Here is a 72,089-nt window from a genome sequence, read left to right as displayed (position 1 = left end):
ATCAGTGCTCATCCATGCCACATCCATGCTCACTTGTGCCACATCCGTGCTCATCCATGCCACATCCATGCCACATCCATGCCACATCAGTGCTCCTCCGTGCCACATTCATGCTTCATCTGTGCCCACCCATGCCACGTCAGTGCTCATTCGTACCACATCAATGCTCATCTGTGCCACATCAGTGCTGATCCGTACTACATCCATGCCACATCGAGGTCACATCAGTGCTCATCCATGCCACATCAGTGCTCATCCGTGCCACATTCGTGCCACATCAGTTCTCATCCATGCCACATCCATGCCACATCAGTGCTCCTCCGGGACACATCCATGCCAAGTCAGTGCTCATCCATGCCACATCAGTGCTCATCCGTGCCACATCCATGCCACATCAGTGCTCATCCATGCCACATCTATGCAACCTCAGTGCTCATCCGTGCCACATCTATGCCTCATCAGTGCTCATCCATGCCACATCTATGCAACCACAGTGCTCATCCGTGCCACATCCATACCACATCAGTGCTCATCTGTGCCACATTAGTGCTCATCCGTGCCACATCAGTGCCACTACAGTGCTTATCATTGCCATACAGTGTCTCACAAAATTGTAATGGGTAATCAGGAAATGGCGGTGCTCTATGCATGTTGGGCCTCCGTATGTGGCCAGGCTGTGTAAAAGTCTCACACATGTGGTATCACCATACTCAGGAGGAGTTGCAGAATGCATTTTGGGGTGTCATTTTTGCTATGTACATGCTATGTGTTAGAAATATCTTATAAATGGACAACTTTGTGTAAAAATAATTTGAGTTTTCATTTTCTTTCCACATTTTCCAAAAACTTGTGGAAAAAAATGACATGTTCAAAAGATGCATTACGCCTCCTAGATTATGTGTGGGTTTTTTTTTTCCAAAATGGGGTCATTTTGTGGGCGTTTCCATTGTCCTGGTGTTTCAGGGCCTTCAAAAGTGTGATGGGTTGTCTGGAAATTATAATATGTAATTTTTTCTCCTAGACTGCCAGCAGATGCCACTTGGATGTTGGGTCTCTGTATGTGGCCAGGCTGTGTAAAAGTCTCACACATGTGGTATCACCATACTCAGGAGGAGTAGCAGAATGTACTTTGGGGTGTAGTTCCAAGTATGCCTATACAGTGTGTGAGAAATAACTTGGTAAAATGCCAATTTTGTGGGGAAAAAAAACACTCTTCATTTTGCAAAGAATTGTGGGAAAAAATTACAACTTCAAAAAACTCACCATGCCTCTTACTAAATACCTTGGAATGTCTACTTTCCAAAAAGTGGTAATTTGTGGGGTATTTGTACTTTCCTGGCTTGTTAAGACCCAAAGAAATGAGCCATCAGTACATCAGGTGTGATTAATTTTCAATGGTTGGCACCGTAGCTTGTAGACTCTATAACCTTCACAAAGACCAAATAACATATAATTATTTGGGTTATTTTTACCATCTATATGTAGCAGTATAATTTTTGGCCTACATTTACGAATAAAAATTACTAAATTTGCAAAATTTTAAAACCGAAACAAAGAAAAATGCATTTGTTTAAAAAAATTTTGGTCTTTTTTCATTTATAATGCAAAAAATAAAAAAACCCAATGATGATTAAATACCCCCAAAAGATAGCTCCGTTTGTGTGAAAAAAGGACAAAAATGTCATATGGGTACAGCGTTGCATGACTGAGTAATTGTCATTCAAATTGTGAGAGCACTCAAAGCTGAAAATTGGTCTGGTTAGGAAGGGGGTTTAGGTGCCCAGTGGGTAAGTGGTTAATGAACTGAGAGGTTGGGAAGGAGAGCAATGGGAGCTGAGAGGGAGGTAAAATAAGGCAAGATGAACCAATTGGCACAAATGTTCCTGCAGCTGAGACCTACTGCACATTGCCCCACTTGTTAAAGGGGGCTTCCAGATTCTGATAAGTCCCCCCCTGCAGACCCTTAAAACCACTGGTCCAGGGTTGTGAAAAAGAGGCCCTTGTCCCCATCAGAATGGGGACATGGTGCTTTGGGGAGAACCCCCTTGCTCAAAAGTATTCCCCCATGTTGGCCTGGTATAATTTAGGAGAGGGGCGATCACTCACCCCCCCCCCCTTTCCTGGCCTGCATGCTCAGATAAGGGGCTGGTATGTATTTTGGGGGGATCCCATGCCATATTTTGTTTAAATTTTGGCATGGCTTCCCCTCAAAACCAAAATGGGGGGGGGCCCCTATGCAGTTTTTTTTCTAATGTTAGCAATTGTTTTGTTTACATTCTGCTGTCAGGAGATGAGTCATGGTTGTTAAGGACCCCCCGGCCGACCGGTCCTTATCAACAATCTATTGTGATTAGTAGACATACAAAACAAATGTTGAAGATACGAAATGAATTCTAAAATGTGTTTCATATCTTCAGCATTCATTTTCTTTGTTAGGAATGGCATTAAATATTATATAAAAAAAAACAACAACAACGTGACCCCCCTCCCAAAATTGCAAAACCCACCAATTTATTCTCTAGAGCCTCTGCTTTAAAACAAATATAAAATGTTTGGGGGTTCTAAGTAATTTTCTAGAACAAAATTCTGATTTTTATATGTGAACAAAAAGTTCCAGAAAATGCCGGGACTGGAGGAGGTGAAAGGGATTTGGAACCTCTCATTCCCTCCCAACCACAATTCATATATCGTAAGGCTAGGAAAATGAAAACTAAACTTGTAAAGAATGAAGTGTCTCCACCCAAAAGGAAAAGTGGAATGATATAAAAGGTTTTTTATGTGCCCCCCGTCCTGCCTCTTGCCTTACCATTTTCACCGGCGCACCCAAGAAACAATCCAATGGTGTGGCCGGCTGCTCACAGAGGCAATGAGAGACTGGATCATCTCTGCTCACCTCTATGGCCTTGGAGGACCGGAGCCACATCATGACATCACTTCCGATATAAGGCGGAAGTAAACACATTTTTAAAAAATAAAAAAAGTGATTTTTTTTTTTTAATATTTTGCTTTTAAAGGTAAAGAAGAAATTTGGGATCTCTCCAAAAAGAGGATCTGCCATCCTTATTTATATTACGATAGATGTTTACATTTCTTCTAATAGGAATAAAAGTGATTAAAAAAAATAAAGAACGGGACAGTGTAAAAAAAATAAAAAAATAAAAAATAAATAAATTAAAGCGCCCCCACTCTCCTGTGCACACGCGCAGAAGCAAATGTATACGTAATTTGGGCACGCATAAGTAAAAGTTGTTCACACCACACATGTGAGGTATCGCCACAAACTTTAGAGCGAGATCAATAATTCTAGTGTTAGACCTCCTCTGTAACTCTAACCAGGTAACCTGGTAATTTTTAAATCACCACCAATGGAGATTTTTAAATATAGTTTGTCGCCTATCCAAGAGTGTGAGAAGTTTTAAAGCGTGACATGTTAGGTATCGATTTACTCGATGTAACATCATCTTTCATATTTAACAAAAAAAATATACATTTTTTTTTTATTCATTAAAAGGTATCCGTTCCCAAAAAAACTTGCGTTTGAAAAGCCGCTGTGCAAATACTGTGTGACTTTAAAAAAATCCAACAATCACCATTTTAGGGGCTCTGCTCCAAAAAAAAACAAAAACCAAAAAAAAAAATTTATATATATATATATATATATATATATATATAATGTTTGGGGTTTCTGTGTTCTTTTCTAGCAAAAAAATTGGATTTTTGTAAGAACTTACCGTAAAATCCTTTTCTCTTAAGCTTATTGACAGACGCAGTCCTCTTTGATTAATATCAGTAGGGTTATACTGCCCCCTACAGGAGTAGGACACTAGGCAGGAAAAACGTTCTGGCCACACCCTAGGGGCAGTCCCAGAGGGTATATCCTCTCTCTCCCTGCTACAGGATGTTAGTTATGTCACAAAGCAGTGTCAGAGAATTTAACCCAACCTAACTCAAAATAGAGGGGCGGGTACTGCGTCTGTCAATGAGCTTAAGAGAAAAGGATTTTACGGTAAGTTCTTACAAAAATCCAATTTTTTCTGTCGCTCATTGACAGACGCAGTCCTCTTTGATTAATATCAGTAGGGATGTCCCAAAGCAGTGCCACAAATGAGGGGTGGGATAACAGAAATCAAAATTCAATCTAGAAGGCCCAACCGGAGCCAACCAGAAGCATCAAGGACTCATCGAGCAAAAAGATGAGACCCAAGTGAAGAACCCAACAAACCCTCGAGGTAGACCAACGGTCTCCTCAAACAGCGGCCTGCAGGAACCTTGCGGCCAAAAGAGGCATCCACTGATGCCAGCACATCAACCTTTTACAATTTTGTAAAGGTATGAACCGACGACCAGGTAGTTGCCTTGCAAACCTGAACCACTGACGCCTGATGACGGAAGGCCCAGGAAGCACTAAGCGCCCGAGTGGAGTGCGATTTAACAGGGAATGGAGGAACCCGACCCTTAATAGAATAAGCCTGTACCACCGTTTGTCTGATCCATCTGGAGATGGTCGCGGCAGATGCAGGCAACCCCTTTCTAGGGCCATCCGTGATCACAAAAAGTGAATCCGTCTTAGTAGTAGTCAAGTATACCCTGATCGCCCGAACCACATCCAAGGAGTGTAACGCAAACTCCCGAGGATGGCTGGGCTTAGGACACAGGGAAGGTAACACAATATCTTCATTTAGATGGAAATCTGAAACCACCTTAGGAAGGAAGGATGGATTCGGACGAAGAACCACCTTATCCCTATGAACCACCAGATATGGGGAACGACAGGACAATGCGGCCGGTTCTGACACCCTGCGTGCAGAAGTGATAGCCACCAAAAAGGCTACCTTCTGGGATAAGGTAAGCAAGGGAATCTCCCTAATATTTTCAAAGGGAGGTTTCTGAAGAACCGACAATACCAAATTAAGATCCCAGGGAGCCAGGTGTCGCACCCCCTGGATAAAATTCCGCACCAAGGAATGAGTAGCCAGAGGTTTCTGAAAGAGGATTGCTAACGCTGAAACCTGACCCTTGATGGTGCTCAAGGCCAGTTTCTGTTCAACCCCCTGTTGCAGAAAAGCCAATATTCGGGTCACCGAGTAAGAACGTGGAGGAAACCCAAGGGATTCACACCACGCAATGTAAGACTTCCATGTGCGCTGATAGACCTTTCTGAAAATCGCTTTCCTCGCTTTAATCAGAGTAGGAATAACTGAAGCCGACAACCCCTTGTCCTTCAGCACCTGGGTCTCAACAGCCAGGCCGTTAAGCCATCGATCATAAAACAGCATGGAAGATCAGTCCCTGAGACAGCAGATCCTTCCTGAGAGGAAGTCGCCAAGGGGCGTCCGCGACCAGCCTGACCAAGTCGGCGTACCAGGCCCGATGAGGCCAGTCCGGAGCCATAAGGATGACTGGAATTCCCTCCACCTCTATCCTGCGAACAAGTTTCGGCAGCAATTTGAGAGGAGGGAAGGCATACAGTAGCTGATACTGCCCCCACGGGGAGACCAGCGCGTCTGCAGCGTCTGCTAGAGGATCGCGGGAGCGAGCTACAAACCTCCGCACCTTCCTGTTGAACCGAGAAGCCAACAGATCCACATCCGGGGTGCCCCAACGAAGGCACAGTTGGTGAAATACCTCTGGATGAAGAGACCATTCCCCCTGATCCAGAATATGACGGCTGAGAAAATCTGCCTGCCAATTCTCCACCCCCGGAATGAATACCGCGGAGAGGGCTGGAACAAATCGTTCCGCCCAACGAAGGATGCCGACCACTTCTACGGCCGCCAGGACACTCTTAGTGCCCCCTGGTGATTGACATAAGCCACGGCCGTGGCATTGTCCGACTGGATCCGCACCGGGCTGCCCCGGAGCTGCTCGGTCCAGTGAATCAGACAAAGTCTGATCGCTCTCAGTTCCAATACATTTATCGGTAACCTGGATTCTTCCAGGGACCAGAGCCCCTGAGCAGATTGTTTGCCGAGAACTTCACCCCACCCGGATAGACTGGCATCCGTGGTGACAATCATCCAATAGATTGGAAGAAATGACTTCCCCTGACTAAGCATTGGTGATCAAAGCCACAAAACCCGAGATTCCCTGGTTCGTTCGCTCAGCCGGATCCGATTGTCCAGGGAATCGGGATTCCGGTTCTCTTTGAGAAGAATCTCCTTTTGGAGAATTCGGGTATGAAACTGGGCAAACGGTACTGCCTCGAAGGAGGCCACCATCAGTCCCAGTACCCTCATGCAAGTCTGAAGGGAAGGCCACTCCTAACAGACAATCACAACTGAGTAGTCGACTGAATCCTCTGAAGTTTCTCCGCAGGGAGAAACACCTTTACCAAAGATGTATCTAAAGTTAGGTCCAGATAGTCCAGTCTCCTGGTGGGGACCAGGGATGACTTCTGCAGGTTCACCAAACCACCCGAACTCTTCCAAAGAGACCATGGTGATCTCAAAGTTTAGCAACAGAGCCCGCGGAGACTCCGCACAGAGAAGAAGGTCGTCCAAGTAGCCTAGAACTGACATGCCCCGCTGTCGCAACAGCGCCAAATTCGGGGTCAAAACACTCTTGTGAAGACCCGGGGAGCAGAGGCGAGACCCAGGGGTAACGCCACAACTGATAATGGTTCTCTCCCACAGCAAAGCAAAGAAACGCTGATGTCCTGCATAAATGGGAATGTGAAGATAGGCATCTTTGATGTCTACGGACGCCAAAAAATCCATCTGATGCAGGGAGGCCACCACTGTGCGAATGGACTCCCTTTTGAATTTTTGCACCTGGACAAAATAATTGAGCGCCCTCAAGTCCAGAACTGGACGCAGCTTGCCCTCTTTCCTGGGTACTGTGAACAGGTTCGAGTAGAATCCCTGAAACGTTTTCCCCCAAGGAACCGGACCACTCCTTGTTATATCAAGTCCGTCACTGCCCCCAGCAGAGCCTTTAAGCAATCCGGGGATAGTTGTATGTAGGAAGGGAAGAATCGCACCGGTGGAAGTGATCGAAAACTCGATCTTGTATCCCGCCCGTATGATCTCGCAAACTCATTTGTCTGGATTTCTGGAAAGCCACGGGTCCGGAAACCGGTGAAGACGTCCCCCCACCCCAGATATGGGTGGGGGCGCACCTTCAGGCTGTGTGGTCTTATTTTCATGTCTGGAAGGACCGTATCTTTGTTACCTGACCAGCGTTAAGCCTACAGCACCTGGTATTCCCAGGCGGTCTCTCATACAGGTACTAAACAGGCCCAACCCTGTTTAGTTTCCGAGATCAGACGAGATCGGGCGCATTCAAGGTGATGCGGCCGCAGGCCCCTTTGAAACCCCCTGGGGGGTTTTTGGAAGACTTCGCCTTATCACTCGCCTTAGAGGAACAAAACAATTTTTTATGAACAGAAAAAGAAGGTCCCCGTCTGCGACGAGGTCCCTTATCTTTCATAGCCTGTGGTAGAAAGGTGCTCTAGCCTCCAATGAGACCCTTGATAATTTCATCCAAGGTAGCACCAAACAGGCGATCCCTTTGAAAAAGGGGAGATCAGCCAAAGCTCTTTTGGAAGCTTAATCCGCCGACCAGCACTTTAACCATAACATGCGCCGAAGGACCACCGCCGAGATCGATACACGCCCCAAAAATGGAGCGGTGTCCAGGGCGGCGTCACAGACAAGCTGTAGCGCTTGTATCATCTGCTCCAGCAAGTCCGATACTGCCGGGGGAGACTTCTCCCCTCTAGATCTCGGCGTAATAACTTGGTCCACTCTGTCAATGTTTGTGCAACCAGAGCAATGGTAAACACTGGCCTTAAGGCTGACCCTATCAGGGAAAATATAGAGCGGGATATAGATTCCGCTTTACGGTCCACCGGATCCCGAAAAGACGGAGCATCCTCCACCGGGATAACCGTAGCTTTATTTAATCTGGAAATCGGTGAATCCACCGACAGTGGTACCGTCCATTTATTAAGGAGAGATTCTTCAAATATATATAGCGTCTAACAATCCGTTTGGAAATACCAGGGGCTCATTTTGGATGGACCCACTCCTCCTTAATTATATCTTGAAAACATTTGGGCAAAGGAAGCACCTTTGCCATCTTGGTAGGCTTGCTAGTACCAAAGGCAATTTCAGTATCAACTGCTTCCGTAGGTACAAGTTCAAGTCTTAAAGTTTCCCGCACAGACACAATCAGTGCGTCTACCAATGCTTCATCCTGCGCTATAGCGGAGGGAGAAATGTCTTCCTCGTTATCCGAGTAGATGGGATATGAGACACTAGCCCCAGAAGAGGGGCCTGCAGCTGCTGCGACAGGCTCAGAATCTGTATCTGAAGTGTCAGATGAAATAGGGGTAGACGGGGGTCGCTTCTTTGCCACCTCCACCCGGGATACAAAAGACTCCAAAACCGCTGACAATGCATCAATAGTAAGTGGGGAACTGGAGGGTCCTGCGGCCACCTCGAGGAGATCAGGTGGGGATACATGTGTGGCAGGGTCCATGACTAATCCAGGAACACTTGCCAGCAAACAAAGATTGCAAAAGAAAAAAACTCTTTTTTTTTTCTTTTGTGTGTAATCCCCCAGCGCAACAGCGCCCCTCAGTGTTACCTGCTTCGGACCCCCACAAGAGAGAGAGAGAGACCCCAAGGGCTCACCACCTGATGCACAGAAGCTTCTACCGAACTGCTCTCAGCGCTGTCCTTACAGAACAGGAAGTCTTGTGGATCGATTTTCCTGGGTAAAGGAGGCGGCTCCGCCCCTTTCCACGCCTTCCGACACTCCCACTGCTACTCCTCGAGGTAGCTGGGTGTATCCAAAATGGCCACCCCCATGCAGGAGACACCAGGCTACGCCAAAATGGTGGCCCTGCGAGGCCTGCGGGAGGATGGCGGCGGCCTGCGGATTCCGTGCGGCCTGCGGGAGGATGGCAGCGGCTTGCGGATTCCGTGCGGCCTGCGGGAGGCTGGCGGCGGCCTGCGGATTCCGTGCGGCCTGCGGGAGGATGGCGGCGGCCTGCGGATTCCGTGCGGCCTGCGGAAGGATGGTGGTCCATGCAGCTGCATCGCTATACAATTGGTAGGTGCTTGATTGTATCACCCCTCTGCATGACTGTTTCAAACAGTAACGCCAGCGGCGCCCTGTCTCCATCCCTGACTGACCTCAGTCATGGCTTCCTTCCTTTTACAGCGCAGGCTCTTTACAGTGACTCATGTAGATAGTCAGCTCCCAAACCAAGCCTCCTGGAGTGGTCTACCTTATTCACCAACTCACACTAGCAAGAGGGAGATCTGTGAAGTGTGCCATAGGATAGAGGGGAACCCAGGGTCATGAGGGTCCGACCATCCACAGAGGGGCCCGTATCCATTCCCAAAACCTGACAAGGGGAGAGGGGGAACATTCTACTCACCATACCAGAACAGGCGGGCACCCACTCCTAACAGAACCCCTCTCCACCGAGGTGGGGGAGCTGTCGACCAATACGGACGCCGCGACTCAGTTTCCGACTGGTCGTAGGCGTCCTGGCGAGATGTTTAACTCGCAGGGCCAGTCCCCGTCCAGTGGGACTATGTCGCGGCCGACCCAGCGCGGAGCTAGGGCCTGCACGCGCTCGTAGGCCGGCTGGGGTGACCACTGGATCTCAACATACAGCCCGTCGCCCAGCTACAGCATAATTGCTTGAAGATCTCACAGGAACAAAAACTGGAGAGAAAAAGCTAACTAAAAAAGATTTATCTAAAAAAGCTTGCCAGGACCAGAGATCCCAGCAAGGAACTTAGGTCCTTACTCCTGACTAGGCAGAAAAAAACTAACATCCTGTAGCAGGGAGAGAGAGGATATACCCTCTGGAACTGCCCCTAGGGTGTGGCCAGAACGTTTTTCCTGCCTAGTGTCCTACTCCTGTAGGGGGCAGTATAACCCTACTGATATTAATCAAAGAGGACTGCGTCTGCCAATGAGCGACTGAGAAATATTGATTTAAACTAGTAAACAAAAAGTGCCAGAAAAGGTCGGGTCTTCAAGTGGCTAAATTGTTTTATTGCAGACTTTTGAATATATTCATTTTAGAATGGTGTTTGATGGTATTTTGAGTTTCACCACTGGGGGGGGGGGGTAGGGGGTGATGGTTGTTGGGAACTTGGTTATTAGTTGTAAGATAAGGGAATTTCAGCTTCCACCACCAGGGGGTGACATTATATAAGGAATAATGAGGGACCTGAGAGAAGTTTAAGGTGGAATGTAATAGAAAATGTCCTATTAGAGGGAATAGTAAGGAATTATAGGTGGATATAATATACGAGTTTATAGTACTTTGGAGATTAGATTTGTATGTGAGGATTGTATTCATAACTGTGGAATCATCAGCGTCCTTTCCCCAGCTTGGTGTAGTGATTAGAATATGGGAGTGTCCTTTTTTTTTCAACTCTTGGACCATTTAACCCAGGGATCCTTAAACTACGGCCCTCCAGCTGTTGCGGAACTACACATCCCATGAGGCATTGTAAAACCTTGACATTCACAGACAGGACTAGGCATGATGGGAATTGTAGTTCCTGAACAACTGGAGGGCCATAAGACCCCTGATTTTGCCCATGTGTGGATTACCCTACACTCACTGGCCACTTTATTAAGTACACCTTGCTTGTAGCGGGTTGGACCCCCTTTTGCCTTCATTCTTGGTGGCATAGATACAACAAGGTGCTGGAAACATTCCTCAGAGATTTTGCTCCATAGTGACATGATAACATCGCGCAGTTGCTGCAGATTTGTCGGCTGTACATCCATGATGCCAATCCCCCGTTCCACCACATCCCAAAGGTGGTCTATTGGATGAGATGTGGTGAGTGTGGAGGCCATTGGAGGACAGTGACCTCATTGTCATTGTGAAGAAACCAGTGGTGAGCCATCAGAAGATGGGGACACTGTAGTCATAAAGGGATGGACATGGTCAGCAACAATACTCAGGTAGACTGTGGCATTTAAGTCATGCTCATCCCTCACACCATTAACCCCCCCCCTCCTCCCCCACACCATTACACCACCAGCCTGAACTATTATCCCCCCTCCTCCCCCACACCATTACACCACCAGCCTGAACCATTATCCCCCCTCCTCCCCCACACCATTACACCACCACCAGCCTGAACCGGTGATACAAGGCAGGATGGATCCATGCACCAAATTCTGACCCTACCAGCTGAATGTCGCAGCTGAATTCCAGACTCACCAGACCAGGCAACGTTTTTCCAATCTTCTATTGTCCAATTTTGGTGATTCTGTGTGAATTGTAGCCTCAGTTTCCTGTTCTTAGCTGACAGGAGTGGCACCCGCTGTGGTCTTCTGCGGCTGTAGCCCATCTGGGTCAAGGTTGGATGTGTTGTGCATTCAGAGATGGTGTTCTGCATACCTTGGGTGTAATGAGTGGTTATTTGAGTTATTGTTTCCTTTCTATCATCTGGAACCAGTCTGCCCATTCTCCTCTGACCTCAACAAAGCATTTTCCTCCACACAACCGCCACTTACTGGATATTTTCTCTTTTTCTCGCCATTCTCTGTAATCCCGAGAGATGGTCGTGTGTGAAAATCCCAGAAATACTCAGACCAGCCCGTCTACCACCAACAACCATGCCACGTTCACAGTCACTTCAATCCCCTTTCTTCCCCATTCTGATGCTCGGTTTGAACCTCAGCAAGTCGCCTTCCCCACATCTAGATGCCTAAATGCATTGAGTTGCTGCCATGTGGTTGGCTGATTAGCAATTTGTGTTACCAAGCAATTGAACAGTTGTACTTAATAATGTGGCCAGTGAGTTTATACAATTGATTAGAGCTGCACGATTCTGGATAAAATGAGAATCTGGATTTTTTTGCTTAGAATAAAGATCCCGATTCTCGGGGTGACATCATCTTTTACATTATACAAAAACATTGGGCTCACTTCACTGTTTATTTTTTTTTAATTCATTAAAGTGTATTTTTATTTTTTTCAAAAAACTGCGTTTGAAAGACTTCTGCGCAAATACAGTGTGACATAAAAGGTTGCAACAATCACCATTTTATTCTCTAGGGTCTCTACTAAATATATATATATATATATATATATATATATATATATATATATATATATATATATATATATATATATAATGTTTGGGGGTTCTGAGTAATTTTCTAGCAAAAAATACTGATTTAACTTGTAAGCAATAAATGTCAGAAATAGGTTTAGTCTTTAAGAGGTTACACTGCCCTCACTTACAGAAGGAAGTTCATTCCTTTGATGTAAAAGAAGGAAATGATATATTGTAACACGTGTTTATAGTTATCTCCCAGCCTTAACAATGATGAGAAACATTTGCTGGAGGCTCTTTTTTCTTTTCTGACAGCAACAGCTCTGTAATAATCGAGGACATGCCGTTTGAAGATCGGGGGGGGGGGGGGGGGCTAGAATCGAGATTGCGATTTTCTATCAACTAATGGTGCAGCTCTACAATTGATCCCGCCCACTGACATTATCCAAGCTTCTTAGAGGAAATGGATGTTTTCCCTTAACCCCTTCAATACCGGACACTTTCACCTCTCAGGCCAATTATCAGCTTTCAGCACTCTAACATTTTGAATGACAATTACGCGGTCATGTAACACTGTACCCATATGACATTTTTATCATTGTTTGCACACAAATAGAGCTTTCATTTGGTGGTATTTAATTACCACTGGGGGGTTTTTATTTATTTTTGCTAAATAAATGAATAAAGAGCAAACATTTTGAAAAAAAAAAAAAACATTTTCATAGTTTGTTACAAAATTTTGCAAACAAGTAATTTTTCTCCTTTACTGATGTGTGCTGATGAGGTAGCACTGGTGGGCATTAATGTACACTGATGGGCATTTTTTGGGCACTAATGAGATGGCATTGATGGGCACTGATGGACACTAATGAGGCAGCATTGATGGGCACTGATGAGGCAGCACTGATGGGAATTGATGGGCATTGATGGGCACTGAGGAAGCAGCACTGATGGGCATTGATGGGCACTGATGAAGCAACACTGATGGGCATTGATGGGCACTGATGAGATGGCACTGGTGGGCACCGATGAGGAAGCACTGTTGAGGCTGCACTGATGGGCATTAATGGGCACTGATGAGGCGGCACTGATGGACACTAATGAGGCGGCATTGATGGACACTGATGAGCATTGATAGGCACTGATCAGGCAGCACTGATAGGCATTGATGGGCACTGATGAGGCAGCACTGATGGGCATTGAAGGGCACTGATGAGATGCACTGGTGGGCATTGATGGGCACTGATAGGATGGCACTGATGAGGAAGCACTGTTGGGTAATAATAGGCGGCACTGATAGACAGCACAGATAGCCAATGATTGGCAGTACTGGTGGCCACTTATTGGTAGCACTGGTGGGCACTGGTGGGCACTGGTGAGACTGCACTGATAATCAGTGTAGATGTTCCTTTTACAAAAGCCAGTATCGGCTCTCTTCTCCTCTCCTCATACTGTCAGCGTGAGGAAAGGAATGATGATAACCGGCTTCTGTTTACATCCGTGATCAACTGTGATTGGACACTGTTGATCACATGGTAATGAGCCACTGATTGTCTCTTTACCTCAATCTGTAATCAGCAATGTCCCCTGGACACTGCAATCACAGAGCACTCCGCCAGCGCCCAGCTGTGAACGTGCGGCAGGTGCATTTACAGCACGTCACCATATGACGGCATCCCAGAACTAGCCGGCCACTGGTGATGAGCCAAACACCCCCCTGTTCGGTTCGCACCAGAACATCTCAAACAGGGGAAATGTTCTAGTGAACATACGAACATGAACAATCACAAGTCCTCATTTTAAAGGCTTAAATGTAAGTGACTATTAATCACCCGCTGGCCAGGGGAGATTCATATCCATAGCCTCTAACTGGTAAGCCCGGTATTCTACCAGCTACGCCACCGAGCCAGCTGATTAACCAAAGACTATCTCTGCTTAACTAACTTCTATCTGAGTTTGACAGCTCTTTTATGGGGCTCTGACGTCACCAGCGCCCCATAATCCACTGCTCAGGTACAGTGAATAAATTACTGATGTCAAGTCAGAAGGGGCGGGGAAAATGAATACGTTTTAATTAAAATCCATAATTAATAATAATAATCACCCGCTGGCCAGATTCGAACCCACAGCCTCTCACTTACAAGCCCTTTATTCTACCAGCTACACCATTGAACCAGCTGATTAATTTAAAGCGGAGTTCCACCCTCAGAATCATTTTTTAAACAAAACGAGCCCATTAATATTAATACATCTCGCTTGACAAAACCGCTATTTGCATATTTATGAGTTGAACAGTGTATTTGTTTAATGAAAATCTTACTTTTAAAATTGCTGCCTGTGCGTGGCCATCTTTAGTAAGGGCACCTGAAGCCGCAGTGTCCTTCTTTCTGATTGCTGTTCATTCTGGCTACCCAGAATGCAGCAGGCAATCCCGCACATGGGCAGTACTATGCTTTAGGCATAGTACAGGTTGCTATAGAGACGTTGGCTGAGGAGGAAGTTGCCGCCCTCTATATCCCTTCCCCACCTCCAGGAAGACACAAGTGCAGGAGAGAGAGAGAAGAGTCACACATAGACACACACAATGCAAACTATTTTTTTTTTGTAAGGAAATTCAGTTTTTCTTCTTTATTCATCAGCACTTCCGGGTCCTACTGCCTATAGGCGATTACGTCACTCGGCGATTTGCAAGCGCTCCTGGGATAGTGGCGTCACGTATCCCAACAGCCCTTGCGAATCGCCTAGACGAAATCTCACGTTATTTCCAGATCGGTGTCCTGTGGAATAATGCATGCACGGGGACGAAACGTATTATTCTTATGTGAGAATCATAGTGAGAAATGGCGGAATATTATCTGATTACAGAACACAGCTCTTATCGGGGGACAATAAAGGGGCACTGTCACCGCACGGGGACACTGATGTAAAGGAGAACTCTCATGGGGACACGGATGTAATATATAAATAATAAAGGGGAACTCTGACTGGACACATAAAGAGGAGCTCTGACTGGAATATTAAAGGGGTGAACCTGGCGCACAACAGGGTAAATAGGTGTCCAAAAACTTCCGCAAGCTCCAATACAAACATATGCTACTCTAATGAGCACAGTAGCCTAATGGTATCTGTATAAAAAAGTCCATATATAGAGTCCATGTACATACGTCTCCATACACCACACTCCGCAGGCTGCTCTGCAAACAAGTAGAAGGGACTTGTGACGAGCTAGAAGGAGAAAACAGGCGCCACACTAAGTGCAGTATATCAGGATAACATGTTTAATAGACCAATGAAAAGGTACTCACAAACGGTTATGTAAAACCAGCATAACAGTATTATGAAGGGGAATGAGAATGGTGATCCCAGTGTCCGAATTCAGGATGGCACAAGCGGTCTCAGAGCGCTGGGTTGTAACGAGTGGAAGATCGGTACTTCCCATCTACTGGGGACACAGCACTAGCCGTTCTGACGTCACTTCCGGGATGCGTATTGGCGCCGGCGACGCGTTGTCGGAGCATGCGCTCCTTCCTCAGGCCGATAATGCGCCATTTTGGACAAGGGCTTAAGTAGACAGGGAGGCAGGGCCAACTGGGTCCTAAAGAATGCCGTTATTCTTACTCGGGAGGAACCCGCTGTGACACTGAACTGGGACAATGTGCTTTATGTGGAAAACCCAAGCAGTAGTCAAAAATACAGTAATCGACATGGATCTAATTACACTTAGCAAAAAATCTATTCAAATTAATTTTCAAACATGACTGTGCAGAAAATAAAAATACAAATAAATTTAAAAGGAAAAATTGGAATTAATAAAAATAAATATAAAAATGGAAAATAAAAATAAGAATAATAATAATAATATTAAACAAAATAATGAATATAGTGAATAAAAATAAATAAAAATAGGGGGGCGTGGCGACCGCCGGACTGAATGGCCGCTTGACAGAGGAGCTCCGCTGCAGACTCGGCTTGTAACATATCTACGGCCCATCACAGCGAGTGTTACCACCCCTTAATCACACAGACCGCTTGGGGAACATCTACTGCAGCATCCCGCCATGGCCAGGTGAAAAACGGACCCTCCGGCAGTTCGCAAACTGTCCGATTTCTTTTACCCGGCGGCCTCGGGTCACACGCAAAATGGCGCCGGAGCCTCAATCCACCCGAAGATCGCCGGCCCTCTTGTGTCCGCTTCCACCGTCGCAGCTATGACGTCATCGGCACGCCTGGACACAGAGGACACAGGCAGGCAAACGCGGCTGACACGCTCTGCGGACTCCTCTCCTTCCACCCCATCCACACACAGCCCAGCAAAATCGAAGCCTAGGTGGGAGGAGGGACACCGCTCATCTCGCCCTGCTGACATGGAGGTGAGTGACCAGGACAATGCCACAATTCCTACTTGGTCGTTTACCCCTGAACCAGATCCCTTTGCATCCATCCCAACAACAGGTCAACCCATCTCTGACAGTGCATTGAAGGACATGCTATCTATGATGCATAAATCTATGCAAACCACGGTTTCCTCATCCATTGCCTACTGCCAAAAGGAGCTGCACGGCTTGGGCGAAAGGGTTAACACAGTGGAGTGCAAAATGGACGAGTTCACCGTCTCCTACAACACACTGGTAGATTCACATACTGCCCAACAAAACGACATTAGTCGCATACAAGCCAAGCTTGCAGACCTGGAGGACAGATCCAGGCGTAACAACTTAAAATTACGCGGAATCCCAGAAACGGTAATGCCCAACCAACTTCCTAACTTTGTATGCGACCTTTTCCAGCAGGCTGTCCCAGCACTGACCAATGCGGACTTAACTATTGACAGGATCCATAGGATTCCCAAGCCCTCTTTCCTTCCACAAGATGTTCCCAGGGATGTCCTGCTTCGCATCCATTTTTTCCAAGCGAAGGAAAGGATTCTGGACGCATTCAGACGTAAAGACCATTTGCCGGAACGTGCAGCAACGATCCAAGTGTTACCCGACTACTCCCAATACACCCTCTAACAACGCCGCAAACTCAATACAATAACAAAAGCGCTTCGCAACCACAAGATATTGTACAAGTGGAAATATCCAGCTAAATTGTGCATAACCCATCAGGGTTCTTCCTCACAAATTACCACAATTGATCAGGGTATGCGATTACTACGCCAATGGGGAATTGTTCCCGAAGACCCGGGCACATCGACTTCCAAGGCTCTACCTCCACTGCCACCCCGCGTACAACCGGAATGGCAGGTTGCATCCAGATCTTCGAGGTCTCGCAGCCGCCACAAGTGACACTCTCTACCAGATCAAGCCGGTCATGCACGGCCCTCCCTGTCTCTAGGAAGCACTCTACATCGTGCTCCTTCCTCCCCTCCTCAGTTTTTGTAGCCCCAGCTACACAGTTGGCCCCGAGGGGCCATATCCTTTTTATCTTTTGTCTGTTTTTTTGTTTGTTCTTGTTACTGAGTTCCTTACCACCAACCTAGCCGTACCAGTGACTTTGCCTCTTCTTTGTCCATGTGCAGTGTACTCCTTCCTCCGCAGCTCCAGTATCAACGAATGTATCCAGTTGAATGCCTTTAGCTACTCCACGGGCCACAGCTTCGGGACTTCCAGGACTCCTTGCCATACAGTCAGGTACTGGCCGCTCTTTTCGCCAAGCATGATGGACACACCAGGTACTGTTTTTCTAGCCCCTGTTTCACTCTTCTTTTCAACAACCGAACCAAGCTCTCTGCACTCCCTCCCAGGCTCCCTTTCCCCCTACGCCTCCGGCTCATCCACTTTCCCCTCGCATGTTCTCCTGACCACTCATGGCAGTTAAGTTCCTTTCCATGAATGTCAAGGGGCTGAATCACCCCGCAAAACGCCACTCAATGTGGAAGGAAGCTGGCTCAGCTAAGGCCGACATCTTGGCAATTCAGGAGACTCACTTCCAGATTGGTCATACTCCCCGCTGCACGCACCCCGATTACCCCCATGTGTTCCAGGCTTCCTACACAGCCAAGAAGAGAGGGGTGATGCTAGCTTTCCGAAACTCCCTGTCCTTCACCTTCTCCAAGGTGGTGGAGGACAGGGAAGGTCGTTTCCTGATTATTAACTGTATTATTGACAAATGTCCTTATACGATTGTTAATGTGTATGCTCCCAATGTCCGCCAGATTTCTTTCTTGAGAAAATTGTGTTCTAAAGTTTCAAAATTGACAGTAGGTAAATTGATAGTATGTGGTGACTTCAATATGGTTGTAGATCCCGCATTAGATTCGTCAGCCAAACCCAAGTCCAAACTTCCATCCTTAGCAACACTATTTCATTCTGAGGGGTTACACGATGTTTGGAGATATCAGCACGCAGAGGAGAGAGACTACTCTTTCTTCTCTGCGAGCCACAACACGTACTCCAGGATCGACATGTTCCTTGTAGACTCTGCCACTCTGCCTCTTCTTGCTGACACCTCCATAAGCACCATCACATGGTCGGACCATGCCGCAGTCCATATGACTCTGTCTACCAGTCCCCCTTCCACAACCTCCTTCATTTGGAGGTGCAACAATTCCCTTCTCTCTGACCCTTACTCCCTGAAACACTTACGGAAGAACCTACAGGATTTCTTCCATGTTAACGACACCCCTGATATTGCCCCTTCCACATTATGGAACACGCATAAAGCATTCATCCGAGGGTTACTGATCCAGGCAGGTTCCAGACTAAAAAGAAAGCGCAATGCCGCCCTCCAACGGCTTACTGAGGAAATACACTCTATTGACGAATTGAACAAAACATCTCCAGACCAGACGCACGCTTCTAAACTGACAGCTCTTCGAGCAGACCTTCGCAGGCTGCTAACCGAACAGCATGACAAACTGTTAGCAAAACTCCGCATGACCTATTACTCATCTCACAACAAAGCCGGAAAATTCCTGGCTTCCCGACTCAAGGCCCGACGTGTCCGCACCAAAATAGATTCTATTATTCACCCACACACCAACGCAAAACTTACTCACCCCCAAAGCATCGCGGATGCTTTCGCGGACTACTATGGGGCCCTATACAATTTGAACACTGACAGTTCCACGCCGCAACCTACCGACGCTGACATCCAAGCCTTTCTCCAACACCTTCAACTCCCCTCCATATCAGAGGATGCACTTGCACTCCTTAATAATCCCATCTCCTCTTCAGAACTATTTAAAACTATTAAGTCTATGCCATCGAACAAGTCCCCTGGGCCTGACGGCCTAACTAATGAATACTATTTGGCTATGCAAGACATCCTGTCCCCTCATATGTTATCTCTTTTTACGCAGGCTATCGACACAGGTTCTTTACCATCCGAAATGCTACAGGCCAACATCACTACTCTCCCCAAGCCAGGGAAACCACCCAACACCCCGGCAAGCTTTAGGCCCATATCCTTGCTCAATACCGATTTGAAAATCTATGCTAAAATAGTAGCAAATCGCCTAGCCACGGTACTCCCTACTTTAGTGGGGGCAGACCAGATGGGATTTGTCCAGGGCCGCCAGGCCCCAGATGCCACCAGACGCGTTGTCAATCTGATGCATCATGCGGAACGCACTCGAACGCCTTCTCTGCTACTCTCTATTGACGCAGAGAAGGCGTTCGACCGAGTACACTGGGGATACATGCAGGCCGTCCTACGAAAATTTGGCTTTGCGGGCCCTATCTTGTCTGCCATCCTCACTCTATATACGAACCCCTCCGCTAGAGTGTTGTCTGCCGGCATGCTCTCTAAATCTTTCCCCATTTCGACTGGAACCCGTCAGGGATGTCCGCTCTCCCCTCTAATTTTCAACCTTTTGATAGAACCGCTAGCGGCACAACTGCGGCAGCGGCACACTTTTCGCTGATGATGTCATCTTAAGCCTCACAAACCCCATTATATCCTTGCCGGTCACCCACAATATCCTTCAGACATTCAGCAAGATTTCTTATTATAAGGTCAATTTCAACAAATCAGTCATACTCGACATGGGGGTCCACCCGACGGCACGATCCCACCTACAGGCTAGCCTACCGTATACATGGTCCACTCAGCCCCTGCATTATCTGGGTATAGATTTGATCTTCCCCACCTCCAACATGGTTACGGCAAATGTCACCCCCCTTTTGAAATCTATAGCCTCGGATGTCGCTAAGCTTAAAATCGTCGAACTGTCTTGGATGGGGCGTATAGCCGCGTTCAAGATGGTTTGCCTGCCCAAGATCCTGTACGTCTTCCGCACCTTGCCAGTCCCTCTCTCAAAGAAGGCCATTCTCCCCTTCAATAAACTGTTACACACGTTCGTTTGGCAGAAAAAAAGGGCTAGATGCGCGCGATCCCACATGGTTAAACACAAATCAATAGGGGGATTGGGCCTCCCTGACATTAATGACTACTATATAGCGTCCCGCCTGTCATCTCTGCGCCATTGGTTCTCGGACCAACATAACACTCCATGGGTCTCTGTTGAATCTACCCTCTCCAAAGCTGGTGCCCTATCGGACCTGCTACTAGCTGATATATGGAAACCGCTAGAACTTCATTGTTTACCTCTGCCCACTCAAGCCACGCTGAGAGCTTGGCGTACCCTTCTCACACAGCTCCCTACTGCGTCTAAAACCATACCAGTCCGGATCCCGATCGCCACGTTATGTAGGTTACTTCCCCACACCAATCTCTCCATCCTCCAGGCGGCAGGTATCGTCTCAGTAGACCAGCTCATGCAATCCAACTCTCTCAAATCATTCGAATCCCTGCGTTCGGAGTTTGGCTTACCACTACAGACACATTATTCCTACAACAGCATAGCTAGTTTCCTTCGCAAACACCCTCCTCCGGTAATCAACCTCCCCATACAGGTGTGGAATTTCCTCACATCCCCATCCACCCCGGTAAAAGGTATTTCGTTATTCTATAACCTCCTTGGTCAGAAAGCGGGGTTCTCCAAGTCCCCCCACATGTTGGCGTGGGAGAGGGAGCTGCAAACATCTTTCTCCGAGGCTCAATGGAAGACTGCTATCCGTGGCTCATATAAATCTACCCAATGCGTAAACCACTGGGAACAAGCCCAGAAGATCCTCACTCGCTGGTACCTAACGCCGTACCGACTGTCAAAGATTTACGACTCTCAGAGCCCTGCCTGTTGGCGCAATTGCGACCAAATCGGAACACTTTTGCATATTTTCTGGTCCTGCAAGAGCCTATCTAGGTTCTGGAGAAGGATGTTTGAGGTTCTATCTACTACAACTGGCGTTCTCAGGAAGCCCGATCCAGCTTTGGCCCTCCTCTCGTTGTGTTTGGACTCTTTTCCACCCGCCTTGAGGACGGTCGTGGTACATATACTGGTGGCGGCCAAAACGGTAATAGCGCGTTACTGGAAACAGCCTATACCACCCTCACACATGGAAGCTATCCGCCTGATAAACATGCAATGCTCACTGGAAAAGGCATATGCCTACTCCAAGGCTAAGGGTCCTAAGTTTCATTCCGACTGGCAGTCATGGTTACAAAGCCCATACTTCTCCCGGGTTCCTGGATGACAGAAGTTACTTAGTTGTTTACAGAAGTTACTTAGTTGTTTACATTGCTTAATGTGTTCATATGCCATGCCCCTTTGATGCACGGACATTACACAGCACTTATGGTATGCATATATGTGTTCATTACCTTAATGTTTTTTTTTCATTATGTTGATTCTCTGTACATGCTTGATACGGCTATTTCTTGTTAAACCGTTATTGGTTTGTTATGTGTATTTTATAATTTTTCAATAAAAATCTATTGAAAGTAAAATAAATAAAAATAAGAATAAAAATAAACATAAATAAATGGATGAATAAATATGATGATAGTACATTACAATAGTACATTATATCATAAATCAGAACATTTAAAAGTTTAAAAATACACATTATATAAATATATATCCCCATATTGTTACACATAGGGATATATTATCATAATATAATTTAATATAATATAATTTAATATAATTTATTATAAAAACATAAATATATGTATAGATGTCATTATTCATTTTCATAGCTCCAAGGAATCAATGCGACGGCACCGGCCCCGCTCGTCATTTCCGGTGCGGCGCCGCATTCCTCCACAGCTTCTGGGCATGCCCAGAAGCTGTTTAGCAGGGGAATGCGGCGTCGCCCGGAAATGACGAGCGGGGCCGGTGCCGTCGCATTGATTCCTGGGAGCTATGACGTTCAGCTCCCAGGAATCATAGCGAGACAGGAAGTGATGGGGTGAGCCGCGGCTTCGAGGGAGGAAGTACTCTGAGGTGAGTATTTTCGATCTTCAATTACAAGGTAAGTAAACAAAAAAAAAAATAACTATCCAATTCCTTTTCAGGTGAGGTCTACCTAGCGGAGGGGCACAAAAAAAAATATAGTTTTTGTGCCCGGAACTCCGCTTTAAGCCCTTGTCCAAAATGCCGCATTATCGGCCTGAGGAAGGAGCACATGCTCCGACAACACGTCGCCGGCGCCAATACGCATCCCGGAAGTGACGTCAGAACGGCTAGTGCTGTGTCCCCAGTAGATGGGAAGTACCGATCTTCCACTCGTTACAACCCAGCGCTCTGAGACCGCTTGTGCCATCCTGAATTCGGACACTGGGATCACCATTCTCATTCCCCTTCATAATACTGTTATGCTGGTTTTACATAACCGTTTGTGAGTACCTTTTCGTTGGTCTATTAAACATGTTATCCTGAAATACTGCACTTAGTGTGGCGCCTGTTTTCTCCATCTGGAATATTAAAGGGGAGCTCTGACTGGAATATTAAAGGGGAACTCTGACTGACTGGACACATAAAGGGGAACTCTGACTGGACACATAAAGGGGAACTCTGACTGGAATAATAAAGGGGAACTCTGACTGGAATAATAAAGGGGAACTCTGACTGGAATAATAAAGGGGAACTCTGACTGAGACACTGGATGTAAAGGAGGACTCTGATGGGGACATGGATGTAAAGGAGGACTCTGACGGGGACACACTGGATATAAAGGAGTCCTCCTTTACATCAGTGTCCCCATCAGAGTGCCCCTTTACATCCAGTGTCCCACTCAGAGTTCCCCTTTATTTTTTCCGGCCAGAGTTCCCCTTTATGTGTCCAGTCAGAGTTCCCCTTTAATATTTCAGTCAGAGTTCCCCTTTAATATTTCAGTCAGAGTTCCCCTTTAAAATTCCAGTCAGAGCTCCCCTTTATTATTTATTTATTACATCGTGTCCCCATGAGAGTGCCCCTTTACATTGTGTCCCCGTGCGGTGAGAGTGCCCCCTTACATCGTGTCCCTGTGCGGTGAGAGTGCCCCTTTACATTGTGTCCCCGTGTGGTGAGAGTGCCCCCTTACATCGTGTCCCCGTGTGGTGAGAGTGCCCCTTTAATGTGCCCCCTGTGCGGTGAGAGTGCCCCTTTAATGTCCCCCCTGTGCGGTGAGAGTGCCCCTTTAATGTCCCCCCTGTGCGGTGAGAGTGCCCCTTTAATGTGCCCCGGTGTGGTGAGAGTGCCCCTTTAATGTGCCCCCGTGCGGTGAGAGTTTCCCTTTAATGTGCCCCCGTGCAGTGAGAGTGCCCCTTTAATGTGTCCCCTGTGCGGTGAGAGTGCCCCTTTTAATGTGCCCCCTGTGCAGTGAGAGTGCCCCTTTAATGTGCCCCGAGCTGTGTGACTGTTCTGTAATCAGATAATATTCCTCCATTTCTCACTATGAAAATCACAGAAGCATAAACCGATAGTGCAGAGAGCGAGGGAGAATCTGACATTACATTCTCTCCCCTCTGCTCTCTGACTATCGTTGGATAATGCATCCGATACACTGCCCTGCCCCACCCCGCCTCCGCCCTGCCTCCTCTCAGTGAGTTCTACGGGATGTAATGCTTTCAGTCACTGAGAAGAGGCGGGGCGGAGCACGGACTGAACGCAATACATTCCTGAGCACTGGAAATCACACGAGATTTCGTCACTAGGCAAATTGCAAGGGCTGCTGGGATACATGTTCCAGGAGCCCTTGAGAATCGCCGAGTGGCGTAATCGCCGAAAGCATCAGGACCCGGAAGTGCAGATGAATACAGAAGATTAAAGGTATTTCCTTAAAAAAAAATTGTTCACATTGGCATTAGTATATTTAAAGGGGATTACATAGGGCTCAACTTGCAAAAATGGGTGGAACTCCACTTTAACATTCTCTCTGCCTAACTAACTTCTATCTGAGTTTGACAGCTCTTTTATAGGGCTCTGACATCACCAGTGCCCCATAATCCACTGCTCAGATGCAGTGAATTACTGATGTCAATAATTTATTCACTGCACCTAAACAATGGATTATGGGGCACTGGGGACATCACAGCCCTGTAAAAGAGCTGTCAAACTCAGATAGAAGTTAGTTAGGCAAAGGGAGTCTTAGGTTAATCAGCTGGCTCAGTGGCGTAGCTGGTCCAGCGGGCGGTCAATATTAATTATGGATTTTAATTAAAACCTATGAATTGTCCCCGCCCCTTCTGACGTGACATCAGTAATTTATTCACTGCACCTGAGCAGTGGATTATGGGGCGCTGTTGACATCAGAGCACTATAAAAGAGCTGTCAAACTCAGATAGAAGTTAGGCAGAGAGAGTCTTGGGTTAAACAGCTGGCTCGGTGGCGTAGGTGCTAGAATAACCGGCTTGCAAATGAGAGGCTGTGGGTTTGATTCCCTGGCCAGTGGATGATTGATATTGATTATGGATATTAAATAAAACCTATTAAATTAATTATGGATGCGGGGACTCTAAGTTCCCACGAAGAAGTCCATTTGTCCGCCATTCGGCGAACGGGCGAACAGGCAGTGTTCGAGTCGTACTTAGGTTTGACTCAAACACGAAGCTCATCACTACCGGCCACGCTGTAGCCATCATTCTTCTATAGCACAGTCAGCAAGTGGTTCAATTAAATGGAGGGATGTAGGGCAACTATGGGTGGAAGTGAGATATAAATAGTTTTAATGACAAAACAGGTTGGAAGTGATGTCAGACACCAGAAGTGACACAATTACGCCCACTGGAAGTGCCACGGTGGTTATTTTAGAAGTGGTTACAATGCGTTTTTTCATTGAATGTCTCACTGAAAGTGCATGGATTGTAATAAATAAAATTATATAATAAGTATGTACTGCACTATGGTCTCTGCATGATATTGTTTGCATGGGAACCCTGGAGAGATGCTGGAGTGAAGAAGGACTGCTGGAAGTGGATGACTTTTGTGGAAAGTGATTTAAAGAGCAGCGATCTGGTAAGGTGCATAGAGTGATACTATTACACATTTGCATGTGTTGGATATGGATCGCCTAAAGCAAGTCCAGCAAGTATGGGCAGAGACACTATATTTTGTTCACAGATCGCGTGCTCCCGCCATGTTTCCTGGCCTCATTGATGGACCTGTGACCGGCATGGTGGGGCCACCAAGAGGAGGGAATGGAGATCAGCAAATGTCCGTTCTCTGATCTCCGCTTCCTGCTAATGACCCGGAAGTAATGTATAAAATGTCACTTCTGATCCTCGCTGTCACTTTCACCAGCTAGCAGGGAAAAAGCTAACGGAGTGCGATCTGTGCTCCATAAGCTATAATGGAAGATAGGTGGGACATTAGGGGCCTTTTATACCCCTGATGTCTCATTAAAGAGAATCTGTCACCCAAAAAGGCATCACATTGTCCCCATGTGATGAAAAAAAAAGTTTAGTAAAAGAGAAATGTAAAAAATGAAAGTTACAGCTAAGCACCTAAAGTCAGCCCCCCGAAATCTTTGGGTGCCACTCCCCCCATACATGCATGAATGTAAATGCACGTGTCAGGGACACCTACACACAAGGCCATTGATTGCACCACACATTACATATCACCACACACACCGGACTCAGATCAATAACTCTCTGCCCATTTCTCACAGTTATCTCTAAACTGATGACCTGTAGGGGATTATAAAGTGTCTCCTATGGAAAATATAAGGCACCGAAGTTTGTCCCCATTTCACGGGCGCACACAATTTTAAGGTTTGCCATGTTGGGTATCTATTTACTCGGTACAAACTCATCTTTTATCTTTTACCAAAAATGTGGGTCATTTATTGTGTCTGTGTGCCCTAAAATTATTTTTTGTGTTTTATTTACTGAAATTTAGTGCTTAATAAACTGTTGTGCTAATATCGTGTGAGATACAAAATTGGGACTAACACTATTTTATTCTCTGGGGTGTCTGCTTTCAGAAAATAGATCATGTTTGGGGGTTTTATCTAATCTTCAAGACTAAAATTATGTTTTATACATGAATGCAAAAAATGCAAAAAAGGTTCTGGCAGAGAAAGGGTTGAAGGGAATCTGTCATGAGAGAATCATGGGGCAGCTATTGATGAACTCTCCTTGTGAGAATGCTAGTTTCTTGGCTGTTATGCTTTCCCTTCAATACTGTCTCAGTCTCTGACCCGGAACAAGTATAGAGGTAAGGAATTCTGACACTTCTGTGATTCTTATTCCCAACATACTTGTTCCGGGTTGGAGACTCAAAGTGGAATAAAACTCAAAAACAAAAATAAGATATATTGGAGCTTACCAATCCTTAGATGTGGTGGCTGCATTAGTTTTCTGTTTTTCTCCTTTATTTTCCCCTGGTGATCCTTCCAGTAACACACTTCCTGTCTTAGGGTGGCTCCTCTATCTATGGAGGAGGGGCAGTGGAGACCCCCTTGGACAGCAGCATTGTCTGGAGAGGGGGGTGTTGGATTAGTAGATTTAGATGGACTTTACATAAGTCAGAAGACTTAAAGGTGGAAAGACAATGTAATAGAGCAGCACGAAATGCCAGCAGAATGCTTGGATGTATAGGGAGAGGTATAAGCAGTAGAAAGAGAGAAGTGCTTATGCCGCTGTACAGAACACTGGTGAGACCTCACTTGGAGTATTGTGCGCAGTACTGGAGGCCATATTTCCAGAAGGATATAGATACTCTAGAGAGAGTTCAGAGAAGAGCTACTAAACTAGTACATGGATTGCAGGAAAAAACTTACCAGGAAAGGATAAAGGACCTTAACATGTATAGCTTGGAAGAAAGAAGAGACAGAGGGGATATGATAGAAACTTTTAAATACATAAAGGGAATCAACTCGGTAAAGGAGGAGAGCATATTTAAAAGAAGAAAAACTACCACAAGAGGACACAGTTTTAAATTAGAGGGGCAAAGGTTTAAAAGTAATATGAGGAAGTATTACTTTACTGAGAGAGTAGTGGATGCATGGAATAACCTTCCTGCAGAAGTGGTAGCTGCAAATACAGTGAAGGAGTTTAAGCATGCATGGGATAGGCATAAGGCTATCCTTCATATAAGATAGGGCCAGGGACTATTCATAGGATTCAGATATATTGGGCAGACTAGATGGGCCAAATGGTTCTTATCTGCCGACACATTCTATGTTTCTATGTTTCTATGTTTAAGTGACTAACAAATTAAAGGAGAACTCCAGATAACACTTTATAAGCCGTTACACCAACATTTGTGTCTCCTTTTGGAATAAAGGTTTTCCATCAATGAATAAAAAGCTGATCATTGTAAGCACCCTTGTCAGTAGTAAATGGTTTGTCCCAACCCTCTAACTGCCACTTCTGCTGGACAGATTGGTCTGTTATAGGAAGTTGGGAAATAACAGCAGAACCAACAGGTAAAAGAAGGAAGTTACAGGGGGACTCCGAAAAACAAAGACTGCGATGTTCATGTCAGTGACAGACGCCATCATATGTCATTTTTTATTTTACCTTTACTATCACTTTATAAGTTCTTACATTACACAGCCAGGGAACTAGCATTTTCAGAAGGAGGCCTGCAATGGCAGCCCTCATACTTCTCCCAGGAAAAAACACTTCCTCCAATCATTGGCTGATCAATGAACCAATCCCACCACCCGTCCCTGTGATGTCACCAGACTGTGGGCAGAATTCTCACATCTCCCGCCTCCCCCCACATATCTTTATACAACCTTCATCTACATATAACACAGCATGGAGGGGCTCAGTGAAGGTGGTGGTGAAGGTGTGGAGGTGTCGGATCGGGTCACACAGATCATAAAAGGAGATCCGCCCGGCCTCATAATCCAGATCTATCCTAACTCTGTTACTGGAGAGATTGGTGGGTAAGCAGGTCAGTTTACTGTCATGTATCACCGAATACTCATCATCTTCCCTGTCCAATCCCCAGGACTTCTTATTCATTCCAATCTCTGACTGCACCCCTCTCCTGTCTATACTGGGGTAACACATCCCAATTATCCAATTCCTCGATCCCCTGACATCCACATCCCAGTAATGTCTCCCTGAGGAGAAACTCTGACTGCTCATCACCTGATAACACTGGAATCTCTCTGGTATTTTGGGGTGATTCTGGTCTATATCTGACCTGGATACAGTTTTCCTGTCATCTGATATCTGTAGATAATTATTAGCTGTGTTTCCATCCAGTAATATGTCTGCAGCTCCCTGTATATAGAAGTATACATTTACCTCTCTTATTATATCAGATAAACCTGTGTGTAAGACCCCCGCCACACCCAGACCCCCTCCATCATGGAGGAGTTCCTCATGTCTCTCTCTGTCCTCATTATCTCCATCCTCAGTATCACACAAGTCACCTGTGTCTGATTCCTGTAAGACAGTCAGTGCATCCGTCATGTTACACAGCTCCTCAATGTCCACCATCTTCCTGGACAGCTCCTCCTTCTTTATTTCCAGATCCCGGATGGAGATGGAGATCCGCTCTGCCCGCCCGGAGATCTCCCTCAGGGCTCTCTTCTCCAGGTCTTCCAGACGTCTCCTGAGATCTATAAACAGGGCAGTGACTCTCTCGGTGTCACCAGCTGCTTCTTCTTCTACTTTCCTCCTGTGTTCCTGCAGATTTTGGACTCTTTCCTCTATCTCTTCTCTCTTTGTCAGAAGTTTCTGCAGAACATTCCTCAGTGTCTTCTTCTTCTTCTCAGAAGCCTCATCCATCATATCCATCTGGTGTCCCCGATGTTCTCCAGTCACACAAAACTTACAGACACAGGTCTCATCCTCAGTGCAGTAATACTCCAGGATCTTCTTATGGACGGAGCATTTCCTGCTCTCCATGGACAAGGTGGGGTCACATAAGATGTGTTCTGGGGACTTTTTGTGGACTCTCAGGTGTTTCTCACACAGATAGGCCTCACAGAGCAGACAGGATCTAACAGCAGGTACAGGAGAGTCCACACAGTAAGTACAGAAGACCCCAAGCTCCTCCTTATCTGGCTGAGCAGACAGGAAAGTCTCTGCTATGTTACGTAGTTTCATGTTCCTGTGCAGTGCAGGACGATCCGGAAACTTCTCTCTGCATTCAGGACAGCAATATCCTCCAGACCCCCCCTGTGTATCCAGCACACCATCAATACAGACCCGGCAGAAGTTGTGTCCACATCTCAGGATTACAGGATCTGTATAAATGTTCAGACAGACGGAACATTCCAGCTCAGCTCTCAGATCTGCAGACGCCATCGCTGACAGAAGAGAAAGTGAAAGTCTGGAGCTAGAAATACAACTGAGCTCGTAACAACTCATCTGCACAGGGCGAGGCTGAGCTCAGCTCTCTGTTGATTTGTTATTTAACCTTTTGATGTCAGAATAAGACAAGCCCCATGATTGTGCACATTTACAATGATAAAAATCTACTTAATTAATTGTGGAGTGGCATGGCATGCCTTTCTTCCAGCATTCATATCCACAGACCACATCAGGGGTGCAGCATCTAGATGTAGGGTACATGGGCCTTTCTTTTACACCCAGATATGAAGAGGAGTGGTGGAGTGTCTAACCAAGTCTTCATCCTCCTCCTCCTCCTCCTCTGTCTCCCAGAAGCAGAAATGATTGAAGTCATCAGTAGCTGCTAAAGCTCCATGTTCTTCCTCCTCATCAACAGATACTCCTGTCATTGCCCCACCAATTGACATGGAGGAGTCAGCTGAGATATTTCAGGACAGCGTCAGTCATTTGCTGCAAGAGGATGCACAGCAATTATCCACTTGCCGACACATAGCCGAATGATAGCGCGGTCGGCTTATTCTGGGAAGGCGTAAAATGACGTCCTCCCAGAATTGCGCTTCCCGACGCGCCCCTGCTTCACGGCGGATCATGCCTCATGGGGCATTATGCACCACAGATCATGAAAAAGGGCCAATGACAGCTGCTCTCTACAACGTTATCGCTCCGTTCAATGACGGAGTTATCAGTTGTCAGCAAATCGGCGCATGTCCAGTTCAATTCTCTCCTCGCACTCTGTACACAGCGATCGGTACAGCGAGCGAGGAGAGGAGGGAGCCTGTAGCACTGTTCACCACCTGCCTCCTCCATTCCTCAATCATGCCTCATCCATGCCACATCCATGGCTCATATGTGCCCACCCATGCTACCTCAGTGCTCATCCGTGCCACATCCATGCCATGTCAGTGCTCATCCGTGCCACATCAGTGCTCATCCATGCCTCATCCGTGCCACATCCATGCCTCATCTGTGCTCACCCATGCCACCTCAGTGCTCATTCGTGCCACATCCATGCCATGTCAGTGCTTATCATTGCCCTACAGTGCCTCAAAAAATTGTAATGGGAAATTCTTTCCACATTTTCCAAAAACTTGTGGAAAAAAATTACATGTTCAAAAGAAGCGTTATGCCTCCTAGATTATGTGTTGGGGTGATTGCTTTCCAAAATGGGGACATTTTGTGGGCGTTTCCATTGTCCTGGTGCTCCAGGGCCTTCAAAAGAGTGATAGGTTGTCTGAAAATTATATGTGTACGTTTTGCTCCTAGAAAGCCTGGAGGCAGGGCCGGTGCTAGACTATTTTGCGCCCTAGGCAAGACCAGCTGCTTGCACCCCCCAAAAAAAAAACATAAACATTTGTAAAGCCCGGTCACTGCACTATGGGTGAGCAGGGTCTTAGGTAGAAATGCACCTGCATTTGTGGCTTCACTGGAAAAAAGAATATGTCCCTGCATCCTTGGTGTCACTGAAAGAAAAAATTCCCTGCATTGGTGGTTTCACTGGAAGGAGAAATGTCCTTGTGTCCATGTTGTCGCTGGAAGAAAAAAATTGTCCCTGCGTTCATCATATATGATGTGCACCAGTAAATTTAAGGGGCTTGGGTGGTAGGAAGCTGCCAGTGGGGGTACAGGGGTACAAGATGACAAGGGGTGAAGGTGACAGGGGGGGGATGAAGGTGACAGGGGGGGATGAAGGTGACAGGGGGGATGAAGATGACAAGGGGTGGGATGGTAGGAAGCTGACAGTGGGGTACAGGGGGGGGATGAAGATGACAAGGGGTGGGATTGTGGGAAGCTGACAGTGGGGTACAGGCTGATGAAGATGACAGGGGTGGGAAGCTGACAGTGGGGTACAGGGGGGATGAAGATGACAAGGGGTGGGATGGTGGGAAGCTGACAGTGGGGCACAGGGGGGGATGAAGATGACAGGGGGTGGGATGGTGGGAAGCTGACAGTGGGGTACAGGGGGGATGAAGATGACAGGGGGTGGGATGGTAGAAAGCTGACAGTGGGGTACAGGGGGGATGAAGATGACAGGGGGTGAGATGGTGGGAAGCTGACAGTGGGGTACAGGGGGGATGAAGATGACAGGGGGTGGGATGGTAGAAAGCTGACAGTGGGGTACAGGGGGGATGAAGATGACAGGGGTGAGATGGTGGGAAGCTGACAGTGGGGTACAGGGGGGATGAAGATGACAGGGGGTGGGATGGTAGGAAGCTGACAGTGGGGTACAGGGGGGATGAAGATGACAGGGGGGATGAAGATGACAGGGGGTGGGATGGTAGAAAGCAGACAGGGAGGGATGAAAATGACAAAGATGTGATTGTAGGAAGTTGACAGGGGGGGATGAAGATGACAGGGAGTGGGATGGTAGGAAGATGACATGGGGGGGGTGAAAATGACAGGGGGTGAACAATAAAAATAACCCTATCACATGGACAGAGAACACAATTCCACTCCATTCAGTCACATTTCAGGCTTTGAAGTGCAGCATTCATTAGACAATTGGGGATTTGATAACAGTTCTGTAAACAATTGCAGATCATCTACTGAACTCCATTTTTTACAAACAAAACTGATATAAATTATTACTGAATCTTAAAATGTGTCCTCACAGGAAAGTTTCTGTGTCACCCTTAGTAACCAATCATATTACAGCTCATATGCCCTAGTGCTGGTTGCACAATGACCAGGAGATTCTGACCAATAGGAATGGGCTGAACACCCTCCTGTTTGGTACGCAGCAGAACTTCCGAACAGGGGAAATGTTCTAACCCAAATGGCAAATTTCATTGAAATCTATAGGATTTGAACAGGACAAATTAAAAGTGCTAATTTTGAAGGTTTACAGTATATGCAATATGGGGGTCTGGGTACTGCCCTGGGGGACATGTATCAAAAATCATTTTAAAAACAAACAATAGTTTTTTCAGGAGCAGTGATTCTAATTATGCTTAAAGTAAAACAATAAATATTAAAAATTCCATAAAATATAGTGCTGGGGGGTCCCCTTAATGTCCCTGTAAAGTAGCGCAAAAAAAAAAAAAAAACATGCTACAGCAAAAATGAAATTTCTAAAGAAAAAAAGAACGAGCCAAATGCCAATTAAAATGACTCGCAGTTACAATTATTGGCACCCGGCTATTGAAAAAATAAAGAAAAAAATGGCATGGGGTCCCCCCAGTCAATAACATGGGGGAGTTGGGCCCTGCCCCCCTACCCCAAAGCACCTTGTCCTCACGTTGATGGGGACAAAGGCCTCTTCCCAACAACCTTATTAAAATCTGGAAGCCCACTTTAACAGGGGTGCCCCCTGTTCCTACCCCCCCCCCACCCTTTGTGGATGGGCATCGGGTACATCGTACCCCTACCCATTCACCAAAAAAGTGTCAAAAAGTAAAAGAACCATAGAAACAGAATGAGGCGGGGCCAACGGGAGGCGAGAGCGTTTTATTTTTTTTATTTTTTGGGTCCATCGGGCATCGTGACTGACTATGGATTTACATGGAAGGGCACTATTTTTTTATTTGTTATTAAAGGATTTATCAAAAACTGTTTCTTGTGGTTATTACTTTTTGACATTTTCACCCGATACCCATTCACATAGGCGGGGGGATCTGGGAGCCCCCTTGTTAAAGATAAGACCCCAACAACCACAGCCCAGGGTTGTCAAGAAGATGCCCATGTCCACATCAACATGGAGACAAGGTGCTTCGAAGTGGGAGCAAATCCCCCTCTGCCCCAAAGCACCCAGCACCCCATTGTATGGTTCAGGAAGGGGGGCGCTCACTCGTCCCCTCTCTTTTCCTGACATGCCCGGCTGCATGCTCAGACAATGGTCTAGTATGGATTTTAGGGGCCTTTTTTTTTTTGGCATGGGGTTCCTCCTCAAATCCATACCAGACCCACGGTGCCTGGTATGGACTGGGGGGACCCCGTACCGTTTTTTTGTTTATTTTATATTTTTTTCAGCTGTCAACGGGGAAGCCATTGACAGCTGATGACTCATCGGTTGTTAGGGTCACCTCTGCCGGCTTCCTGGCTCCAATCCTTAACAACCAGCTTACACTGCACCTTGGTTGGGCAAACCTTTGCATGCACTGTGCATTACAGGGTGTTTGTTGGGGCGAACACCCGGGGGAACACCCTGCAAATTCAGGTGTTTGGCAAACGGCCGAACAGGCAAATGTTCAGCCTGAACTCCTTCTTGGGCCGAACCGTTCGCCCATTCCTACTGACCAATATGGTGTAATCATTTATGCTGGAGCAAACTATCTGACCTATCTCAAATAATGATCTCTCTTAGGATCATGGGAAATGACTTCAGCCCCTCATAGCAGAATTTCTCCATTCCAGTATCTAGATATCTTTCCTAAAATAATAAAGGTATCAGTAGACCTCCATCACTGCAGATCATGTCCATATGTGAGCTACAGAGGTCCCTATGTAAAAATGTCATCTTTAAGCCCCTCCTCCATCAGCCTCTATACTGATCCCCATTGGTGGTCGTGGGTGGGGCTTCTTCTGGCTCGGATCATGCAGTGTGCAGAGGCGGGGCTCATCCTGAATATACACAGTAACCCTGGTGTCACGGGTCTTTGGGGTCCTAGAACTTCAGTTCTCATATCATAGTGAGCACAGCACAACCCAATCTGAGGAAATGCTTTATCTCCATTTATTATAAAGAAGTCACTTATAATTATCAGAGTTGCTCTGATTTTAAATTATGAAATAAAAGTTGTGCAGATAACATTTTTCTCAATGGGTTGGCCAGATAACCTTCTGATGAACCCACCATCTCCACATTTATACAAATTTGCAAACCATAAGACTCTGATAATTGGCTATGAAAGGAAAGTTTGTTTGAGCTTCAGGGTAATCAAGGTTTTTTCTGAAGACTTCTTCTATAGTCCAAGTTTAGTGTAAGGTTTCCTTGAATTGACAATAATGGTAACAAAATGAGAAGATTACACACAAGAGACATTTAACTTTGCGACTGGTGAGTATCTTTGCGACTGGTGAGTATCTTTGCGACTGGTGAGTATCTTTGCGACTGGTGAGTATCTTGCGACTGGTGAGTATCCTTGCGACTGGTGAGGATCCTTGCGACTGGTGAGGATCCTTGCGACTGGTGAGTATCTAGTGACTGGTGAGGGTATTAGCGACTGGTGGGTACCCCAGGTTTAGTACCAGGGAAGTTAGAGGTAGTGTAGGTAAGGAAGAGCAGGTCGTTAATATATCCCCATAGAGTAGTGGGTAATAATGTCCGACAGGATTGCGGATGCCACTCAGTGCACTTCTTGCGCCATGTATGCGTTCCTTGATGAACCAATCGAGGACGAATACTGCTGTGCAAGATGTGAGCGACTTGTTGCTCTGGAAGCCCACATCGTGGACCTAGAGAACACAGTGACAAGACTGCGTGGCATCTACAACCTGGAAAGGAGCTTGGACTTTACCCATCAGGCGCTGGCAGGGGCCAGCATAGAGGAGGGAGGAGTAGAAGAGACGCAGGCATCAGAGGTACGCAGCTGGGTGACTGTTAGGAATGTTAGTGGGAGGAGAGTCAGGGAGGCCAGTCCTGAGTTGATAGACCCCAACATGTTTGCCGAGTTGCAGGTTGAGGGGGATATCAGCTCAGGGGTGGAAGGGCTGGAGCATGCGCCCTCCCCCAGCTGCCAGGGGAGGGACGGCTCCAGGAAGAAGGGGGGCTGTAACTCAGGAAAGGTTAGAAAGGTTGTGGTAGTTGGGGACTCAATTATCAAGAGGACAGAGAGGGCAATCTGTAAAAAAGATCTCGTGAACCGAACAGTATGTTGTTTACCGGGCGCCCGAGTTTGGCACATCGCAGATCTGGCAGACAGATTGATGTGGGGGGCTGGGGATGACCCAGCGGTCATGGTGCATGTGGGCACTAATGACAAAGTTAAAGGTAGGTGGAAGATCCTAAAGAACGATTTCAGGGACTTAGGTAATAGATTGAGGAAAAGGACCTCCAAGGTGGTTTTCTCTGAAATACTGACTGTACCTCGAGCCACACAGGAGAGGCAGAAGGAGATTAGGGAACTTAACAAGTGACTGAGGAACTGGTGTAGGAAGGAGGGGTTTGGGTTCCTGGAGAACTGGGCCGACTTCTCAGTCGGCTACCAGCTCTTTAGTATGGATGGGCTGCACCTTAATGGGGGCGGTACAGCTCTTTTGGGGAGAAAGATGGCCACCAAGTTGGAGGAGCTTTTAAACTAGGAGACGGGGGGAGGGCTCAGAAGTAGAATCAGTCAGGAGGGAGCAAAGGACTGAAGACAGTTGTAGGGTCAGCAGCGACAGTAGGTCCACAGCGTCAATCGGTAGGTCTGTGCGGGAGAACCGCAGACCAAACAGGAATAAACATAACCACCAATCACGTTTAACTTCCGTACAACTAAGAGGGGTATATGCTAATGCCAGGAGCCTAGCTAATAAAATGGATGAGTTAGAAATGTTAGTACATGAGGAGGACATAGACCTTGTGGGAATAACGGAGACTTGGTTCGACCCCTCACATGACTGGCTGGCCAATATCCAAGGGTATTCGGTGTACCGGAAGGACAGGGTAGGAAAAAGAGGGGGAGGAGTTTGTCTCTACGTCAAGAATAATGTAAAGGTGATTGAGAGGAGTGACATTACGGAAGGGATGAGTATGGAGTTAGAATCCGTGTGGGTAGAACTCCATAGGGAAGGAGAAAAGGGAAAAGTAATTGTGGGGGTTTGCTATAGGCCACCTAAACAAGGGGAGGAGGTAGAGCAGGAATTTTTAGCACTTTTGGGTAAAGTGGCAAAGCTAGGATCAGTCATCATATTGGGGGACTTCAATTATCCCGACATTAACTGGGAAGAGGGGACTACACACTCACATAAGGCCCGTCAATTCACGGAAACCTTACAGGATAATTACATGTCACAGTTGGTGGATTCTCCGACTAGAGATAATGCAATCCTGGATCTATTGATCACTAATGACCCAGACCTAATCTCGGAGGTAGGAGTCCAGGACAACCTGGGCTCTAGCGATCACAGGATGATCACATTTAGCATAAATAACAATATAGCAAGGCAAGTGGGGAATATAAGAACCCTTAACTTCAGAAGGGCAGACTTTCCAAAATTGTACTCATTGATGGAAAGGGTAAACTGGGACCAAACCCTGGGATCCCTGACCACAGAGGAAAAATGGGAATGCTTTAGGAACATATTAAGCAAAGGCATCTTGCAGTGCATTCCTATGGGAAATAAATTTAGAAGAGACAAGGCCAAACCTGGATGGCTAAACCGTAGCTTTAAAAAACTTATATGGGAAAAAAAATTGGCCTTCAGGAAATATAAATCAGAGGGCACAGTATTGGCTTTCGACCAATACAAGGAGGCAAATAGGAAGTGTAAACACGAAATCAAGATGGCTAAAATAGACTTTGAGAGACAAATAGCGGAGGATAGTAAAAAAAACCCAAAGAAATTCTTTAAGTATATCAACAGCAAAAAAACTAGGGCAGAGCATATTGCACACATAATTAACGGTGATGGGAGGATGGTTACAGAGGACACTGAAAAAGCAACCGTACTGAATGCTTTTTTCTCGTCAGTCTTTACTCAGGAAATGGAGGGGTACACTGACCATGACTGTATGGTTAGTAGTAGTGCACAGGACTTGCCACTATGGCTAACAGAGGGTGAAATCAGGGAAAGGCTGGATAAACTTAACACAAACAAATCACCAGGCCCGGATGGCGTACACCCGAGAGTACTTAAAGAGGAAGTAAACCCTCCTCAGGAAGTTGTACCTATAGGTAAGCCTATGATAAGGCTTACCTATAGGTACTGTAAATATCTCCTAAACATGTACGGTTTAGGAGATATTTACCTTTAATGCAGCCAGTGACGTCACTGGCGCATGCGCTCTGAAGGAACGGCTGATCGTGCCGTTCCTTCAGAGCCCCGTGCCGTGACCGTCGGCTCCTGCGCGCGTGCACAGGAGTGACGTCACCGCGGCTCCGGCCAATCCGATGGCCGGATGCCGCGATCCCGGAAGACGGGCGACTGAACATGTCGCTCGTCATACAGGTAAGAGAGCGGCACGGCGGGGGCTCGTTCTAAGGTAAGTATTTCATAATGAGCTAGTATGCGATGCATACTAGCTCATTATGTCTTTCTCTTGCAGGTTGTAAAAGAAAAAAAAAATTTTTTAACGAGTTTACAACCTCTTTAAGGAACTCAGTAAGGTTATATCCAGACCACTGTTCCTGATCTTTGCGGACAGTATTAGGACAGGAGATGTACCAGGGGAGTGGAGGAAAGCAAACGTGATTCCGATATTCAAAAAGGGTCAGAGGCATATACCGGGAAATTATAGGCCTGTCAGTCTGACATCAGTAGTATGTAAACTTCTGGAGGGGATGATAAGGGACTATATTGTAGAGTTTGCTAAGGACAACCGCATCATCAGTAGTAACCAGCACGGGTTTACAACTGGGCCTTCTTGTCAAACCAATCTCTTAACATTCTACGAGGAGGTGAGTTGTGAGCTAGATAGGGGCAGACCAGTGGATGTGGTGTACCTAGATTTTGCTAAGGCGTTTGATACAGTTCCCCATAAGCGCTTAATTTATAAAATAAGGTCTGCAGGTATCGACAGCAGGGTTTGCTCTTGGATACGGAACTGGCTTAAAGGGCGGGTCCAAAGGGTGGTAATAAACAGCGCATACTCAGACTGGTCTGAGGTAGCAAGCGGGGTCCCCCAAGGCTCAGTCCTAGGACCAACCTTGTTCAATTTATTCATAAACAGCATTGAGGACGGGATCAGTAGTTCAATATCAGTTTTTGCAGATGACACAAAATTGGGCAGGGCAATAACAGCACAGCATGAAGCAGATATCCTACAGAATGACCTGGACATAATAACGGAGTGGGCAACGACATGGCAAATGAGGTTTAACGTGGAGAAATGTAAGGTTTTGCACTTGGGGACTAGAAACATAAAAGCACAATACATGTTAGGTGGGGAAACCTTGGGAGAATCAAAAATGGAGAAGGATCTGGGAGTCTTGGTTGATGATAGACTAGGCAACAGCATGCAATGTCAAGCGGCAGCTGCCAAGGCTAGCAGGATATTAGCATGCATAAAGAAAGGGATGTATTCCAGAGATAAGACTATAATCCTTCCACTTTATAAAACTCTGGTCCGACCTCATCTGGAGTATTCTGTCCAGTTCTGGTCACCTGTACTCAGAAGGGATGTGTTGGAGCTGGAGAGGGTCCAGAGAAGGGCAACTAAACTAATTAGGGGATTGGAGGACCTTAATTATGAAGAGCGTCTGCAATCGCTTGATTTATTCTCCCTGGAGAAGAGACGCCTGAGGGGGGACATGATAGCAATTTTTAAATATCTCAATGGGGATCTAGGCTTAGAAAAATATCTCAATGGGGATCTAGGCTTAGAAAAAAAGCTGTACAGTCGAAGGGATTGCATGAGGACTCGGGGGCATACAATGCGATTAGAGGAGAAGCGTTTTAACCTCAGGCAACGTGGGGGGTTCTTTACTGTTAGGGCTACAAGATTGTGGAATTCTCTACCACAAGAGGTGGTGTCTGCAGGTAGTATGGTGGCTTTCAAAAGACTACTAGACGTACATCTCAAGGATCAGAACATTCAGGGGTATGCGAGATGATTATAGCCACACACACCTACACAGGTTGAACTGGATGGACTATTGTCTTTATTCAACCTCACCTACTATGTAACTATGTAACTATGTAACGGGCAAATATTCTGGGACTGTGTTCTAAAGAAAGTTAATCTGGGAAAAAAAGTGATTTTATATATTTCCATATTTTCATAAGACACAACAGTTTCTACTTTTGGGAAACTTTTGGAAAAGACTATAAAAGGTTAAATCACTTTTTAAAGTGTACATTATAGACAAGACATCATACTATCTAAAAGGACTCAGTCATGATAAGAAGACTATTACCATATCTATGTTTTATTATAATCCTTATAATAAGAAGTGTGTTTCATAATCTATGTTTTCTGAAGTAAGATGGAGATGGTGCAAGATGTATCTAAAGATTTTGAAGAAGTAATAATTAATACATTAATATGGATCACTGGATAAAATAATACTTCTTTAGCCAGTGTTACTGTACATGATTAAGATGACAAATCACCAAATGATTACTATCACAAATAATGCCACACACCCCAAGAATATAACTATATACCCTTAAGCAAAATACCATTAAATTAATCTAAGGATAAAAAATATTTTATATGATATAAGATTGAATCAAATGAATCCAATTTTATTCCCAGGAGACCTAATAAATGGATTTCTAGTCTTAGAGTGCCATCTGGTGGACAAGTTAGCCCATTGGCTGTGAAAACATTTAGTTAATCAGTAGTTTTACTTACAATCAGAGGTAAGAAAATATTCCAAACTATACCCTCTAGGCACATCCCAAATTAATAGGATTTTTGGGAATAAAATGGAAAATTCAGCAAGAAAACGGGGCTTCATATTCATCTTTATCACATCCACCATAGCCATCATCATCTTCATTAGTACTTTTTCATAAAGCTCCCTCTCTCGGTCTTAGATTTTCAATTTACTTTTTTGAAGTTCCTACCGGATGTGGCCCCTATCTTAGCTTCAAAAACTTCCTGGGTATAATGTTATCCTTACTTTAAACATTCCATCTTACTTCTGAAAGAAATTCATATATGTGTGTGTGTGTGTGTACTGTATATATATATATCCTCTTTGTACTAAATTTAAATATATTCAATTAATGGTATTATAACACCTTGGGATTCAGTAATTCATTCTTAGCTGTATAAACACAGCCTGTAGATAGACTGAACCTCTTCGTTCTGCTGCAGAAGAAGCAAAGGTGACCTCTGAAAAATGTGGACCTAGTTGTCTGCTAGGTTAGTTAGATTAGTGGTACTCTGGTATGATACCTATGAGTGGACAGTAAATTATCAAAATTCATCTAGTTCCCAGACATATTTATATTTTAGCCGTATAAGTTGAAAAGCGTTACTGGCCTCCTGTAAAAAAGAGGTCCAGTACTGCTGGTAAGCAGGCATTTTTTACATCTAAGGTGTCGGTGTCTCTGGTGGTCAGTTGCACACGGTGACAGATGTAGGCTGCATGATATTCTGACTGGGAACCATATGTGACAAAGTGTCTTCCAGCTCAGTTCTCACTTTCTGTCACAACACTCATTGGGAACTTTTATTCATGTGATAGTCTTTGGCCTTTATATGTATAATTTGTATGTTTATATTTTAACCACTTGCTGACCGCTCACAGTAATTCTACTGCGGCAGGTCGGCTCCCCTGGGTCCAGCGACGTAGACTTAGACACAGCGGGAGTCGGGCCGGAGGAGGAGAGGCGGCTATCGCCGCCTCCCTTCCCCCGATCGTCAGGGAAAAGTGTGAGAAGACCCGCCTGCTTATGTAAACAAAGCAGGCGGATCTTCTCAGTGACAGACAGGGAGAGATCACAGGATTCAGCATAGCTGAACCTGCGATCTCTGTCTGTGTCACAGAACCCCCTCCCCCCACACACGTCAGTAAGCATGAGGCATACATTTATCAACCATAGGGTTAACCCCTTCCCTGCCATTGTCATTATTACAGTAACAGTGCATATTTATAGCTCTGATTACTGTAGTAATGTCACTGGTCCCCCCAAAAGTGTCAGTTAGGGGTCCTATCTGTTCGCCACAACGTCGCAGTCCCGCAAAATAAAAAAAAAATTGCAGATCGCCGCGATTACTAGTAAAAAAAAAAACAATAAAAATGACATAAATCTTTCCCTGTAGTTAGTAAACACAATAACTTTTGCGCAAACCAATCAAAATACGCTTATTGCAATTTTTTTTTTACCAAAAATATGTAGCAGAAAACAAATTGGCCTAAAATGTTAAAAAATTTAGATTTTTACATTTTTTTTTTTTTTGGTATGTTATATAGCAGACTGCTCAATTGTCCGTTAAAATAACGCAGTGCCGAATCGCAAATTAGGGCCTGGTCAGGAAGGGGGTCAAATCTTCCGGTCTTAAAGTGGTTAATTATCCAGCATGTTTAATCATCATTGCAAGCGCAACTCTGTTTTTTTTTATAACAGAGCCATGTGGCCAACCTGCTCGCTCTAGCTTGATGCTTGTATGTGTGCCTGTGCAGTAAGCACGGCCACATCTCCCAGGGGAGGGGACAGAGACAGGGGGAGTGGGTTGCTGAGTTTCTATACACCCCCTCTGAACTTTTAAACATTACTGGGAGCTACAGGAAAGATGAAGTGCACATGCTAGAAATACAAAAGGAAAGAACGGCTGATTTGGGATGATGGTAATATGTGCTAGTTATTTAACCCTTCCCATACTTCTCCTTTAAATTGTATCGATTATAAGGTATTTGTGATGATTTTGCATTTAATATGTCTGTATTTATTAAGTTTACATTTTTTTCTAAATAGACACACTATTGGCTCCTGAAGAAGCGACCATGTCACGAAACATGTAGAGTTAACCACACTGGTGTAGGAAAATCCGAGCACCTGGAGAGACTTGAAGCACGTAGCTTACATCTTGACAAGCCTCCTGGTGTGCGGAATATGAGAATTACACCTTGTTTGTATTATATAGTGCTCAGTAGTGCTTTAACGGTGTTTATATATATATATAGTATATATAGTCATTCTAATGGATATTTTGTATGGGTTTTTTTTATTATTGTCTGAAAGTAAAATATGGATTTTTTTAAGGAGCTGATTGGTGTATGTTCCTTTGAAGCCCATCCTTTTGATTTCTCTAAATTATGCCCAATTTTGGGACGTGGCACTGATTAAGATTGTTATTGCTCATGGTACCACCCAGTGGGCACTCTACCTGTATAGATATCGATTGTAGCCCTTAGTAACCAATCATATTACAGCTCTCATTTCCTAGTGCTGGTTTGGTCAGTGACTGGGAGATTCTGACCAACATGGTGTAATTATTTCTGCTGGAGCGGAGTACCTGACCTATCTCCTGTAATACTCTCTCCGAGGATCATGGGAAATTACTTCAGCCCCATCATAGCAGAATGACTCCATTCCAATATCTCGATTTTTTTGCTTTCCTGAAATAATGAAGGCATCAGAAGACCTCCATCGTTTCAGGTCATGTCCCCTCTGTGATATGCAGAAGTCCCTATGTAGAAGTGTCACCCTCTAGCCCCTCCCCCTATCAGCCTCTATACTGATCTCCATTGGTGGATGCGGGCAGGGCTTCTTCTGGCTCAGATCACGCAGTGTGCAGTGGCAGGGCTCATCCTGAATATACACAGTAAGCCTGGTGTCACGGGTCTTTGGGGTTCTAGAACTTCTCATATCATAGTGAGCACACCTCAGCCCAATCTGAGGAAATGCTTCATCTCCATTTATTATAAAGAAATCACTTCCAATACAATATGATTCCTTACAATCACTTCTAATTACCAGACATGATTGGGACATAAAAAATCCGAAAAATGATTGACAGAACTGATCACATGACTCCAGTGATAGAAATAGAACATGACCAATAGAAACATGAACATTCCTAATCAGGGCCTCTGGTGGACGGCAGACAGCAGGATGACTACAACAGATGATAGATGTCTCTGGGGAAATCTGATGTAGAATGTCATCTCTTCTGCCAAGCACAATCCAGACCCTGATCTGCAGATCTATTTCTGCATTCTTTTCTGTGAAATAAAGATTTCCCCGAGACTCCTTTAGATATGGACAATACTAGTTCTATCACCTCCTTAGTCCAGCTGTTCCCCTATAACACTAAGGCCCCATTCACCCTTATACAACTTCAAAATCGTTCAATTTCCATTGTGACTTTACTGTGCTACTTGATGTGACATTGATGTGACTTTAAATTGATTTTGATGCAACTTTAGATGAGTGTGACTTGTGCAGAATAGAAAAATGTGTTTGGTTTCTTTATTTTCTAATGAGTTACAGCGTTTAAGAACAATCAGAATGTGAAGAATAGCTGATTGTTAAGGAGCCGGCCGGGAAGTCGGCTGCGGCGTCCTTAACTGATGATTTATCAGCTGTCAGCGTGTTTCCCCACTGTCATCAACATGGAGACAAGGTGCTTTGAGGCAGGGGGGGGGGGCAGAGCCTGGTATGGTGCAGGAGGGGAGGGGCCACTTGGTCATCTCACTCCTTTCCTGATCTGTCAGGCAGAGTGCTCGGATAAGGGTCTGGTATGGATGTTAGGGGGGACCCCACAACGTTTATGACATTTTTGTGTGTGATTCCTCTTAAAACCTATACCAGATCCGAAGGGCCTGGTAAGCATGGGGGGAGGGGGGCCCAAGCCGTTTTTTATTTTTTACATTTTTTTTGTTATTGCTGGCATTCTTTTTTTTTTTCACTCGGTGAGTCATCAGTTGTTAAGAACGTGGTGGCCGGCTTCCAGGCCCGGTCCTTAACATCCAGCTATTCTTCACACAGAATTTGATATCTAATCGTTCCGAAAATCGGAAAAACTACTTTGAAGTCGCTGTGACTTGAAGTCTCACAGATATAAAAAGGTACTCATAGGGAAACAATTTTGGGGTCTAAAGTCGCATGACAAGTTGCAGAAGCGTGAATGGGGCCACAATCCTCATCACTTCCTATCACTATATGATCAAAGAACATTTCTCTATATAAATGGAGACTTTAGGAGAAAACATTCAGAGTGTAACGCTCTGGGTTTTAGCTCAAGGATAATGGATTTGCAGCTGCAGAATTCCACTCAGTAGTCTTGTAGAGATCTTGTTAAATCACCTGATCCAACTCTCTTGACTCATCATAGTGGTTCAGCCTGATTCAGTATGCACATATACAAACACTCAGATAATGATGTTGCAGGAGTGATAGTAATTATGCAAGTAGCAATGAAATGATACACTGAAGGTATAGGCTTTGAGGAGTGATAGTAGATGATGATAAGCACTCAGATAGTGATGTTACAGGAGTGACAGTAGATGATGATAGGTAGAAGTAATAGTTACAATGGATATCACAAGTATGTTAGTCTCTTTGTAGGTGTGTGGAGGTAGGTTGGTAACTGATGCGAGAATCAGATAGGCTGGTAACCGATGTGAGAATCAGATAGGCTGGTAGCCGATATGAGAATGGCCTCTTACAGCCAACTGTCTCCAAACACTTTTTGCTAACACTGGCATTGCATGCAAGGAGTCACATGCTATGATTTCACCAGTGTTGCCTTCGATAGCTCAGTTGGTAGAGCGGAGGACTGTAGGACCAAAATAGCAATCCTTAGGTCGCTGGTTCAATTCCGGCTCGAAGGATGACCTTTTTTGGGGGGAAGCCCTTTAGGCACCTTGCATTTATCTTTCATGTCTCCATTGGGCTGCTGCGGGTGCACTCAGCATGTGGTCTCTGTGGCGCAATCGGTTAGCGCGTTCGGCTGTTAACCGAAAGGTTGGTGGTTCGAGCCCACCCAGGGACGCTCATGTTTTCTCATTACTCCAGCAGGGCCCGAAGGCCAAGTCTAAAACTAACCCAGGAAGGCAAAGCGTGTCCTTTGGTTCACCTCAGATGGCCGGCATTGATAGAAACAGGAAAATGAGGAATAAAATACCCATCACCGATTATTATTACCATGAAGGTGAACTGACTCTGTAATACAAATCATAATAGAAAACATATACACAAATATGATTCAAATCAGCAACATTTCCAGGGACAAACCTCTAAATCCCGGGACTGTCCCTGGAATGCAGACACAGCTGCCACTTATTGTGTCAGTTATTGAATTACATTCCTTATATTTAATCCTTTCACCACCACCATACATAGTACAACTGTCAGATGGAAGCAATTAGGTGGCTGCACAGCCGCCCAATCACTTCCACATTCCCCCCTGGGCGTGCTCCCGCCATGTTTCCTGGCCTCATCGGTGGACCTGTGACCGGCATGGTGGGGCCACCAAGTAGAGGGAATGGAGATCAGCAAATGTCCATTCTCTGATCTCCGCTTCCTGCTAATGACCCGGAAGTGATGTATAAAATGTCACTTCTGATCCTCGCTGTCACTTTCACCAGCCGCCAGGGAAGAAGCTAACTGAGTGCGATCTGTGCTCCATAAGTTATAATGCAAGATAAGTGGGACATTAGGGGTCTTTTATACCCCTGATGTCTCATTAAAGAGAACCTGTCACCCAAAAAAACATCACATTGTCCCCATGTGATGAAAAAAAAAAATCTTTGAGTGCCCCTTCCCCCATACATGCATACATGTAAATGCACGTGTCAGGGACACCTACATACAAGGCCATTGATTGCACCACACATTACATATCACCACACACACTGGACTCAGATCAATAACTCTCCGCCCATTTCTCACGGTTATCTCTAAACTGATGACCTGTAGGGGATTATAAAGTGTCTCCTATGGAAAATATAAGGCACTGAAGTTTGTCGCCACTTCACGGGCGTACACAATTTTAAGGTTTGCCATGTTAGGTATCTATTTATTCGGTACAACCTCATCTTTTATCTTTTACCAAAAATGTTGTGTCTGTGTGCCCTAAAATTATTTTTAGTGTTTTATTTACTGAAATTTAGTGCTTAATAAACTGTTGTGCTAATATGGTGTGACATACAAAATTGGGACTAACACTATTTTATTCTCTGGGGTGTCTGCTTTCAGAAAATAGATCATGTTTGGGGGTTTTATCTAATCTTCAAGACTTAAATTATTTTTTATACATGAATGCAAAAAAATACAAAAAAGGTTCTGGCAGAGAAAGAGTTGAAGAGAATCTGTTATGAGAGAATCATGGGGGCGGCCATTGATGAACTCTATGTTCCCTCAATGAATGCTAGTTCCCTGGCTGCCATTGATGAACTCTCCTTGTGAGAATGCTAGTTCCCTGGCTGTCATGCTGATGGTTTCCCTTCAATACTGTCTCGGTCTCTGACCCGGAACAAGTATAGAGAGAAGAAATTCTGACACTTCTCTGATTCTTATTCCCAGCATGCTTGTTGGAGACAAAAAGAGGAATAAAAACCAAAAACAAAAATAAGATATTGATGTAGAAAAATATATATGTAATATATTTCCACGCACCACTGGAAAAGGGTAAATGTGGTAAAATGTGCAATCTATTTATATAGTTAAAAATAAATATAAATAAATAAATAAATAAATAAAATAAATAAATATGTGAGGTAGCAGCTGCTGTAAAAATGATGAGGTAGTTTTGAGTGATTGGTCTGAAGGACCAAATACAGCGCTTGTTGTGATAAATAGTGTGTATAATAAAATCAATTAAACTGTGATAAATTATAAAAATTAGAGCAAAATGTACGGAATCTATAAAACTTCAGTGTTCAGTGGATATAAAGTGCATCAGTGTTAGATTACAATTAATAAATAAATAAATCACAAGCAGTATTGAAGATTAAGAAATTCAAAATAAGCAGTGACTTGTGCTCAAATAAATATGTGCAAATGTCCTTAGTGAAGGTGATTCTTCAAAGTTCAAACAAAAGTGCTCGTGCTCAGGCTTGATTGATATCATCTCAGCTTTTTCTGATCCCAAGTGGGTAATAGGTTGGGTCAGTTACCAAATGTAATGGGTCCTGAATGCCATACGGCACCAGCACCAAACAAACTTTTTAAGCCTCTGAACGTTGTCCCCTGGGCTGGCAACGGCTCCCTAGGAATGTAAAGCCTCAGTGCAGAGCTGAATAAAGATCCGTGGTGATCAGTACATAACATGTACTGATCACCATTGCCAGCCCAGGGGACAACGTTCAGAGGGGATCCACTCAGGGCCGGCGCTACCACTAGGCGAACAAGGCAGCCGCTTGGGGGCGCACTGCCGCCTAGGGCGCAGCCATACCTCCTGCTCCCAAGCGTCCCTGATTCGCCGGGATCATCCCCGGCGAATCAGGGCTGAGTCCCGGAATGCTTGCGGCCATGCGGGCGGCTTGGTTCCTGCACATCGCCCGCGAGTTACACACACGGCAGCTGGTCTCTCTCCCCAGCTGCCTGTGTCAGTGTAGAGCAGAGAGAGACGAGCACTGAACCCGCCCCTCACCCTTCCTGTGTGTTTCCTGTACAGAGAGGAGAGAGGCGGGCAGAAGCTCTTCACTCTGCAACAGCGCCGCTGATCTGAGGTCTGTGATGATTTTAACTACTACTAACTTGCTGGGGGGGTGTATGGTGCTAGGGGGGTATGGAGATGGAGGGGTGTGTGTAGCTGGGGGGGGTATGGAGATGGAGGGGTGTGTGTAGCTGGGGGGGGAATGGAGATGGAGGGGTGTGTGTAGCTGGGGGGGAATGGAGATGGAGGGGTGTGTGTAGCTGGGGGGATGGAGATGGAGGGGTGTGTGTAGCTGGGGGGGGATGGAGATGGAGGGGTGTGTGTAGCTGGGGGGGGGGAATGGAGATGGAGGGGTGTGTGTAGCTGGGGGGAATGGAGATGAAGGGGTGTGTGTAGCTAGGGGGATGGAGGTGGAGGGGTGTGTGTAGCTGGTGGGGGGGGAAGAGATGGAGGGGTGTGTGTAGCTGGGGGGGGGGTATGAAGATGGAGGGGTGTGTGTAGCTGGGGGGGGTATGGAGATGGAGGGGTGTGTGTAGCTGGGGGGTATGGAGATGGAGGGGTGTGTGTAGCTGGGGGGGGGGGGGATGGAGATGGAGGGATGTGTGTAGCTGGGGGGATGGAGATGGAGGGGTGTGTGTAGCTGGGGGGGTGGAGATGGAGGGGTGTGTGTAGCTGGTGGGGGGGTGGAGATGGAGGGGTGTGTGTAGCTGGGGGGGGTATGGAGATGGAGGGGTGTGTGTAGCTGGGGGGGTATGGAGATGGAGGGGTGTGTGTAGCTGGGGGGGTATGGAGATGGAGGGGTGTGTGTAGCCGGGGGGGTTGAGATGGAGGGGTGTGTGTAGCCGGGGGGGTATGGAGGTGGAGGGGTGTGTGAAGCTGGGGGGGTGTATGTCATCTTCCTACCACCCCACCCCCTGTCATCTTCATCCCCCCTGTCATCTTCATCCCCCCTGTCATCTTCATCCCTCCTGTCATCTTCATCCCCCCTGTCATCTTCATCCCCCCCTTTCATCTTCCTACCACCCCATCCCCTGTCATCTTCATCCCTCCTGTCATCTTCATCCCCCCTGTCCTCTTCCTACCAACCCACCCCCTGTCATCTTCCTACCATCCCACCCCCTGTCATCTTCATCCCCCCTGTCATCTTCCTACCATCCCACCCCTGTCATCTTCATCCCCACTGTCAGCTTCCTCCCATCCCACCCCCTGTCATCTTCATCCCCCTGTAATCTTCATCCCCCTGTCATCTTCATCCCCCCCTGTCATCTTCATCCCCCCTGTCATCTTCATCCCTCCTGTCATCTTCCTACCATCCCACCCCCTGTCATCTTCATCCCCCTGTCATCTTCCTACCACCCCACTCCCTGTCATCTTCATCCCCCCTGTAATCTTCACCCCCCCTGTCATCTTCCCACCATCCCACCCCCTGTCATCTTCATCCTCCCTGTCATCTTCATCCCACCCCCTGTCCTCTTCCTACCAACCCACCCCCTGTCATCTTCCTACCATCCCACCCTCTGTCATCTTCATCCCCCCTGTCATCTTCATCCCCCTGTAATCTTCATCCCCCCTGTCATCTTCATCCTCCCTGTCATCTTCCCACCACCCCACCCCCTGTCATCTTCATTCCCCCCTGTCCTCTTCCTACCATCCCACCCCCTGTCATCTTCATCCCCCTGTCCTCTTCCTACCAACCCACCCCTGTCATCTTCATCCCACCCCGTCATCTTCATCCCCCCTGTCATCTTCATCCTCCCTGTCATCTTCATCCCCCTGTCCTCTTCCTACCAACCCACCCCTGTCATCTTCATCCCACCCCGTCATCTTCATCCCCCCTGTCATCTTCATCCTCCCTGTCATCTTCATCCCCCCCTGTCCTCTTCCTACCAACCCACCCCCTGTCATCTTCCTACCATCCCACCCCCTGTCATCTTCATCCCCCCTGTCATCTTCCTACCATCCCACCCCCTGTCATCTTCATCCCCACTGTCAGCTTTCTCCCATCCCACCCCCTGTCAGCTTCATCCCCCCTGTCATCTTCATCCCCCCTGTCATCTTCATCCCCCTGTAATCTTCATCCCCTTGTCATCTTCATCCCCCCTGTCATCTTCATCCCCCCTGTCATCTTCATCCCTCCTGTCATCTTCCTACCATCCTACCCCCTGTCATCTTCATTCCCACTGTCAGCTTCCTCCCATCCCACCCCCTGTCAGCTTCATCCCCCTTGTCATCTTCATCCCCCTGTAATCTTCATCCCCCTGTCATCTTCATCCCCCCTGTCATCTTCATCGCCCTGTCATCTTCATCCCCCCTGTCATCTTCATCCCCCCTGTCATCTTCCTACCACCCCATCCCCTGTCATCTCCATCCCCCTGTCATCTTCCTACCACCCCACTCCCTGTCATCTTCATCCCCCCTGTAATCTTCATCCCCCCTGTCATCTTCCCACCATCCCACCCCCTGTCATCTTCATCCTCCCTGTCATCTTCATCCCCCCCTGTCCTCTTCCTACCAACCCACCCCCTGTCATCTTCCTACCATCCCACCCCCTGTCATCTTCATCCCCCTGTAATCTTCACCCCCCCCCTGTCATCTTCATCCTCCCTGTCATCTTCATCCCCCCTGTCATCTTCATCCCCCCTGTCATCTTCCCACCACCCCACCCCCTGTCATCTTCATTCCCCCCTGTCCTCTTCCTACCATCCCACCCCCTGTCATCTTCATCCCCCTGTCCTCTTCCTACCAACCCACCCCTGTCATCTTCATCCCACCCCGTCATCTTCATCCCCCCTGTCATCTTCATCCTCCCTGTCATCTTCATCCTCCTGTCCTCTTCCTACCATTCCACCCCATTCATCTTGATCCCCCTGTCCTCTTCTTACCGTCCCACCCCCTGTCATCTTCATCCCCCCTGTCATCTTCACCCCCCCTGTCATCTTCATTCCCCTGTCCTCTTCCTACCATCCCACCCCCTGTCATCTTCATCCCCCTGTCCTCTTCCTACCATCCCACCCCCTGTCATCTTCATCCCCCTGTCATCTTCATCCCCCCTGTCATCTTCATCCTCCCTGTCATCTTCACCCCCCTGTCAGCTTCCCACCATCCCACCCCCTGTCATCTTCATCCCCCCCTGTCAGCTTCCTACCATCCCACCCCCTGTAATCTTAATCCCCCTGTCATCTTCCCACCACCCCACCCCCTGTCATCTTCATCCCCCATCAGCTTCCCACCATCCCACCCCCTGTCATCTTCATCCCCCCTGGCATCTTCACCCCCCTGTCAGCTTCCCACCATCCCACCCCCCCTGTCATCTTCATCCCCCCTGTCAGCTTCCTACCATCCCACCCCCTGTCATCTTCATCCCCCCCTGTCAGCTTCCTACCATCCCACCCCCTGTAATCTTCATCCCCCTGTCATCTTCCCACCACCCCACCCCCTGTCATCTTCATCCCCCATCAGCTTCCCACCATCCCACCCCCTGTCATCTTCATCCCCCCTGTCATCTTCATCCCCCCTGTCATCTTCATCCCCTGTCATCTTCATCCCCCTGTCATCTTCCCACCACCCCACCCCCTGTCATCTTCATCCCCCATCAGCTTCCCACCATCCCACCCCCTGTCATCTTCACCCCCCCTGTCATCTTCATCCCCACTGTCATCTTCATCCCCCTGTCATCTTCATCCCCCCTGTCATCTTCATCCCCCCTGTCGGCTTCCCACCATCCCACCCCTGTCATCTTCATCCCCCCTGTACCCCACTGTCAGCTTCCTCCCATCCCACCCCCTGTCATCTTCACCCCCCCTGTCCCTGTCAGCTTCCCACCATCCCACCCCCTGTCATCTTCATCCCCCCTGTCCCTGTCAGCTTCCCATCATCCCACCCCCTGTCATCTTCATCCCCCCTGTACCCCACTGTCAGCTTCCTCCCATCCCACCCCCTGTCATCTTCATCCCCCTTGTCAGCTTCTTCCCCCCTGTCATTTTCATCCCCCCTGTACCCCACTACCAGCTTCCTACCACCCAAGCCCCTTAAATTTACTGGTGCACATCATATATGATGGAAGCAGGGAACATTTTTTTCTTCCAGTGAGAACACGGACATTTCTCCTTCCAGTGAAACCACCAATGCAGGGAATTTTTTATTTCAGTGACACCAAGGATGCAGGGACAATCTTTTTTCCAGTGACACCACAGATGCATCTCTACCCAAAACCCTGCTCACACATAGTGCAGTGACCCTGTTTTTAAAATGTTTTAAAACGTTTTTTTTTTTTTTTTTTGGGGGGGGCGCAAGTAGCTGGTCTTGCCTAGGGTGCAAAATAGTCTAGCACCAGCCCTGGATCCACTGAGCCTAGGGGGCTTACAAAGTTTGTTTGGTGCTGGTGCCATATGGCATTCAGGACCCACTACATTTGGTAAGTGACCCAACCTATTACCCACTTGGGATCAGAAAAAGCTGAGATTATATCAATCAAGCCTGAGCACGAGCACTTTTGTTTGAACTTTGAAGAATCACCTTCACTAAGGACATTTGCACATATACAGTATATTTGAGCACAAGTCACTGCTTATTTTGAATTTCTTAATCTTCAATACTGCTTGTGATTTATTTATTTATTAATTGTAATCTAACACTGATGCACTTTATATCGACTGAACACTGACGTTTTATAGATTCCGTACATTTTGCTCTAATTTATATAATTTATCACAGTTTAAGTGATTTTATTATACACACTATTTATCACAGCAAGCACTGTATTTGGTCCTTCAGACCAATCACTCGAAAAATAAGATATATTGGAGCTTACCAATCCTTAGATGTGGTGGCTGCATTAATCTTCTTTTTTTTACCCCTTTATTTTCCCCTGTTGATCCTGCCAGTAACACACTTCCTGTCTTAGGGTGGCTCCTCTATCTATGGAGGGGCAGTGGAGACCCCCTTGGACAGCAGCATTGTCTGGAGAGGGGGGTGACAAACAAATTAAAGGAGCCGTTACACCAACATTTGTGTCTCCTTTTGGGATAAAGGTTTTCCATCCATGAATAAAATCTGATCATTGTAAGCATCCCTGTCAGTTGAAAATGTTTTGTCCCAATCCTCTAACTGCCACTTCTGCTGGACAGATTGGTCTGTTATAGGAAGTTGGGAAATAACAGCAGAACCAACAGGTAAAAGAAGGAAGTTACAGGGGGACTCCGAAAAACAAAGACTGCGGTGTTCATGTCAGTGACAGATGCCATTATATCTGTCATTTTTTATTTTCTCTTTACTATCACTTTATATGTTCCTAAATTACACATAGCCAGGGAACTAGCATTTTCAGAAGGAGGCCTGAAATGGCAGTCATCATACTTCTCCCAGGAGAAACCACTTCCTTCAATCATTGGCTAATCAATAAACCAATCCCACCACCCATCCCTGTGATGTCACCAGACTGTGGGTGGAGTTCTCACATCTCCTGCCTCCCCCCACATATCTTTATACAACCTCTCCATACACATAACCCAGCATGGAGGGGCTCAGTGAAGGTGGTGGTGAAGGTGTGGAGGTGTCGGATCGGGTCACACAGATCATAAAAGGAGATCCGCCCGGCCTCATAATCCAGATATATCCTGACTCTGTTACTGGAGAGATTGGTGGGTAACGGGGTCAATTCACGGTCATGTGTCACCGAATACTGATTGCCTAACCTGTGCAATCCCCAGGACTTCTTATTACATCCAATCTCTGACTGCACCCCTCTCCTGTCTATACTGGGGTAACACATCCCGACTATCCAGCTCTCTGACCCCCCGACATCCACATCCCAGTAATGTCTCCCTGAGGAGAAACTCTGACTGCTCATCACCTGAGGATGCCACTGAAATCTCTCTGGTGTTTCTGGGTGATTCTGGTCTATATCTGACCTGGATACAGTTTTCCTGTCATCTGATATCTTTAGCTTATTATGGGCTGTGTTTCCATCCAGTAATATGTATGCAGCTCCCGGTATATAGAGGTATACATTTATCACTGTTATTATATCAGATAAACCTGTGTGTAAGACCCCCGCCACACCCAGACCCCCTCCATCATGGAGGAGTTCCTCATGTCTCTCTCTGTCCTCATTATCTCCATCCTCAGTATCACACAAGTCACCTGTGTCTGATTCCTGTAAGACAGTCAGTGGATCCGTCATGTTACACAGCTCCTCAATGTCCACCATCTTCCTGGACAGCTCCTCCTTCTTTATTTCCAGATCCCGGATGGAGATGGAGATCCGCTCTGCCCGCCCGGAGATCTCCCTCAGGACTCTCTTCTCCAGGTCTTCCAGACGTCTCCTGAGATCTCTAAACAGGGCAGTGACTCTCTCGGTGTCACCGGCTGCTTCTTCTTCTACTTTCCTCCTGTGTTCCTGCAGACTCTGGACTCTTTCCTCCGTCTCCCCTCTCTTTGTCAGAAGTTTCTGCAGAACATTCCTCAGTGTCTCCTTCTTCTTCTCAGAAGCCTCATCCATCATATCCATCCGGTGTCCCCGATGTTCTCCAGTCACACAAAACTTACAGACACAGGTCTCATCCTCAGTGCAGTAATACTCCAGGATCTTCTTATGGACGGAGCATTTCCTGCTCTCCATGGACAAGGTGGGGTCACATAAGATGTGTTCTGGGGACTTTTTGTGGACTTTCAGGTGTTTCTCACACAGATAGGCCTCACAGTGTAGACAGGATCCAACAGCATGTACAGGAGAGTCCACACAGTAAGTACAGAAGACCCCAAACTCCTCCTGACCTGACTGAGTAGATAGGAAAGTCTCTGCTATGTTACGTAGTTTCATGTTCTTTTGCAGTGCAGGACGATCCGCAAACTTCTCTATGCATTCAGGACAGGAATATCCTCCAGACCCCCCCTGTGTATCCAGCACACCATCAATACAGACCCGGCAGAAGTTGTGTCCACATCTCAGGGTTACAGGATCTGTATAAATGTTCAGACAGACGGAACATTCCAGCTCAGCTCTCAGATCTGCAGACGCCATCGCTGACAGCAGAAATGAAAGTGAAAGTCTGGAGCTAGAAATACAATTGAACTCGTTACAACTCGTCTGCACAGGGTGAGGCTGAGCTCAGCTCTCTGTTGATTTGTTATTTAACCTTTTGATGTCAGAATAAGACAAGCCCCATGATTGTGTACATTTACTATGATAAAAATGTATTTAATTAATTGTGGAGTGGCATGGCATGCCTTTCTTCCAGCATTCATATCCACAGACCACATCAGGGGTGCAGCATCTAGATGTAGGGTACATGGGCCTTTCTTTTCCAGCAGCAAGCCTGTTATACACCCAGAGATGAAGAGAAGGTGGTGGAATGTCTAACCGAGTCTTCATCCTCCCCCTCCTCTGTCTCCCAGAAGCAGAAACGCTTGAAGTCATCAGTAGCTGCTAAAGCTCAATGTTTTTCCTCCTCATCCACAGATACTCCTGTCATTGCCCCACCAATTGGCATGGAGGAGTCAGCTGAGCTATTTCAGCACAGTGTCAGCCACTTGCTGCAAGAGGATGCACAGCAATTACCCACTTGCCTACTGGCCATAGCCGAATGATGGTACAATGACGTCCTCCCAGAATTGCACTTCCCGCGCGCCCCCGCAAGACGACGCATCTTTCATCACGGCACATCACAGATCGCGGTATCGGCCTTTTACCATGTGATCAGTTGTCAACAAACCTGCGCATGTCTGGTTCAGATCTTTCCTCTCCTCGCACGCTGTACACAGCGATTGGTACAGCGTGCGAGGAGAGGAGGGAGGCTGCAGCACTGCTTACCCCCTGCCATCTCTATTACTCAATCATACCTCAGTCATGCCCATCCATGCCTCAATCATGCCTCATCCATGGCATATCCATGCTTCATCTGTGCCCACCCATGCCACCTCAGTGCTCACCCGTGCCACATCCATGCCATGTCAGTGCTCATCCATGCCAAATCCATGCCATGTCAGTGCTCATACATGCCACATCCATGCCACATTAGTGCTTATCCGTGCCACATCAGTGCTTATCCGTGCCAGATCAGTGCTCATCCGGGCCACATCAGTGCTCATCCGGGCCACATCCATGGCACATCAGTGCTCATCCGGGCCACATCCATGCCACGTCAGTGCTCATCCATGCCACATCAGTGCTCATATGTGCCACATCCATGCCACCTCATTGCTCATCCATGCCACGTCCATTCCCCCTCAGTGCTCATCCGTGCCACATCAGTGCTCATCTATGTCACATCCATGCCACATCAGTGCTCATTCAGGCCACATCCATTCCACCTCAGTGCTCATCTGTGCCACATCCATGCCATGTCAGTGCTCACCCGTGCCACATCAGTGCTCATCCGTGCCACATCAGTGCTCATCCGTGCCACATCAGAGCCACTACAGTGCTTATCATTGCTCTACAGTGCCTCAAAAAATTGTAATGGGAAGTCAGGAAATGACGGTGCTCCCTGCATGTTGGGCCTCTGTATGTGGCCAGGCTGTGTAAAAGTCTCACACATGTGGTATCGCCATACTCAGGAGCAGTAGCAGAATGTATTTTGGGGTGTAATTTTTGCTATGTATATGCTGTGTGTTAGAAATATCTTATAAATTGACAACTTTGTGTAAAAAGAAAATGCGTTTTCATTTTCTTTCCACAATTTCCAAAAACTTTGAAACAAAATGACATGTTCAAAAGACGCATAATGCCTCCTAGATTATGTGTTGGGGTGTTTTCTTTCCAAAATTGGGTCATTTTGTGGGCGTTTCCATTGTCCTGGTGCTCCAGGGCCTTAGAAAGTGTGATAGGTTGTCTGAAAATGATATGTGTAATTTTTGCTCCTAGAACGCCTGGAGACAGGGCCGGACCTAGACTATTTTGCGCCCTAGGCAAGAGCAGCTGCTTGCACCCCTCCCTCCTCCCCCCCCCCCAAAAAAAAAGGGACAGGGAGGGATGAAAATAAAAAGGGGTGGGTGTGACAGTATTCACCATCACTGGAATTTAAAGACAGATAAGTAATGGTTTGGATTGTTTCATATTTGTCAGCAATATCTCCATATAGGAATATAAAGATTTATTCCCATTTGCCATGAAATCTGTAATTCCTAAATGCTGTGTATATTACATATCTTTCAATGTCAGACAGGTATTCCTTTTGTTGTGTATTGGGAGGGAATGTGGATTGCCCTGTCTCATTGTTAAGTGCTAATGACCTCCCATTGTTCTGTGTCTGACTATTGTGTACATTGATTGCTCCCTGGGGGCTTCTGTCTCATTACACATAACAGTCCTTCTGGTCAAGCTATCGGACCAATCTCTGCTGACTCATTTTCAAGTCCTCATTTGCATGGCTAAGGAGGACCTGAAGGAGGACTACAGGTACTTTATAATTGACCAATAGGAAAGCGGTTGTTGGGGGCAGGATGTTCCAAATTCTGTATATAAGTCTTGTTCAATAAAGTTGTTCTAAAGTTCCTTCACCCTCAATCTAGAGTTCTGTCTCTTATTGGGGGAATCTGCTGCAAGGGATTGCTATTATCTCCATACTCCCTTGGATAATCACTAAGCTCTTGTAAGAGCTTGTGTAAGAGCTTGTTCTGCTGCACTCTCTGGGGAAAGAGAAGTTCACCCACAGGAACCTGGAGCCTTGTTGGAGGTCAAGGGGGGTAGGAGACTGCAAGACCCTAACCAAGCTGCGGCGGTTCGTGGGGTCTGAAGTGGATACGGTGTCTGGTGGAGTGCTTGGAGCCCCTCGGGAAGCACTAGGAGCACCTGTCAACGGAGGTAACCCGTCTGGGGTGCCCTGTTCCGTTACAGTGGGATGGTAGGAAGCTGACAGGGGGGGGGGTGAAAATGACAGGGGGTGAGATGGTAGAAAGCTGACAGGGGGGGATGAAAATGACAGGGGGGTGAAGGTGATGGGGGGGGGGTGGTAGGAAGCTGACAGTGGGGATGAAGAGGATAGGGGTGGGATGTAGGAAGATGACAGGGGGGTTAAAGGTGACAAAGGGGGTGAGAATGTTGGGGGGTGAGAATGTTGGGATGCTGATAGTGGGGATGAAGATGATAGGGGGTGGGATGGTAGGAAGATGACAGGGGGGATGAAGGTGAAAGGGGGGATGAAGGTGAAAGGGGGGATGAAGGTGAAAGGGGGGATGAAGGTGACAGGGGGATGATGGTGACAGGGGGGATGAAGGGGACAGGGGGTGGGATGGTAGGAAGCTGACAGTGGGGTACAGGGGGGATGAAGATGACAGGGGTGGGGTGGTAGAAAGCTGACAAAGAGGCATGAAGATGACAGGGGGTGGGATATTAGGAAGCTGACAGTGGGATACAGGGGGATGAAGATAAAAAGTATGATGACAAGAGGTAGGGTGGTGGGATGCCAGGAACAGGAGTATGATGAGGGGATGGTAGGGGATTGGAAGTATGATGAGGGGATTGGAAGAAAGCTAACGTGATTCCGATATTCAAATAGGGCCAGAGGCATTTTCCGGGAAAATTATACGCCTGCCAGTTTGACATCAGTAGTATGTAAACTACTGGAGGGGATGATAAGGGACTATATCGTAGAGTTTGCTAATGACAACAACATCATCAGCGGTAATCAGCACGGGTTTACAAATGGGCGTTCTTGTCAAACCAATCTCTTAGCATTCTACGAGGAGGTGAGCTGTGAGCTAGATAGGGGCAGACCAGTGGATGTGATGTACTTGGATTTCGCTAAGGCGTTTGATACAGTTGCCCACAAGCGCTTAATTTATAAAATAAGGTCTGCAGGTATCGACAGCAGGGTTTGCTCTTGGATACGGAACTGGCTAAAAGGCCATGTCCAAAGGGTGGTAATAAACAGCGCATACTCAGACTGGTCTGAGGTAGTAAGCGGGGTGCCCCAGGGCTCAGTCCTGGGACCAACCTTGTTCAGTTTATTCATAAACAACATTGAGGACGGGATCAGTAGTTTGTTATCAGTTTTTGCAGATGACACAAAATTGGCCAGGGCAATAACTGCACAGCATGAAGCAGATATCCTACAGAATGACCTGGACAAAATAACGGAGTGGGCAACGACATGGCAAATGAGGTTTAACGTGGAGAAGTGTAAGGTTTTGCACTTTGGGACTAAAAACATAAAAACACAATACACGTTAGGAGGGGAACCCTTGAGGGAATCAAAAATGGAGAAGGATCTGGGAGTCTTGGTTGATGATAGATTAGGCAACAGCATGCAATGTCAAGCGGCAGCTGCCAAAGCCAGCAGATTATTAGCATGCATAAAGAAAGGGATGTATTCCAGAGATAAGACTATAATCCTTCCACTTTATAAAACTCTGGTCCGACCGCATCTGGAGTATTCTGTCCAGTTCTGGTCGCCAGTCCTCAGGAGGGATGTGTTGGAGCTGGAGAGAGTCCAGAGAAGGGCAACTAAACTGATTAGGGGATTGGAGGACCTTGACTATGAAGAGCGTCTGCAATCGCTCGATTTATTCTCCCTGGAGAAGAGACGTCTGAGGGGGGACATGACAGCAATTTATAAATATCTTAATGGGGATCCCAGCTTAAAAAAAAAGCTGTTCATTCGAAGGGATTGCATGAGGACTCGAAGACATACAATGCGATTAGAGGAGAAGCGTTTTAACCTCAGGCAACGAGGGGGGTTCTTTACTGTTAGGGCTACAAGATTGTGGAATTCTCTACCACAAGAGGTGGTTTCTGCGGGTAGTATGGTGGCTTTCAAAAGACTCTTAGACTTACATCTCAAGGATCAGAACATTAAGGGCTATGTGAGATGATTACAGCCACACACACCTACATGGGTTGAACCGGATGGACTATTGTCTTTATTCAACCTCACCTACTATGTAACTATGAGGAGGATAATGATGACAGGGGGACAGTAGGTGGCATCACCTGCTGGATGGCATACATATTGTCAGGGCTGTGAGGGCGCCCTCGGTCATGGAGTGACATCATGGGATGCTGTCAGTGTCGGGGAGCAGGACCATCATGCAGTACCTTAAGACTCTGGCATACTGTCTCCCTGATGATCGCTACTCCTTTTCTGGCAGGTCCTTTGCTACGGCCGTCCATCCTGAGGAGCTCAGGGAGCTGCTCAGCCATGGTGGCCATTATCTGGGCTTTGCACATGGCAGGAGATCAGCAGAGCATGGGAGAAGGGGAGGGGCCGGGGGAGGGGAGCACATGGAACCACCCACTGATCCAACAGCTGTTGGATCGAGGTTCTGACAATCTCCCAGTGCCTTCCCCTCCTCCTCAGGACTGCATGGGACCTTGCTCCCTAAAAGGACTACTACTGCCACACAGCAAGATAGAGAACTAGTGGCCGTGGCTGCATCATAGGTGGCTGCTTAGTTCACCTAGCGGGAGCGCCGGCCCTGCCTGGAGGTGCTACTTGGATGTTGGGCCTCTTTATGTGGCTAGGCTGTGTAAAAGTCTCACACGTGTGGTATCGCCATACTCAGGAAAAATATCTTTCCTGATGTTGGGAGGGACTATGTGCGCTGGTGTGACACGGAGCCTGAAGGAGTTGGAATACCTGGATGACGCCCTGGGAGGCTTACAGGTGTGTAAGAATATTTAATAATAATATCTTGCGCTCGTACTTCATTATGTAAGAATATTTATACTGCTCTGATATAGCAGTGTCTATTTATGGTTAATAAGCAAAGATCTATGAGAAAGGAGAGTCTTCACCTATTCCACAAATAAATATGTAGTGAATTCTTTTTAATTGATTAATTTCTTTTTAAAAGCATATACCAATCTTAGTGAGTACAGTCTACAGTATGGAATATATATAAAAATATTTATTCACAAGACATGTAATCACAAAACATAACTCTTACATGAAATACTAACTTCAAACAATCAATGCAATGTGATGTTTAGCTCAATAATGAAAGTGAAAGTAAAAATGAAAGTGAAACGAAAGTAAGATTATCATTTCCCCAGGTATGGCATGAACCATAGGTAACTGTTCTATATAAACAGACCATAATTGTCTGCGAATCACATATCCGAAAGTCATTCCACTGCAGATGGAGTGAGAATAAGCCATGCAAAACGGAAGACTTAGAATCGCAAATAATGCGCTAAATCTGCTATTAACAAAAATGTATAAAAACAAAAATCAGCTATTTAGAGAAAAATCTACTATGGTTTATACGGCTGGGATTGTAATCTTATTACCCTTAAATATGCAATATAAAACATATAAGGAAGGAAATAAACAATATTAAATAAAATCAAATAATATAGCAAGGCATATTTACCACACTTAAGATGGCGGCTAGCTTCAAATGGTCGTTACCAGAGTCTTAAGATGGATGCCTGTGAGGGAGGAGTTTCGTTTGGCGTCCCTCAAAGTTTCAGATGAATGATGGAGTCAGATGGAGTATGTCTAGATGAGTATATCGAGGAATGTAGTAGTGTGTGTGTTGTATGTGTAATGTATGTTGTCAGTATATGTGTGATGATGTGTGTCTGTCATCTGGGTTGTACTTTTATATGGTAAGAACAAAGGGCTATTAAAATTACCATAAGTTAAACTCAGAGGGATGAAACATTATCCCCATTGGTTGGGATATTCTATACCTAAACTGGTGAGATCATAGACACACCCCTCCTGATAATTCAATGTTCGTATAATAAAATTAAAGGATGATTTCTCTATATGTAAGAGTAATCATATAACACAACATAAAAGTTTGTCCATACTCCCAGTATATACATAAATGTCCATCTGTATCTCCATCATTCTCTGGCAATTATTGGATCTGGTAAACCATTTCAATAATAATTATTTTTAATACAATATGATATTTCTATATGGGAATATCTGAATAATCCCAAAACGTACCGTTCATTAAATTTTGTATTTAACATAATTACCACTATATCCTTATCTGATGACCTCTGACCTGTTGGCTAGTGAAGATCCATTAATTATTTGGATTCTGACATAACTGTCAGACATCTAGTCTAGGTTTGGAAGATCTATAGTGTCATAAAAACTTACACTAGACCTACACACAAACTTCTCTGAAATGAGGTAATTAGTGACGAGATACACATGTCCTTACACTTAAAAGTAATGTATTCTAAGTAAGATTACTACTGTAAGAATATAAACCCAAAAGGTAATATAACATTCCTAAATATATATGTATATGCCTTACATAATATAATGACATAATTATGACTAATATCTTCACACACATAATAATGTATCTTTAAAAACTTATAGTTCATATGTCTGATAGAGTATACTGGGGTATTGTCCATTGTTAAATAATTCCAGACAGACTGGGATTACTATTATGTCTTATCTGATAGAGATGTCTAAAGGCCTCTTATTTATGATTTTAAAAGAAATACAAAGATCTCTGTTGAAACCATAGACCCTTTGTAAGACATTTTGCAAGAAGACATATATGAACTTTCCTTCACCTTCAAAACAAAATGGAAGCCATGCTGTACTGTTCAGCATCATAAGATATGAATATACATGGCTTTTAAAATCATTTTTTTTTACCTATTATTATTTCAATCACCCCAAATAATCCCGACAGGGCGATGACCTGAGAGGGGGGGGGGGGGAAACTGGGGAAGCTGCAGAGACCAGTGCTGGGGATTCTAATTTCTCCAACCTTTGACTCAAGCTACTGACGGATGCCAGAATGGATGCCATAGTGGCCTGGATTCCAGATAAAGCGTCATTGACACTGTCCTGTGTGTCAGACCTCGATTTCGGGTCAACTGTGTTTGACACCAAGATCCTGTACAACTCTGCCTTCCTGGCTGTGGCCGGAAATGGAATTCCCCTTCGTCTTAACTCGGTGGCAATCTTTGGGATAGTCCATGACCTCATGGAAGCGGGACTTGAAGGAACTTGGCTACCTCCTGCGGCGGGAACAGAATCCAGAGTGGGTGACCTGGCTGGTGTGCTGGGCAGGGAGAAGTCGACTCCTTGATCTGACGCGTGAGATATGCTGGGATGGTATTGAAGGAAAAAAGGAATGAAAAACTCATACGACAAAGCGTTAACTGGCGCTTTTTTTCCCCTTTAACCCGGGAGACAACTTGGAGAAAACGGGAGACGTGAGGCCCTGCTAAAACCCAGCGGCTGGTAGAGGTGCTATCTATGATTTGCACCTAAGCTGTGCCCTGAGCGATGGCGGGGTGTAGGCCTCTGGGAAGGTGACGCCCTGACTACCCTGGCCGAAACATCGAGACGCTAGCTATGATTTGGGCCGATGGGCGAAAATAACTCCATGTGAGGATGGGTGTTGGTCTCGCGAGAACTATGAAGTGACCTGCCTAAGCTCTTAACCCCCACCCCCTGCGCCAGTTAGCGAAGAGGAGGTACTCATCAAGATGGAACAGCATACCTTAATAACTCTTGAGGGGTCTTAGGCTTTGGTTGAATGTCTGGTAATGTTAAAGCCAACTACCTGCGGGTAAGCAAAACTGTGATTGATGCTATGGACGTGAAATGACATAAGAAACTGACTCAACAAAGTAATAAGCCCTACGAGCACCAACCCTACGTGGAAGGGTGGCTGAACTGCGTGAGTGCCCCCCTGGACCTATGACTAAGCGGGACGAAAAGCCAGGACTGAGGTATGAACCCGGAGACGGTGTGACCTTGGAAGCAGCGTATGCCAGTCTTAACCATAGATGTGTATGAAAAGTGGGTCTCATGAATGGGAAGAACCCATGGCGTGGAGACATGAAGGAATGAAGGGAACAGCAGAGGGGGGGGGTGCGGGGTGGTCTGCGGATCATGCCAGTGAACTGCATGGGTGCATGATGGAGAGGTGGCCCAAGGGAAGGTGGAGAGCTTGTGCGTGTGTCCTGCAAACCCCCCTCTAGTTTGATATATGTATGAATGATTTCCAATTCCCCCCCTCCCGCTGGCTGAGACCTAACCACCCCCCACGGAACCAGGCATGGGTGACAATCCTGGTATGTCAGCTCATCTGGCCTGACAGTTGGTTTCAGAGATTGGCCATGTGCAGTACCACAACTGGCCTGGGTGGCAGTGTTAGCCCCCTTCCTGTTTATTGCTCTCAGATAATTTAGTAATGCATCTTTTTTTTGGACCCCCCACCCCCCAGGCCGAGAGACAGGACCCCCTCCAGACAGGCAAGCAGCATGAGTGAGGGGGGATGACCTGTCACTGCCTGAGTGTGTGGGGCTGCCTGAACATGTCCCTCTCTGTTAGTGACAGCTTGAGGATTTTTTTTTTTTTTGCAAGCAGCCTCCGGCCGAAGGAGGAGGAGGGTAAACCCGGAGCCTTCCTCACCCCTCCCTCCCTGGGATGTCCTGAGGATGGGTTTAGCCAAAGAGAGAGAAGAGTGTGAAGAGGGAGGAGAAGAAAAAAAAAAAACTCAGCAGGCTGTGCACTGCACCGCCCGAGCTGTCTGGCACTCGGGACGGTGACAGGAAAGGAAAGCTGGGAAGGGACTGGAAGTGGAAGCAGACAGGGCCACGTGGAGATCACCGGGGTGGAGGTGGGACGGCAGGGCAGCGATGTGATGGTGTGGAGAATGACACGGCATGTACCCTGCCCCCCCCCCACTCAGCGGTTGCGTGTCCTTCCAAGTTCAGACCGCCTGCGTTTGACCAGGACTGATCCTGCCCCCCCCCCTCCTACTCACGATACCCGGGAGTCCAGAACATGTAGCCGGGAGATCCGGGTTTTCAAAGATACGGCTGATCGTGGGAGTGGGCGTGACTGATGACGTACGTACTCTGCGACGTCAGCCCCGCGAGGAGGGCGGTCAGACCTTAAATAGGCGGGCTCCTCCCCTCCCACAACTGCAGGCTCCGCCTGCCCATTTACCAATCCTTAGATGTGGTGGCTGCATTAGTCTTCTGTTTTTCCCCTTTATTTTCCCCATGGTGATCCTGCCAGAAACACACTTCCTGTCTTAGGGTGGCTCCACTATCTATGGAGGGGCAGTGGAGACCCCCTTGGACAGCAGCATTGTCTGGAGAGGGGGATGTTAGATGGATTAGTAGATTTAGATGGACTTTACATAAGTGACTAACAAATTAAAGGAGAACTCCAGATAACACTTTATAAGCCATTACACCAACATTTCTGTCTCCTTTTAGGATAAAGGTTTTACATAAATGAATAAAGCTGATCATTGTAAGCACCCCTGTTGTCCCAACCCTCTAACTGCCACTTCTGCTGGACAGATTTGTCTGTTATAGGAAGTTGGGAAATAACAGCAGAACCAACAGGTTTAAGAAGGAAGTTACAGGGGGACTCCGAAAAACAAAGACTGTGGTGTTCCTGTCAGTGACAGACCCCATCTTATCTGCCATTTTTTATTTTCTCTTTACTATCACCTTATATGTTCTTACATTACACACAGCCAGGTAACTAGCATTTTCAGAAGGAGGCCTGCAATGGCAGCCCTCATAACTCTCCCAGGAGTCATAACTTCCTCCAATCATTGGCTGATCAATAAACCAATCCCACCACCCGTCCCTGTGATGTCACCAGACTGTGGGTGGAGTTCTCACATCTCCCGCCTCCCCCCACATATCTTTATACAACCTCCCCCTACATATAACCCAGCATGGAGGGGCTCAGTGAAGGTGGTGGTGAAGGTGTGGATGTGTCGGATCGGGTCACACAGATCATAAAAGGAGATCCGCCCGGCCTCATAATCCAGATCTATCCTGACTCTGTTACTGGAGATATTGATGGGTAAGGGGGTCTCTTTCCTGTCATGTCTCACCGAATACTGATTATTATACCTGTCCAATCCCCAGGACTTCTTATTCCATCCAATCACTGACTCCCCCCTCCCCCCTCTCCTGTCTATACTGGGGTAACACATCCCAACTATCCTGTTCTCTGACCCACTAACATCCACTTCCCAGTAATGTCTCCCTGAGGAGAAACTCTGACTGCTCATCACCTGAGGAATATCCTCAAATCTCTCTGGTGTTTCTGGGTGATTCTGGTCTATATCTGACCTGGATACAGTTTTCCTGTCATCTGATATGTGTAGATTATTATGAGCTGTGTTTCCATCCAGTAATATGTCTTCAGCTCCCTGCATATAGAAATATACATTTACCTCTCTTATTATATCAGATAAACCTGTGTGTAAGACCCCCGCCACACCCAGACCCCCTCCATCATGGAGGAGTTCCTCATGTCTCTCTCTGTCCTCATTATCTCCATCCTCAGTATCACACAAGTCACCTGTGTCTGATTCCTGTAAGACAGTCAGTGGATCCGTCATGTTACACAGCTCCTCAATGTCCACCATCTTCCTGGACAGCTCCTCCTTCTTTATTTCCAGCTCTTGGATGGAGATGGAGATCCGCTCTGCCCGCTCGGAGATCTCCCTCAGGACTCTCTTCTCCAGGTCTTCCAGACGTCTCCTGAGCTCTCTAAACAGGGCAGTGACTCTCTCGGTGTCACCAGCTGCTTCTTCTTCTACTTTCCTCCTGTGCTCCTCCAGACTCTGGACTTTCTCCTCCATCGCCTCTCTCTTTGTCAGAAGTTTCTGCAGAACATTCCTCAGTGTCTTCTTCTTCTTCTCAGAAGCCTCATCCAGTGACTCCATCTCATGTCCTTTATGTCCTCCAATCATAGAACAAGATATACAGACACAGGTCTCATCCTCAGTGTAGTAATACTCCAGGATCTTCTTATGGACGGAGCATTTCCTGCTCTCCATGGACAAGGTGGGGTCACATAAGATGTGTTCTGGGGACTTTTTGTGGACTCTTAAGTGTTTCTCACACATATAGGCCTCACAGTGTAGACAGGATCTAACAGCAGGTACAGGAGAGTCCACACAGTAAGTACAGAAGACCCCAAACTCCTCCTGACCTGGCTGAGCAGACAGGAAAGTCTCTGCTATGTTACATAGTGTTATGTTCCTGTGCAGTGCAGGACGATCCGGAAACTTCTCTATGCATTCAGGACAGGAATATCCTCCAGACCCCTTCTGTGTATCCAGCACACCATCAATACAGACCCGGCAGAAGTTGTGACCACATCTCAGGGTTACAGGATCTGTATAAATGTTCAGACAGACGGAACATTCCAGCTCAGCTCTCAGATCAACAAAGGCCATCGCTGACAGCAGAAGAGAAATGAAAGTGAAAGTCTCTGGACTCGGTTAAAACTCGTCTGCACAGGGCGAGGCTGAGCTCAGCTCTCTGTTGATTTGTTAATAAACCTTTTGATGTCAGAATAAGACAAGCCCCATGATTGTGTACATTTACAATGATAAAAATCTATTTAATTATTTGTGGAGTGGCATGGCATGCCTTTCTTCCAGCATTCATATCCACAGACCACATCAGGGGTGTAGCATCTAGATGTAGGGTACATGGGCCTTTCTTTTCCAGCAGCAAGCCTGTTATACACCCAGAGATGAAGAGAAGGTGGTGGAGTGTCTAACCAAGTCTTCCTCATCCTCCTCCTCAGTGGCGGCTGGTGCTCAAAATGTTTGGGGGGGGGGCACAAAAAGAAAAATGTAATAGGTATTGCTTTGCGGCAAAAAACGCTTTAAAAAAATTGCGTGACTTTGAGGTCATGGTACAGGCATGGCACAGGTGATGGTACAGGCATGTCACATGTGATGGTATAGTCATGGCACAGGTGATGGTATAGGCATGGTACAGGCATGGCACAGGTGATGGTATAGGCATGGCAAAGGTGATGGTACAGGCATGGCACAGGTGATGGTATAGACATGGCACAGGTGATGGTACAGGCATGGTATAGGCATGGCACAGGTGATGGTATAGGCATGGCACAGGTGATGGTATAGGCATGGCACAGGTGATGGTACAGGCATGGCACAGGTGATGGTATAGGCATGGCACACGTGATGGTACAGGGCAGCATAGCACAGGTGATGGTACAGGCATGGCACAGGTGATGGTACAGGCATGGCACAGGTGATGGTACAGGCATGGCACAGGTGATGGTATAGGCATGGCACAGGTGATGGTACAGGCATGGCACAGGTGAGGTCACAGGTCGGCTTCAATCACTTATTTGCTCTCCTCCTGGGCTGCCTGCGAGACGTCCACGGCGCTGCTCCTCTCCTCGAGTCCTCTTCTTCTGATGGCGGCGGGATTCCGGGAACAGTCCACAGCGCTGCTCCTCTCGTCCTCTTCTTCTGTCTTCCTCTTCAGATCCGTCCGGTGGGAAGGAGATCGGGCGGTGACGGTATGTGACTGACGCACGCACTGGCACCGCCTACATTGCGACGTCAGCGGGGTCAGCAATCGGATGTCCTGGATGATGATTGGTCCAGGCTGGAGACTGGACCAATCACAGCCAGGATATCACAAAAGTGGGGGTGTCCTAGCGCTATGACCTGCGCCCAGGTTATGCCCCAGAAGGCAGCCAATCGGGGCCTCTGCTGGGTCGTAAACCCCACCCCCCCATAGCCACCACATAGACCGGCGACCGGGAATTTTATTTTTTTTTAACTTTATTATTCTTTTTGTAATCTTTTTTTTCTTTCCTTTTTTTTAGGGGGAGCGGCGCAATGGCGCCCCCTATGCACAGGCCACCACTGCTCCTCCTCCTCCTCTGTCTCCCAGAAGCAAAAACGTTTGAAGTCATCAGTAGCTGCTAAAGCTCCATGTTCTTCCTCCTCATCTACAGATGCTCCTGTCATTGCCCCACCAATTGGCATGGAGGAGTCAGCTGAGCTATTTCAGCACAGTGTCAGTCATTGGCTGCAAGAGGATACACAACAATTACCCACTTGCCGCCGGGCCATAGCTGAATGATGGTACAATCACGTCCTCCCAGAATCACACTTTCCGCGTGTCCCCCCGCAACACGACGCATCTTTCATCACGGCGCATCACAAATTGTGGTAAAGGGCCAATGACAGCGAACCTTTACCACATGATGGCTCTGTCCAATGATGGAGCGATCAGTTGTCAACAAACCAGCGCATGTCCGGTTCATGTCTCTCCTCTCCTTGACCCTGTACACAGCGATCGCTACAATGTGTGAGGAGAGGAGGGAGGCTGCAGCACCACTCATCCTCTGCCTCCTACATTCCTCAATCATACCTTAGTCATGCTTCAATCATACCTCAGTCATGCCCATCCATTCCTCAATCATGCCTCATCTATGCCACATCAGTGCTCATCTGTGCCACATCCATGCCACGTCAGTGCTCATCCATGCCACATCAGTGCTCATCCGTGCCACATCCATGCTCACTTGTACCACATCAGTGCTCATCTGTGCCACATCCATGCCACGTCAGTGCTCATCCGTGCCAAATCAGTGCTCATCCGTGCCACATCCATGCTCACTTGTGCCACATCCGTGCTCATCCATGCCACATCAGTGCTCCTCCGTGCCACATTCATGCTTCATCTGTGCCCACCCATGCCACGTCAGTGCTCATTCATACCACATCAATGCTCATCTGTGCCACATCTGTGCCACATCAGTGCTGATCAGTACTATATCCATGCTCATCCATGCCACATCCATGTCACATCAGTGCTCATCCATGCCATATTCGTGCCACATCAGTCCTCATCCATGCCACATCCATGCCACATCAGTGCTCACCCGGGCCACATCCATGCCAAGTCAGTGCTCATCCATGCCACGTCAGTGTTTATCCGTACCATATCCATGCCACATCAGTGCTCATCCATGCCACATCTATGCAACCTCAGTGCTCATCCGTGCCACATCTATGCCACATCAGTGCTCATCCATGCCACATCTATGCAACCACAGTGCTCATCCATACCACATCAGTACTTATCTGTGCCACATTAATGCTCATCCGTGCCACATCAGTGCCACTACAGTGCTTATCATTGCCCTACAGTATCTCACAAAATTGTAATGGGTAATCAGGAAATGACGGTGCTCCTTGCATGTTGGGCCTCCGTATGTGGCCAGGCTGTGTAAAAGTCTCACACATGTGGTATCGCCATACTCAGGAGGAGTTCCAGAATGTATTTTGGGGTTTCATTTTTGCCATGTACATGCTATGTGTTAGAAATATCTTTTAAATGGACAACTTTGTGTAAAAATAAATTGCGTTTTCATTTTCTTTACACATTTTCCAAAAACTTGTGGAAAAAAATGACATGTTCAAAAGATGCATTATGCCTCCTAGATTATGTGTTGGGGTGTTTTCTTTCCAAAATGGGGTCATTTTGTGGGCGTTTCCATTGTCATGGTGCTCCAGGGCCTTCAAAAGTGTGATGGGTTGTCTGGAAATTATATGTGTAATTTTTGCTCCTAGAACGCCAGCAGGTGCTACTTGGATTTTGGGCCTCTGTATGTGGCCAGGCTGTGGAAAAGTCTCACACATTTGGTATTGCCATACTCAGGAGGAGTAGCAGAATGTATTTTGGGGTGTAGTTGCAAGTATGCCTGTACAGTGTGTGAGAAATAACTTTGTAAAATTTTGTGAAAAAAAAACACTCTTCATTTTGCAAAGAATTGTGGGAAAAAATTACAACTTCAAAAAAACTCACCATGCCTCTTACTAAATACCTTGGAATGTCTACCTTCCAAAAAGGGGTAATTTGGGGGGTATTTGTATTTTCCTGGCTTGTTAAGACCCCAAGAAATGAGCCCGTCAGTACATCAGGTGTGATTAATTTTCAATGGTTGGCACCATAGCTTGTAGACTCTATAACCTTCACAAAGACCAAATAATATATAGATATTTGGGTTATTTTACCATCGATATGTAGCAGTATAACTTTTGGCCTACATTTATGAATAAAAATGACTAAATTTGCAAAATTTTAAAACCGAAACAAAGAAAAATGCATTTGTTTAAAAAAATGTTGGTCTTTTTTCATTTATAACGCAAAAAATAAAAAAACCCAATGATGATTAAATACCACCAAAAGAAAGCTCAGTTTGTGTGAAAAAAAGGACAAAAATTTAATGTGGGTACAGCGTTGCATGACTGAGTAATTGTCATTCAAATTGTGTGAGCACTGAAAGCTGAAAATTGGTCTGGTTAGGAAGGGGGTTTAGGTGCCCAGTGAGTAAGTGGTTACAGGTTGTGGGAAAGAGGCCCTTGTCCCCATCAACATGGGGACATGGTGCTTTGCGGGGAACCCCCTTGCTCAAAAGTATCCCCCCATGTTGGCCTGGTATAATTTAGGAGAGGGTCGATCACTCCTCTTTTCTTGCATCCTGCATGTCAGATAAGGGGCTGGTATGGATTTTGGGGGGGACCCCATGCCATATTTTGTTTAAATTTTGGCATGGGCTTCCCCTCAAAACCAAAATGGGGGGCCCCTATGCAGTTTTTTTGTCGAAGATACAAAATTAATTCCAAAATTTGTTTTATATCTTCAGCATTAATTTTGTATGTTTGGAATGGCATTAAATAAAAAAAAAAAAAAAAAACAGCTTGAATCCCCCTCTCCCCCCCCCCCCCAAATTGTAAAACCCAATATATTCTATAGGGCCTCTGCTTTAAAAACAAATATAAAATGTTTGGGGGTTCTAAGTAATTTTCTAGCAAAAAAATTCAGATTTTTATCTGTGAACAAAAAGTTCCAGAAAAGGCCGGGACTGGAGGTGGTGAAAGGGATTTGGGACCTCTCATTCCCTCCCAACCACAATTCATATATCGTAAGGGTAGGAAAATGAAAACGAAACTTGTAAAGAATGAAGTTTCTCCACTCAAAAGGAAAAGTGGAATGATATAAAAGGTTTTTTATGTGCCCCCCGTCCTGCCGCTTGCCTTACCATTTTCCCTGGCGCACCCAAAAAACAATCCAATGGTGCGGTCGGCTGCTTACAGAGGCAATGAGAGACTGGACAATACCAGTCATGGAGGGGAGCAGGTTGGGGGAGGATTGGGCCATCTCCAAGCTCACCTGTTTCCCATCCATTCATTAGCATTCATGTACTTCCATGTTTGAGACACTCAGTTTGAGTAGTGTTAGGTAGTGTTAGGACTGCAGGATACACAGGGTGCCGTGGAGTGGCCTGCCGCTTATACATGCGTTTGCAAATGTGTGTTAACTAAACCCCTGTTTTTAACCTATTATGTTAGACAGGTTTATTTGGTTTGTCAGCAGACTGGTGGGTAAGTATAGCAAACTAAGGGCTGGTTGGTTTACACACACACACACACACACCTTCTTTAATCCCCTTTTTCTCTTCAGTTTTGTTATATACAGGGATGGAGACGCTGAGCAGTGCTCGCCGATGTCTCATCTAAAGTCCCAAAACTGCCCAAACTTTCTATGAGAGACTGGATCATCT

At 46.4% G+C, this 72,089-nt stretch overlaps 2 protein-coding genes across 2 annotated transcripts; both read right to left on the bottom strand.

Moving 5' to 3' along the window:
• Positions 1–27,976: 27,976 nt before the first annotated feature.
• Positions 27,977–66,921, bottom strand: LOC309552471 (uncharacterized protein; the record flags this gene model as incomplete). Its single annotated transcript, XM_082253442.1, has 3 exons — positions 27,977–29,590; positions 62,474–62,799; positions 65,348–66,921. The coding sequence occupies 3 exons, from the start codon at positions 66,919–66,921 to the stop codon at positions 28,023–28,025; spliced, it is 3,468 nt and encodes a 1,155-aa protein (XP_082109568.1). The 3' UTR covers positions 27,977–28,022.
• On the bottom strand, positions 53,201–54,793 carry LOC309554227 (E3 ubiquitin-protein ligase TRIM11-like). The gene has a single exon (XM_082255859.1). The coding sequence runs from the start codon at positions 54,788–54,790 to the stop codon at positions 53,222–53,224; it is 1,569 nt and encodes a 522-aa protein (XP_082111985.1). The 5' UTR covers positions 54,791–54,793; the 3' UTR covers positions 53,201–53,221.
• Positions 66,922–72,089: the final 5,168 nt, after the last annotated feature.

Source organism: Pelophylax lessonae (assembly GCF_965119305.1).
Source record: "Pelophylax lessonae genome assembly, chromosome: 4".
In the NCBI taxonomy this organism is placed as follows: Eukaryota; Metazoa; Chordata; class Amphibia; order Anura; family Ranidae; genus Pelophylax; species Pelophylax lessonae.
This window is presented reverse-complemented; position numbering and strand designations above follow the sequence as displayed.

Excerpts from the sequence above, each read along its gene's own strand:
- LOC309554227 (XM_082255859.1), bottom strand. The coding sequence starts at position 54,790 with ATGGCGTCTGCAGATCTGAGAGCTGAGCTGGAATGTTCCGTCTGTCTG.